We start from the raw sequence: 72,089 nt of genomic DNA, 5'->3' as shown, positions 1-72,089 counted from the left end.
AGTTCTGCCAGGAATTCTGTCAACGTGCGTACAAAAGAGGACAGAGCTTTGGGAGGAGTACTGTACCTAAAAGCAATAAATAGGACTGAGCTGAAATACCGGGCACAGCTCTGACTACATGTTATATAGTCGTGTTAATCTCCTCTCACTTCTTGTAACCTACAAGCGTACAAAGATATTATATAGTCATCATGTGACTAGTGGGCCTGTGTAACTTCAAATGCCATGGCTGAATTTTAGTCCCAGTCCGGCCCTGGTTTCAAGGGTTGGATGTTAAACAGGGCAATTAGGAAAGTGGATAATAAAACTAGGAACAGTTTGCTACAGTCTGACACATTTTGTGCCAATCGCAGTAATAATATTCCCACTTTCTCAACGGCCTATAGTTCGGATTATAAGGGTGTTAATAAAATCCTGCATAAACACCTTCCCTTGTTATACCAGGACCCTGTTTTGTCGCAGGTATTATCTGGAGGATATAGATGTGTCCTGAAAAGAGCTAAAATCTTGAGTCATTTTTTGTCTCCCTCGTTGTATTTATCTGATCGCACCAAACCTACGTGGCTTAATTATCTAGGCAATTTCAAATGTGGAGAAAGACTGTGTGGTTTGTGCTGTTATATGGATATCATGGACAAATTTGTCAATTATAGTACACAACAAGTTTATAAAATCAAAGCTTATATGAATTGTAATACCACATATGTAGTGTACATGGCAGAATGCACGTCATGTAATGTTTATTATATTGGTTGCACTACCCGCAGTCTGAAGAAAAGACTAGGTGAGCACATTACTGCCTCCAATCCAGAGTCTATGTCCAGTCGCAGGAATGTGTCTGGCTTATCTAAACATTTTCTTGAAATACATGGGGGCAACTTGTGTAGTCTTAAAGCGAAAGGAATTGAACGGGTAACGAGGCCCCCTAGGGGAGGTGACTGGGAGCATCTACTACATTGCCGAGAAGCATTTTGGATACTTGCGCTTAATGCACGGTACCCGCAAGGTTTGATTTGTAGGAATGATCTTATGTATTTCTATTGATTATTGAGTCTGATTTTTTTTTCTTTTTTGAGTATTGTGAATTTTTTTGTACCATGTTTAGGATAATTATTTATTTGAATTTGTACATGTTTATATTTTGTTCATATTTATAGATACAGTATATACTATACATATCTCTGTATATTTTATGTGTTTTGTTGTAACATGTTGTAGGATTCAGTGTTATTCAGGTGTTTCTTTCAAACAAATGAGTGACTCCACTGACAACTTGGGGGTTAAATTATCCTCCTCCTTGATTACATACATGTGTGGAGTCTCTTGGTTGGCTGAGAGGTGCTTATAATTTGGCTGCTTTTCATTCTATCTTATGCCTCTGAAGAAGAACCTAGTGTGAGGTTCGAAACGCGTAAGGCGTAGGAGTTTTTTTCCCCTTGGTCTGTTTTTATTCATGAGAATATGTGAATAAAGTTTTTTTCGTGGATTTTATCAAGTCTTCAGTGCCGGATTTTTTTTCCTCTTCTCATTTGCTACACATGGTGGTCAGCCATTTGATCCATAGGAACGACCGGCTTGCAGGACTATTTTTGGTGAGCACATGCTCCCTTTCCCTTTTCCCATTTTCATCATATTGACACCACATGTGCCTCACAGTTTTATACCACTGAGTGGTGAAGAAAGAATAAATTACATTTTTACCACTAGAATATTGTTTTAGTCCCAAGTTTTTAATTTTTCTAAGGGCGCATAGGAAATTTTTTTTTTGCAGCAAACTGAGGTCCATTTTTTCCTGAGTGCGCCAATACCCTACATGTAATCGGGAAATATTTTTCAAGCACAGTGCAAAAGCTCAGAAGGCAAGGAGAGCCAGATTTTACTATTATGATTTGCAGGTGCCATGACCCACTGGCGCTTGCTTTTTTTGTGGATTGAGTTGAAGCTTTTACTGGGAACATTTTACGTAACGTTTGGAATGACATTTATCCGGTGCGCTACGCTGAGCACTTACTTTGGGATTTCCATCTAAAACTCCGAGTGAAGTGATTCAAATGAAAACCCCAAGAGATCCATTTGCTATAATGAGGCAGCAGAGTGACTCTGGACTCCGTCTGGCCTCTGTTCAGTGGTGTCCTTTTCAGAAGTGCGCAAAACTGTGGCCGACAGCCCTTTTATGCAATCCTATAAAGACGGACACCAACGGATCACAGGTCACACGGCGTCCACAGTGCCTCCATCTGCCTCATTATAGGGAATCTTCTGCCGGGGGTGCCATCAGATTCATGTATTTCAGAGATTTACATGGAAACCACTGTATCGCTTTATTCTGAGAGCTATAACTTTTTTATTTTTCCGCTGGTGGAGCTGTGTGGCAGTTTGTTTTTGCAGGACAAGATGCTGTTTCCAGCGGTACCATGTTTATGTATGTGCAAACAAAGTTATTCAGCTCACCCCTCTTCACTCCTGATCTCACCTCCGACGCACGGAAACACCCTGACCCGGGTGTGTAATGCATACACAATATAAAGAAAGATTTTTCCAGCATCTCCAGGAGATAAAATAATAATTGCTTTATTGAGAATGTAAAATCTTCTTACCATCAGGTAAAAACGACATAAAGAGGCGTACGGAGAGGAGCAATTTCCTACGCGTTTCACCCTTAATTCCATGATTAAGCCCTTTCAGGGTGAAACGCGTAGGAAATTGCTCCTCTCCGTACGCCTCTTTATGTCGTTTTTACCTGATGGTAAGAAGATTTTACATTCTCAATAAAGCAATTATTATTTTATCTCCTGAAGACGCTGGAAAAATCTTTCTTTATATTGTGTATGCATGTTTATTTATATCCGTCTTTTTGATCGCGTTTTATTTCACTTTTTGTTTGGCAGTATGATGATAAATTATTGTTTTTTTTGCCTTGTTTTTTATGGTGTTCACTAAAGGCGTTAACTAGTAGGACAGTTTTATAGATTGGGTCGTTGCAGACGCAGAGATACCAAATATGTGCTCTTTTATTGTTTAGATTTTTTATTCAATTATTTATTTAGAGATACAATAATTTTATTATTATTATTATTTGTTTTTTTTAAATATTTTTACAATTATTTAAAACATTTTTTTTTACTTTTTTCTAACTTTCTTACCTTGTCCCACTATGGGACTATCATTTTTTACAGGCTAATCGCTTCTATAGCATGGAGATGCATGCAATTGGCATGATCAACAAGTTTCCTAGGTCTGGTGATCCGGATGTCGTCTTGACGACATCGGGTCACCATGGCAATGATTGGAACCCCGTGTCATGCCGCGGGGTCTCCAATACCAAGGCAGAGACGCTGAATCCAACGATCTATCACTTAGATTGCTAGGTGCAGCAGTTCTTCAGAGTTGTTTTTAGATTTAGACTGAAGCAGAGGTGAGAAAGCTGCCCTTGCCCACAGCAGGCTCTCCATGCATGTGCAATATCTATAGACAATGAGTTGCTTATCCCAGGAGGGGGTATTGCCAGACTAATGTAGGCAATGTTAATTTCTTATTGAAAAATGCTTCACAGTTAGTAAACAACGGCATAAACTTTAAAAAGTGACACATTCCTGAATTCTGTGTTTCAGCCTCTTTCTCCTGCTGTCTTCAGATTATATAGCAAAAACCTGCTGACAGATTCCCTTAAACTACCGTCATCTTTTGCTTTATGAATCCCAGAAACTGAGAGACAATAATGTCTACATAGACCACTCATGGGTGACAGGGGTCTTACAACTGCACAGCTGAGTTAAAAAAGAAAGTTATGGCTGGTTACACTCATAAGGTCGGACTGGAGCACTGGAACATCGGACAATTCTCCGGTGGGCCCAGATGCTCGTTGGGTCGCTGAGCAGGATGCACATTCAGTTGAAATTCTGCACCATAATAGTTAACATGGCCAGCGGCTTATGTCAGTGCATCCGTCGCAGGCAGCACATGAAAGTGGCTTCAATTGGCGCACTGACGTCAACTGCTGTTCTCTGATAGGTTGGTGGCCATTTTAACACAACCGCGCTGGATATGAAGGGAGAGGACTTGCGCAGGCAAGTAAGAAGAATTTTTTTCTTTCTTCTGTGTATGCGACATGGAAACCAGAGGATAGGGGGTGAGGACCAGGGACATAGGAACCAGGGACATGGGGGCCAGCGAAAGGGAACATGTGGGCACAAGATGGGGGCCATTATTAAATAAAGGGGCCATATTGAGTTACTTTATTATTGTATGGGGGCCAAAATGAGGAACCTACATAATTAGTTTATGGTGGCAAGTGGACGGACATAATTACTGTAGGGGCCAATTAAGAAACATTACTGCTGTTTTATAATTTACTTTTTAGAATACTGTTTTCCATGGGGGGAACAAAAGGAGAGTACTGTTACTGTGTAGGGCGGCACTATGTCAAATTTATTCTTCACTAGCTGAAGAGCCCGGCGTTGCCCGGGCATAGTAACTAACTACTAATTATAATGATTATATCTATATATAAAGCTGATTACATAGCCCCGCCCACTCCGCATAGCCACATTCACTATAATATCCCACACAATCCTGTCAGCCAGAGCTACCAGACTACTACCCCTAATATTCCACATTGTCCCGTCATCCAGAGCCACCGGACTACTAATATCCCACATCATCCCGTCACAGCTTACAGACTACTACCCCTAATATCCCACATCATCCTGTCAGCCAGAGCCACCGGACTACTCCCCCTAATATCCCACATCATCCCGTCAGCCAGAGCCATCGGACTACTACCCCTAATATCCCACATCATCTCATCAGCCTGGGGTCAGAACCAGAGCGCTGAATGGAATAGCCCTAACTTCCATACCGGGGATCCCTTTAAGAGAGGCCTTGCGTCAGAACCAGAGCACTGAGTGGCTTTGCCCTGGCTTCCATACCAATGATCCCTTTAATAGAAGCCTGGGGCGAGAATCAGAGCACTGAGGGATTTACCCTTTACTTCCATACCAGAGATCCCTTTAAGAGAGGCCTGGGGTCAGTACCCAAGCACAGAATGGATTTGCCCTCACTTCCATACTGGGGATCCCTTTAAAAGAGGCCTGGGGTCAGAACCAGAGCGCTGAGTGGAATTGCCCTAACTTCCATACCAATGAGCCCTTTAAGTGGCCGTGGGGTCAGAACCACAGCGCTGAGTGGAACTGTCCTAACTTCCATACGGGGATCCCTTTAAGAGAGGCATGGGGTTAAAACCAAAGTGCTGGATGGATTTGCCCTGACTTCCATACCAATGATCCCTTTAATAGAGGCCTGGGGTCAGTACCAGAGCATTTGAAGGCAATTGCCCTGACTTCCTTACTGGGGATCCCTTTAAGAGAGGCCTGGCGTCAGAACCAAAGCGCTGAATGGATTTGCAATGACTTCCATTTGAATGATCCCTTTAAGAGAGGCCTGGGTGGAGAATCAGAGCGCTGAGGGATTTGCCCTAATTTTCATACCAGAGATCCCTTTAAGAGAGGCCAGGGGTCAGTACCAAAGCGCAGAGTGGATTTGCCCTCACTTCCTTACCGGGGATCCCTTTAAGAGGGGCCTGGAGCAGAAAAAGAGTGCTTAGTGGAATTGCCCTAACTTCCATACTAATGATCCCTTTAAGAGACCCTGGGGGGTCAGAACCACAGAGCTGAGTGGAATTGCCCTAACTTCCATACCGGGGATCCCTTTAAGAGAGGCCTGGGGTCAGAACCAGAGCGTTTACTGGAGTTGCCCTAACTTCCATACAAATGATCCCTTTAAGAGACCTTGGGGTCAGAACCACAGCGCTTAGTGGAACGGTCCTAAATCCATACCAGGGATCCCTTTAAGAGAGGCCTGGGGTGAAAACCAAAGCGCTGGATGGATTTGCCTTGACTTCCAAACCAATTATCCCTTTAAGAGAGGCCTGGGGTCAGAATCAGAGTGCTGAGGGATTTGCCCTGACTTCCATACCGGAGATCCCTTTAAGAGGGAAGATGTGCCTATGGGATGGAGGATGTGTGATGGGTATATGGGCACGGGAGGGGGTGATTCATTTCTGTCATGTGCTCTCTGCTCCTCTCTGGGGGGGCAGACAATGGCTGGGAGCTTATGTTTCCGGGGATGCTAGATTTCTCCCACCATGTCAGTGTCTGCTGAGGTGTTTTCGAGTAGGAAAAGTGTTGCTCATAGCAACCAATCACAGCTCAGCTTCTTTTAAACAGCTCTGGTGAAATGACAGATGCTTAGTGATTGGTTGCAAAGAAAACTGTTGCTCATAGCAACTAATTACAGCTCAGCTTCTTTTTAACAGCTCTGGTGAAATGAAAGATGCTTGGTGATTGGTTGGTGATACACACACACATACATTCATTTTTATATATATAGATCTGGTGTAGCGTATAAGTCTTTGAATGTGCTCTAAAAGTGATCAGTTATTGATAACTGTGTGTTATTTTCTGCAGACCCAAGTCCTGGCTGGAAGAAGTGATGTGGTCTGCAAAGGATGATGAAGAAAAGCGTAGTTGAAGGACTTCAACAAGAGACATTCCTGGTAAGTCAGTGTGTTTCCTTTACACTTACACTATGGACTACATACAGAGCTCCTGTGTATAATGTAACTGGTGATCCCTGTATTACCTGTACACTATACACTACATACAGAGCTCCTGTGTATAATTTCACTGGTGATGACTGTATTACCTGTACACTATACACAGATGTCAAGGCTCTTGTCGGGTATCCCAGTACCAGGGGCTCCTTCTCTGTCCCTAACTCTAGGGGAACCTTAGCTTGCACTGTTCCCTGGATTACTTCTGTAGTGAAGACGACAGGGCCTTGTACCTTGTCTTAGCTTCTGAATCCGCCCTCAGTCTGTACCCCTCCCCCACCCAGGGAAAAGGGAAGGAAAATTCTACAGTAATACACCAACCAGACTAACAAGTTAATACAAACAAAGATAAAAGAAAATACCAATCATACAAATATACTCACACAAACAACAGAGGTATACACGGGGGGAGTGAAGGATAGAGAAAAAACAAAGTAGAAGAAGGAGGAGGTTAGCGCACACCCAACACCTTGCAACAGTCTCATAAATCCACCTAACACCTTCTCAAATAGCCACAAACCACCTTCTCCAACCATGCAGCATAAGCTGTTCTGGCAATGAGTGCTAGCCAGGGCCCAGATTATAGGAGAGAGGGAAGAGGCTAACAGTGAACAGCTGATAGCCTTAATGCAGCAAAACTTTCAAGAGCTCTCAACTGAGCAGATTAATCCCTGCACTGCTAAAAGAAACCTGCACCTTTAATATGATAATAATAATAATATTAATCAGTGCAAGAGTAGGAAAAATCAGACGCTGCCTTTTTCTGGCTCCTCTCTGTTGCGGTAAACCTGTGACAACAGAGCTCCTGTATATATTGTCATTGGTGAATCACTGTATTATCTTTACACTATACACTGTATACTATGTACAGAGCTACTGTGTATAATGTAACTGGTGGTAATAACAATGTTGTTAGTATTGTAGTTTTAATTAATGATCAGTATTGTAATATTCAGTGACTATGTAGTAATATGTGGTCTTGTCATGGTATGATGGTATTTATTCCTCTAGATGGTATTATTCTGTCACTATGTGTTGGTAATATGTAGTCCAGTCATGGTGTGCCGGTGTTTCTCCCTTGAATGTGAAATTATTTGGTCACTATATGCTGGTAATATCTGGTCTGGTCATGGTGTGGCTGTATTTCTCCTTTCTACAATATGTGGTATTATTTGGTCACTATGTGGTGGTAATATGTGGTGTGTACGCAGTGTGGCGGTAGTTCTCTTGTATGTGGATTTATTTGGTTGCTTATGCTGGTAATATGTGGTCTGGTCTTGGTGTGGCGGTAGCACACTCTCTCCAAGCTCTGGTAATTATATTTATTAGATTAGTGATTTCTTGCTTTACCTAACTTCTGTTTTCTACTCCGCTAACATAGGTTTTGTGCTTGTTAACTAGGTTTGATTCTAGCATTGGATGTCTTTTGCTTCTCTGCAAATGCCACTGTTTGATAACACTTATACTAGGCTTACCTCTGCTTATGCATTTAATCAATTGCTTATGCTATTTGCACATTGGTTAAAGCAATCTCGTATTTTGTCTACAATTGTACCATTTACTGGGACTTCTGCCTTTTAATCTTTGGTCCAGCTGTATTTTTAAAATTTGACTAATAAAGATTTATATATTTTATCCCTATCCTGTTACATGGACCGTTATGCACCTCTTTTCAATATAATCTCCTAGCCATCACTATTTGTAGAGGACCATCAGGCGGCCCTTACTATTGTCAGAAGGCCATCAGGCGGCCCTCACTCTAACTTTAGAGGACCAACAGCTAGCCCTCAGTAAGCAATTTTGGAGGGCTAGCAGACTTCTATGCTTTGCATAGCCGTATATTGCTACTGCTATATAATTTATCCATCTGAGTTGAGCACATTTTCTGTTTCGTGTTAATACTGTAAAGTTTGAAACTTGGAGGGCCAGCAGGTGGCCCTCCAACTCCTGACTACGCAATCTGCTTATCCTCCAAACTATACTGCTGTTCATATGTATCAACCTCTGGCTAATTCCTGACTACGCCACCTGCATATCCTATAAACTATACTGCTGTTCCTGTTTACTAAGGGGAAGGGGAAGGGGAAGTTCCTGTAGTTGCTAAGGGGAAGCACGCAGTGTGGGGTACAGCACGCAAGCATCCCATAAGCAAAGCATCACAGAAGATAAGCATCCAGCAAAACGGCAGTTATACATGGCATGGAATTAACATTCATCTTCTCTCTTCACACAGGTAATCAACTGAGCCACCCTGCATGTATTTACTCCATTCACTGCCAGCAAGCAGCCTGAATGATACAACTTCCCACCTCTGCTGCCTCTATTTCTCTGCTGTAATATATCCAAATGGTAATCAACTGAGCCACCCTGCATGTATTTACTCCATTCACTGCCAGCAAGCAGCCTGAATGATACAACTTCCCACCTCTGCTGCCTCTATTTCTCTGCTGTAATATATCCAAATGGTAATCAACTGAGCCACCCTGCATGTATTTACTCCATTCACTGCCAGCAAGCAGCCTGAATGATACAACTTCCCACCTGTGCTGCCTCTATTTCTCTGCTGTAATATATCCAAATGGTAATCAACTGAGCCACCCTGCATGTATTTACTCCATTCACTGCCAGCAAGCAGCCTGAATGATACAACTTCCCACCTCTGCTGCCTCTATTTCTCTGCTGTAATATATCCAAATGGTAATCAACTGAGCCACCCTGCATGTATTTACTCCATTCACTGCCAGCAAGCAGCCTGAATGATACAACTTCCCACCTGTGCTGCCTCTATTTCTCTGCTGTAATATATCCAAATGGTAATCAACTGAGCCACCCTGCATGTATTTACTCCATTCACTGCCAGCAAGCAGCCTGAATGATACAACTTCCCACCTGTGCTGCCTCTATTTCTCTGCTGTAATATATCCAAATGGTAATCAACTGAGCCACCCTGCATGTATTTACTCCATTCACTGCCAGCAAGCAGCCTGAATGATACAACTTCCCACCTCTGCTGCCTCTATTTCTCTGCTGTAATATATCCAAATGGTAATCAACTGAGCCACCCTGCATGTATTTACTCCATTCACTGCCAGCAAGCAGCCTGAATGATACAACTTCCCACCTCTGCTGCCTCTATTTCTCTGCTGTAATATATCCAAATGGTAATCAACTGAGCCACCCTGCATGTATTTACTCCATTCACTGCCAGCAAGCAGCCTGAATGATACAACTTCCCACCTGTGCTGCCTCTATTTCTCTGCTGTAATATATCCAAATGGTAATCAACTGAGCCACCCTGCATGTATTTACTCCATTCACTGCCAGCAAGCAGCCTGAATGATACAACTTCCCACCTGTGCTGCCTCTATTTCTCTGCTGTAATATATCCAAATGGTAATCAACTGAGCCACCCTGCATGTATTTACTCCATTCACTGCCAGCAAGCAGCCTGAATGATACAACTTCCCACCTCTGCTGCCTCTATTTCTCTGCTGTAATATATCCAAATGGTAATCAACTGAGCCACCCTGCATGTATTTACTCCATTCACTGCCAGCAAGCAGCCTGAATGATACAACTTCCCACCTGTGCTGCCTCTATTTCTCTGCTGTAATATATCCAAATGGTAATCAACTGAGCCACCCTGCATGTATTTACTCCATTCACTGCCAGCAAGCAGCCTGAATGATACAACTTCCCACCTCTGCTGCCTCTATTTCTCTGCTGTAATATATCCAAATGGTACAACTCCATACTTCTGCTGCTTGACCATTTTGCTGCATATTTAAATGTGCTTGCTAAAGCTTTGGTATAATTCATTTGTTGCACTGTATGTAATACTTACTGCTTTAGATCTGTGACTGGGGCCTTTCTAGATCTTATCAGGTGGAAGGTGCTATAGCATTTTGCCACATCTTGGTCTAGTGCCTTTGATCATCTAACCATCCCCTGGTGCGCTGGCCCCAGCTGCCAAATTATACCCAACCATCTCCCACAATCCCTCTCTCCTGACCCTGTAGTGTGGCCTATATATGTAGTAGTTGCTAAGGGGAAGCACGCAGTGTGGGGTACAGCACGCAAGCATCCCATAAGCAAAGCATCACAGAAGATAAGCATCCAGCAAAACGGCAGTTATACATGGCAGTTAGTCAGGGCAGGAGTCAGGTAACCCACACCTTGCCTTCCCCTTTAACCATGTGCTTTATTTTTATCCTCCTGTGTTCCCTTGCCATCCACATTCATCACCCTATCCCCCCTCCATCACGACTCATACACATCAGCCCCTCTATACTTCCCTCTCCCATGTACAGCTCCCACACACTCCTCACCTTCCTGAGAAACCTCAGCCCATCTTGCCCAAACACATCGCAGAAAAAAACTACTTACAATTCCAACAACTATTGGCTCTTTATCTTCCTTCTCCTACTGATTTCAGGGGACATCTCCCCCAACCCTGGTCCACCATCCCCCAACCTCGACCCCTACCCTACCTCATATCGAAACCACAATAATCTGATTAACATTACTTGCACTCCCTCATCTCAATCTTTTAATTGTGCCCTCTGGAATCCACGGTCTGCTTGTAACAAGCTTCCTTTCCTACACAACTACTTTCTGAACAACTCTCTTAATCTGTTGGCCCTCACTGAAACCTGGATTCAGGATTCTGACACTGTCTCTCCTGCTGCCATTTCCTACGGTGGCTTACAATTCTCTCACTCCCCGAGACCCACAAACAGACCTGGTGGTGGAGTTGGCATACTCCTGTCCCCACAATGCACTTTCCAGGTCATCCCCCCAGTCCCATCACTCTTATTCCCTTCTTTTGAGGTCCACACCATCAGGCTCTTCCGTCCCCTCTCCCTCAGGGTAGCGGTCATATACCGGCCCCCAGGCTCACCCACCCTCTTCCTTGACCACTTTTCAGCCTGGCTGCCACACTTCATGTCCTCAGAACTACCAACCCTCATCCTGGGAGACTTCAACATCCCCATTAACAGCCCTAATTCCACATCTGCATCCCAGCTTCTATCACTAACCACCTCTCTAGGCCTCTCACAGCTTTCAACCTCTGAGACACATAAGGACGGTAACACCCTTGATCTGGTCTTCTGCCGGCTCTGTTCAATCTCCCACCTAAACAACTCACCGCTTCCACTCTCTGACCACAACATTCTCTCCTTCACGCTCACAAATCCTCGCCCACCCCAGCTCATTCCTACCTACCACACAGTCAGAAATCTACAAGCTATTAACCCTCAGACACTTTCAGATTCCCTACACTCATCTCTGTCCCCAATCTCCTCTCTTTCCTGTCCTAATCTGGCTGTTCATCACTACAATGACACTCTTAGAAGCACCCTTGACCAAGTAGCTCCCCTCACCCTCAGAACCTCCAAACACAGAGTAAAAGAGCCATGGCTCACATCGCAAACTCAACTTCTCCAGCGATGCTCCAGGAATGCTGAACGCCTATGGAGAAAAACCCGCACACCACAAGACTTCATCCACTTCAAATTTATGTTAAGAACCTATAACGCTGCCCTTCACCTTGCCAAACAGACCTACTTCACCACCCTGATCTCCTCACTAGCCAACAACCCCAAGAAACTTTTTGACACTTTTCACTCCCTCCTCAGGCCAAAAGCACAAGCCCCTATCACAGACATTTGTGCTGATGACCTGGCCTCCCACTTTACAGAAAAAATAGATAATATCCGTCAAGAAATCTGCTCCCAACCACCAAGTGCTGTGACTCCCATCCCTTCCTACATCTCCCCTGGCTCACTCTCCACATTTGATCCCATAACAGAAGAAGAAGTCTCCAGACTCCTCTCTTCTTCTCGTCCGACTACATGCACTACCGACCCCATTCCCTCACATCTCCTCCAGTCTCTCTCTCCAGTCGTCACAACCCACCTAACTACAATCTTTAATCTCTCCCTCTCCTCGGGCATTTTCCCATCCTCCTTCAAACACGCCATCGTTACTCCACTACTAAAGAAACCTGCTCTCGACCCATCCTGCACAAACAACTACAGACCAGTCTCCAATCTCCCCTTCATCTCTAAACTTTTGGAACGCCTAGTTTACTCCCGCCTTACCCGTTACCTCTCCATTCACTCCCTTCTAGACCCTTCACAGTCCGGCTTCCGCCCCCTACATTCGACTGAAACTGCACTCATCAAAGTGACCAATGACCTTCTGACAGCAAAACGTAACGGTGACCACTCTCTGCTCATTCTTCTTGACCTATCTGCAGCTTTCGATACTGTTGACCACCATCTCCTACTCTCTAGGCTCCAGTCACTAGGCATTAAGGACACTGCACTCTCCTGGTTCTCTTCCTATCTCTCTGACCGCTCCTTCAGTGTTTTGTTCTCTGGCTCGACGTCATCTCCTCTTCCTCTTGCTGTCGGGGTACCTCAGGGCTCAGTCCTTGGCCCCCTTCTTTTCTCTCTCTACACGGCCCCAATTGGACAGACCATCAGCAGATTTGGCTTTCAGTACCATCTTTATGCTGATGACACACAACTATATACGTCTTCCCCCGACCTTACCCCCGCTGTACTACAGAACGCCAGTGACTGTCTGTCCGCAGTCTCCAATATCATGTCCGCTCTCTGAAACTCAACCTCTCCAAAACTGAACTTCTTCTGCTCCCGCCGTCTACTAACCTCCCTAAATCTGACATTTCCTTCTCCGTGGGTGGTACCACAATAACACCCCGGCAGCAGGTGCGCTGTCTGGGTGTTATGTTTGACACCAATCTCTCCTTTACATCCCATATACAATCCCTTGCCCGCTCTTGCCACTTACACCTAAAGAACATCTCTAGAATCCGCCCTTTTCTCACTATGGAAACAACAAAAACCCTCACTGTTGCATTGATCCACTCTCGCCTGGATTACTGCAACGCTCTATTAATTGGCCTCCCCGTCACTCGACTATCCCCTCTCCAGTCCATACTCAATGCAGCAGCCAGGATCGTCCATCTGGGTAATCGGTACTCGGACGCGTCCGCTCTTCGCCAGTCCTTACATTGGCTGCCCATTCATTATAGGATCCAATTCAAAGTACTTGTTCTCACCCACAAAGCTCTCCACAGTGCGGCACCCCCTTACATCTCTTCTCTCATTTCTGTCTATCGGCCTAGCCGATCGCTGCTCTCTGCAAACGACTTTCGACTAACCTCTGCACTAATCCGTACCTCCCACTCCCGACTCCAAGACTTCTCCCGTGCTGCTCCTATCCTCTGGAATGCTCTACCCCAAGAAATCAGGACTATCCACAATTTGCATAGTTTTAGGCGCTCCCTCAAAACACACCTGTTCAGAGCGGCTTATCACATTCACTAATCAAAGTCATTCTCTGTGTAAGTGTGCGTGCGTAGCCCATTCACTATCTCCATCCATCCTTCACTCCTGCAAGATGGCTGGACCTTCATTGTAAATACACCATTGTAAATACACACCTGTACTCTGTATCTCCCTCACCTCATTGTAGATTGTACGCTCTCACGAGCAGGGTCGTCTTATTTCGTCTTATTTTGCTTTAATTATTGTATTGTTAGCGTTGTTACTTATGACTTGTGTTTTGAAACTGTTAAACTGTAAAGCGCTGCGGAATATGTTGGCGCTATATAAATAAAGATTATTATTATTATTATTATTTACCGACCTCTGGCTAACTCCTGACTATGCAACCTGCTACAGATGACCATAAAAACATAAATCGGTAAACAAGTCCATGGAAAGAAGCAACAGCAAGGCTTAGAATTCATAAGGTAATAATCCCTGACTCGATACCTATCATTCGTATACCTACTGCAACACCTCACCGTAGATGAGTTGCATATAAGAGAAGTATTATTGTAGAATAAAGAAGGGATTTGAACAGGCCCTGAAAAAAACATGAATTGGTCAATGAGTCCATGGAAAAAAGCAGCAGCAAGGCTTAGAATTTATAAGGCAATAATCCCTGATTAGATGCCTGTCATATGCTATACCGAGTGCCACACCTCACCCTACATGAATTGCAGATAAGAGGTATTAGTGTAAAATATACAAAGGATTTGAACCGGCCCTGAAAAAAAAATTTCTGGGAGGTGGCAGCAACAAACTCTGAAGGAACGCAAGTAACACTGGCAGCTTTGATGAATTTTTGAGTACAGATCATCATAAAAAAACATGAAGTGGTCAATGAGTCCATGAAAAAAAAGCAGCAGCAAGTCTGAAAATTTGTAAGGCAATAGTCCCTCACTAGATGCCTGTCATACGCTATACCTAGTACCACACATCACCATAGACGAATTGCAGATAAGAGAGGTATTATAGAATATAGAAGGGATTTGAACCAACTCTGAAGGATTTTTTCTTGTATATGGCAACAAGAAACTCTGGAGGAACGCAAGTAACACTGCCAGCTTTGTTGAATTTCTGAGTACAGATCACCTTTAAAAATATGAATCGATCAATGAGTCCATGTAAAAAAGCAGCAGCAAGGCTTAGAAATTATAAGGCAATAATCCCTGACAAGATGCCTGACATACGCTATACCTACTGCAACACCTCACCGTAGACGAATTGCAGATAAGAGTTGTATCATTATAACAGTATAGAATGTTTTTGAATTAGCCCTGAAAAAGCTATTAGTTTAATGTAACAGCATCAAGGACTGTTATTTCATCAACCCTGCTGGGAAATATAGTAAAGCGTTTCACATCTACTCAGCCTGATATAGAGGAGACCAGGATCTTCTGTACTTACTATACAAACTCTCTTGTCCCAGCTGTGAAGTCCTGTATGCAGTGTGAGGTGAGAACTCCCTATGTGACAACCACATGACAGCCCAAAACCAGGCACTGGATCATATACTAATAGAACCCACCCATTCTTTTGGCTTCAAAAAATGTTCCCTCAGCTAGAAGGTGGATCCTCAGAAAAGCTTTTTTATCACCATTATTGTTAAATTTAGCCACTCTTGCCCGATTTTTGAGTAATTCAGAGTTTTTCGAAGGCATAAAGATGGGGGATGTAGAAATTAAACTAACATGTTTTGCAGACGATATGCTGTTGCTTATGGCAGACCCAGTGAGACACTTGCAGGGATTACTCAATAAATTTACATCTTTTGGCTCATTTTCAGGATACAAAATAAATTTAAGTAAATGCCAGCTCTTATATCTGAAAAAAAAATAGTTGATCCTGATATTCTAGTTTAATTGAAAAAATATTTTTAGAATTGGAAAGATGGAGAAATCTAAACCTCTCATTGTTTGGAAGAATGCACTTGCTAAAAATGGTTAGCTTTGCACGACTTTTATACCCAATGCAGACCATTGCATTACTATTAAAGCACTCTGACACAAAAAAATTACAATCGGCTTTCACTAAGTTTATTTGGCAAGGCAAAAGGCCAAGGATTGCTTACAGTAAACTGGCTTTGAAAAAAGATGATGGGGGATTACAGATGCCCTTGATTAGAATATATAATTTGGCAGCTTTGATGAGACACATTAGAGACTGGCTACAGGACACATCATATTTTTCCAATCTAGAGCTGGAGAAGGAACTAGCCAGTCCTTTGAACCTCAACACAATCTTACATACAAAATTTGCTCTTCTACCGAACTATGTAAAAGCAAGCAGTTTGCACATTGGGAGCATGGAAAGCTATTAGGAAACTGTTCAATCTCCCTTTCTGTGTCTCCAAATATTTGATGATTTGGAAAGACCCAAACTTTTCACAAGGAACACAGAATAAACTTTTTAAGGAATGGAAGGAAAAAGGAATCTGGGTTCTGGGGGATATCTTACAACTGGCAGAGGGAAGATTATTGAGTTGGTTGGAATTTTCGGGCAAATTTGGATTACAAAATAATCAATATTTACAATTTCTACAAATCACGACACATTACACAAATTTGGTGAAAAACCTGGGGAAGGTAGAAAGAATAAACAATTTTGATTCCATGATGGGGCAGAGTACAGACCTGGAATCGCTTTCCAGCATCTATGACTATATTCGTGTCCAGATTCAGTCACCATGTTGCTCAGAAATATTTAAAGCCTGGTATAAATCTATTCCAGATGAAGACTTAGGTAACAAAATACTGATCGGGTGGAAAAAATTAAGAAAGGTAATGATTAATGAGCAGTGGAGAGAGATGCATTGTAAACCGATACACCATGCGACATACACTCTTAGGGTGTGTGCACACGCTGCGGATTCTGCTGCGGTTCTGCAGCGGATTTGGCCACTGCGGGTCAGCAGCAGTTTTTGCTGCGGTGTACAGTACCATTATTGCCTATGGGAATACAAAACCGCAGTGCAGCCGGTGCAGATTTTTCTGCGCTGTTTTTCTGCGGTTTTGAAACCGCAGAAAGAATTGAAATGTCAATTCTTTCTGCGGAATCCGCAGCAGTTTGCCATCTCCTCCATTGTGGAGATGAAAAACCGCAGGGCAAAACCGCATAGCAATCCGCAGATAAAACCGCAGGTATTTTGACCTGCAGATTTACCTGCAGATTTTACAGAATCCGCACGGCAAAATCCGCACCCCATTCCGCAGCGTGTGCATGTAGCCTTAACCTTACCTACAATGGTGCACCTGCTCACTATCTTACTAGTTGTCCAAAATGTAGTCTGCACAGGGCCAATTTATTACATGGTTTGTGGGAATGCCCAATTATTCAAAGATTTGGAGCCGAGGGAATTAAATACATACAGAGAATCTGGAAGGTTAAGATACCCAAAAATGTACAGGCATGTGTTTTTCATTTCATTTGCCTGATAAGTGAATCAAATAATAAAATATCTAGTGCTCCCAATGCTGTACATATTGTTCTGTTGGCAGCTAAGAAATGTATCTTGAGACACTGACTGGAGAAGAAACCACCGAGTATTTCAGAACTGATAGATACTATAAAATCCCTAATGTTGATGGACAAAATAGATACAGAATCCCAAAAAGAAAAGAATACTGAAACATTTTTTAAAAAATGGAGGACTTTTATTTAATGTAGTTATTCACAAGCAGAGATGAGTCAATTAATGGTACCATTTAAAGGTACAATATGGTGCAATCTTGAGGATGTATCTTGGGGATCTTGAGGTCATAATATTTGTTTATAGTTTCATCGCTAGTTCTGTATATGGTTCGAATGAAGTATTGTTGTAACATTCAAAAGGTTAAATTGAAAGTGGATGAGAGCAACATTGTATTGTCAAGGTACAGTATATGCATATAATGTATGGTTTCTAATGTATATTTGATTGCATATTAATATGTCAAATCATCTAATAAAGGAGTTAAAAAAAAAGAAAAAAAAAAAGAAAAGCATTTTTTCTCATTTCTAAGAAGTGGGTCTCCTAGACACTAAGTGCCAGGGATGCCAAAAATTAGAAGGAGGCACTCCAATACTCCTTTGACGAGACGTACTGGAGGGCCTCAGAATTTTTTTTTTTACCATTATTAACTCCTTAATGACCGCCAATACGTCTTTTTACTGACCTGAGATATAAGACAATATCATCCCCACACGGGTGACGGCTGTCCACTATAGCTGACATCTTGCTGTATCACAAACGATCAGTGTTGACACCGTCCATATCTGTTTAACCCCTGTTGTCAATAATGACTATATCATATAAATGATTAATAGATTGTGGGGGCTTCCGCTTTAATCTAATTGACACACCGAGATCATGATTGTGTGTTATTGATGTTCGTGATAGCAGTTCATGGACAAATAGCGGCCTTAGAGTCTTCCAGCTATAGCGGTCGGTTCAGAAGTTAGCGACATTTAGGTGGTAAACAAATACTTCTTCATTCCTGCTATACCACTTTGCATTAATTTCTGAAAATCACCTGAAGGGTTAATAAACTATCTGACAGAAGTTTTCAATATGTCAGGGGGTGCTGTTTTTAAAATGGTATCACGTTTGGGGTTTTCCAAGATATAGGACCCCCAAAGTCACTTCAAACCTGGATAGGTCCCTCAAAAAAATAAATTTTGAAAATTTTCTTGAAAAAATGAAAAATTACTGCTACATTTTTAAAACCTCCTAAAAGGCTAACAACATAAAATAGCATTTTACAAATGGTGTAGTCATGTGGGAAATGTTATTTATTAATGTTTTTGTATGGCATGACTATCTGGATTAAAGGGATGATTATTCAAAGTTTGAAAATTGCAATTTTTTTTATATTTTTGTCAAGTTTCTGATTTTTTTTATAAATAAACACAAAACATATCAACCTAAATATACCATTATCATAAATTATAATGTGCCACGAAAAAACAGTCTCAAAATCAATGGGATTTGTTGAAGTGTTTCAGAGTTATCACCAGATAAAGTGACATTGGTCAGAATTTTAAAAATTGGTCCCGTCACTATGGGGTTAAGGAGTGGATATCCTAGACTGGTAATGCCCATGCACGAAGAACATGGGCTGAAAAACATTTACCCCTGGGAGTATACATATTTATAAAAGAATGTTTGGGGTTGGCCTCTAAAAATTGTTAATGTGGGCATCATAAACACCCTTGAAAAATTTATAGTGAGGGTAGCATGATTACCCTGTTGATATGGTGATGAAGGAGGAGGACTACACAAAAAATACGAAATCCGGAAGTGTATACCCATATTTGAGTGGTAAGGGATGCATGGGGATACACCAGAAAAAAAACATTGGATTTGAGGTTATGTTCCGCTGCTGTCATCCGGTCTTGTTAAGAAGTTGGTCCCAATCCAGCCCTTGTTCACTTTGATAAGAGTCAGCCTGTCAGCATTTTCAGTTGATAGGTGGATGCGCCTATCGGTTATAATATCCGAGGCGGCACTAAAAACCCACTCTGACATAATGCTAGCGGCAGGGCAGGCCAGGACCGCCAAGGCATAGAGAGACAGTTCATTACAACATGTCTAGATTGGATACCCAATAGTTGTAAGGCACAGAGGAATCACGGAGGTCAATGGTACGGTCGGCAATGTACTCATTCAGCATCTTCTAAAACATTTACCTCCTTGTCAGAGTACCATACACATTATGGCCTGGGCAATGGGAGGGTCTGAGAAAACTGACCTTTGAGAATATTCCCCTGCCTCTGCTGCATCTGTGTGTCTCCTTAGTCTCCATTCCTTGGCTGTATAAGGAACTGTGGCTTCTGATGCGATTGTTGTCAGATGGGAATTTTTTTAATAATTCTTCAACTAGGGACTTCTGGTATTGCAACATTTCGAATCAGCGCCAGTTGCACAGAAAATTCTGACTCAGATTCTACATATTTTAAGACTGAGGGTGGGGTCAATTCATTGTGAGATAATTCCTTGCTATGTCCTGGACGGTCTTCCCACGCCAATCGTATTGGGTCTTCCCTGGTTGGTGAAACAAAATCCATTGGTGGATTCGTAATCACGAAGATCGTTGAGTGGAAAGATTACTGCCATGAGAACTGTTTAGATATTTATCTTTCTACAGTCTCTACATAAACCATACCTGAATTTTGGTCGGGTTTCGAGGATATTTTTTATGAGAGGGGGTGTCAGGATTTGCCACCTCACCGTACATATGACTATCCTATTAACCTGACCCCCTGAGCTAAACTTCTGAAATCCAGACTGTATAATCTCTCTGTCCCTGAGAGACAAGCCATGAAGGATTTAATTGAGGAAAGTCTGGAGAAGGACATATCCGACCCTCATCTTCGCCCTTGGTGGCATGGTTCTTCTTTGTGAAGAAAAAAGATGGTGGTCTATGTCCCTGTTTAGATTTCCAGGAATTAAATCAGATTACCATCCAAGATCCATACCCTCTTCCTCTGATTCCGGATCTGTTCAGCCAGGTCATGGGACCTAAAGTGTTTTCCAAGTTGGATTTAAGGGGGCCTTACAACCTGGTTAGAATCAGAGAAGGGGATGAATGGAAAACGGCGTTCAATACCCCTGAAGGTCATTTGGAGAGTCTTGTCATGCCTTTCGGTCTGACCAATGCACCTGCGGTTTTCCAACATTTCATTAACCCCTTTCCAACTTCGGGCGTAATGTGAACCCACATCTTTTTAGGCACATGTTAGCTGTTTTGAATAGCTGACATGTGACTGGAACAGCCGTGGGTGGAATCATGATCCACCCACAGCTTTTTACCTGTTAAATGCCGCTGTCAAACTCTGACTGCAGCATTTAAAATGCACTTCCGGCAATCATACCGGAAATCCGCCCATCAGTGACCCCCGTCAAGTGATCGTCGGTCACCGATGGGTTGGCATGACAACCAGAGGTCTCCTGGAGACCTCTATGCTTGTCAATGCCGGATTACTATGAGCGCCGGTTGTTGGTCGGTGCTCATAGCAAGTGAATAATCTTTATTCCATCAAAAAACAACAAAATATGGTGGACAGGAACAGGAGCAAGAGACTCGTTTCAAACACGGTTGTTCTTTATCAAGCTTGAGATTCTGGGAGACAGGTACAAATGTATGGCTGACAGGAAACGTTTGACAGGTCCGGACCTGAATGTGAATGACTCTGTGGTTGTCGACCAGGAATATTAGGTTAAGGGTTCCTTCTTGGAAATTGGGACATAGATTCATTGGTCCCTAAAAAATAACCTCTGTCATTAACCCTGCAGCGTTTCGACTTGAGCTACCTCAGGTTCTTAAAATCCACAATATCTTCCACAGGTCGTTATTCAAGAAATATGTGGAACCTCTTGAGCCCTCACCCCTACGGCAGCCCCCAATAATGGTTGATGGAAGTCTGGAGTTTCAGATTTCGAGGATTGTAGATTCTTGTCTCCAATATTCTTCCCTACAATACTTGGTGCACTGGAAGGGTTATGGTCCAAAAGAAAGGATGTTGGTCTCGGTATCAGAGGTGAATGCACCCAGGCTGGTTCATTCATTTCACATCTCTAATCCCGAGAAGCCTGATCCTGAGTGACAATCGCAGCGCATCTGTCTGCAGAAGGTCTCAGTGGTTGGCCTTGCAGACTAGTTGCCACCTCCCCTAGCCATAATGGTGTATAACTTATAACTCTCAACTTCCTGTTGGGAGTTGCTGGTGTTATTTTCTATTCGCGCTTAGTCTGTCCTGCACTGTGTGTGACACTACCACCCTGAAACCAACTGTCAGACAGAAGGGACAAATCGATCTCTGGAACAAATTTTAAGGTGCTTTGTTGCAGCTTTTCAGGAGGATTGGTCGTCATTTTTACTTCTACTTCTTGCTTAGTTCACCTTTAACATTTGGGTCAATCAGTCCACTGGAACCTTGCTGTTTTTTGTAATTATGGTTTTCATTCCCATTTTGGTGAATTTTATAGTATAAATCCTGAATGTCCTGGGGTTGAGGTCTCCATACAGAAATTTGGGGATGTCTGGAGGGAGGTTCAAAAGAATATTGGGGCTGCTCAGTGGGTCTTTTCTTTAAAGTAGGTGATAAGGTTTGGCTGTCTACCAAAAATGTTAAACTTAATGTACCATCGGTGAAGTTGGGTTCGAAATTCATTGGTCCCTATGAGATTCTGTAGGTGGTAAATCCGGTGTCATTTAGGTTGAAGTGTCCTCCTTCCCCTGTCAGTGACAGTACTAGGTACAAAAAATTGTGGATTCTCGGAAGGTCCATAATTGCCTCCAGTATCTTATCCATTGGAGGGGATACAGACCAGAGGAGAGATCCTGTGTTCCAGACCAAGCTGTGAAGGCTGATCGCCTTGTCAGGGCCGTCTATTCTAGGTTTCATGGGAAACCTGTGCATCCATTGGCACTTTCTAGAAGAGAGAGTACTGTCATCATTCCTCCACTCAGTGTAGCAGCTCAGCCTTCCTCTCTGGGGCAGGAGCGTGCTGAGCTTTCAGTGTGGTGAGTGACAGTCCAGTCACCCATGGTGTGCTGGGTTTCTTACAGGTGTCTTATGTTTGGAGTGATTCCCAGGCTATTTAGCTGACTGTCTATCTCTAATATCTGCCAGTTGCAGCTCTGCTCAAGTGGTGTGTGTGTCTGCTCTGTGCTTTAAATTCTAGTATTCTGATCTTTGTTGCTACCTTGGATTTGCCTTTGACCATCCGTTTTCCTATCCCCTTTTGTCTAGATCTGCTACCTTTTTGGAATTCTGATTCCAGACTGTGACCCGACTACGCCTTTGCCTTACTCATCCATTTATGATGTACCCTCTTGGCTTTCTCCCAGACTTCTCCACCTCACGGCTTGTCCGGGAGTAGTGACTAGCGTCACAGCAGCCCACTATTACATCATATGTTTAGTTTAATATGACACATGATGTAGAATATCGGAGGACCGCCTATCCAAAAATTGAACATGAATTTTCCTTGTGTGCATTTTTTTGCCTCACTCCACAGATATTCCTTCTTTTTAAAGGTCCTGTTACACATAACAATGTCCCAGCGATCCCACCAACGATCCAACATGAATGGGATCGCTGGGACATCGTTAGACAGCCCCTCCAGCGATCAGGACCAGCAAGCAAGCTGATTTCTAATGTAAACATCGAGTATCCAGGAGCCGCGGCTCTTGGATACCCGCTGTTTACCTTGGAAACCAGTGTACACGCTGGCTCCTGGATACCCGATGTTATATTAGAAACCAGTGTCCAGCGTCGCTGATCGCTGGTCTCTCGCTGCCACACACAGCGATGCGTGCTGGTCAGCTGGAGACCAGCGATCAAAAAATGGCTGAGGACGATCGAGCATGATCAGCGATACCCGGCAGGGGGGCCAGTCGCTGATCCCCGTCACACACAGCGATCTCTCTGGCGAGATCACTGTGGCGTCACAAAATCAGCGATCTCGCTAGCGAGATCGCTGTGTGTGACGGGGCCTTTAGTCTACTGTAGATTGTTTTTTTAATCCCTTGCTGACCACAAATTTTACATTATAAACGATGCACATAGCCTTGTAGGCGATATAGCCCCTATAAAAATCACACTTTTAGTTTTCTAATCTCTGCCTCCAATCTACCTGAACTGAAGTTTAAAGGGATTTTCCCACAAACAAAAGTTCATTTTAATCAATATATCTTTGAATAATAATAACTTTCACAATTTCATGTGTTTGAATAAAATGTTCCTGTGCTAAGATAATCTTATAATTGTGCCCCTGCAATTTACTGTGTAATGGCTGTGTCTGATCATACAGGGACATGGTCTGATCTTACTACATCTCCTGGGCAGGGGAGGAAGCAAAAGAGAGAATAAAGACATTGCAAGATTACAGCTGATTATTTCTGTGTGGGAAAACATTTTCCTGCCTGTTTTTAAACAATGTTTTACTTCAAAGAATGAATTATTTGCATCCCATGCTATAATGGCTGTATACACTTCCTTCTTCCCTGCCCAGGAGCTGTGGTATGGTCAGACCATGTTCCTGTATGGTCAGACACGGACATTACACAGTACACAGCAGGGGCACATTTATAAGATTATCTCAGCACAGGTACATTTTATTTACTCACATCCAATTGTGGAAATTATTATTCCAAGATTTAGTGAAAAAAAAGAACTTTTGTTTGTCGGACAACTAGAGATGGGCGACTTTGCCTTTTTTAGGGTCGAGTCAGGTTTCATGAAGCCCGACTTTCTCAAAAGTCGAGTCGAACGAAATCGGCCAACTATGGGGAAAAGTCGGGATAAGTTGTGAAACATGAAACCCAATGCAAGTCAATAGGGAGAAAAGTCGGCAGTGAGTGGAGGACTGTAAACACACCTGACATGAATTTTAACCCTAGAGGCGGCGAAATCTCTCTCTCTCTTCTCTCTCCCTCCCTCTCTCTCTCCCACTCCCACTCCAGCTACGCTCCCGCTACGCTCCGCTTCTCTCATTGGCTGAAAAAAGTCACGTGCAAGCATTCGGCGAAACCCGACTTTGACGCTTGGGTCGCCGACCGCATGGCCGACTTCACACTGTGGTTGGGTTTCGTTTCATGAAAGTCGGCGACTTTTGAATCTGACCGACCTGTTTCGCTCAACTCTAGGGACAACTCCTTTAATCAAATTTGCTAATTAGGGTGCTTAATGCCTGTTTGGCGTAGCCAAGAAGCTCAGTGCACGCACCACACCCCACTGGTTTTGCATGTCCCTTCCTCCCTTACTGGTGATTAACAACACTGGTTTTCCAGGAGAGAGCACTGCCTGCAGAGAAAGCTTAAGCAGCCAGTGCTACAAGTTCATCACCGGTGAGTGAAATGGATGTATACAGAACTAATGGACAGAACAATGCACTGAACTGGTTAGCCAGAACAAGGGTGGATCGAGTACCCTAATTAGAATATTTGATTAATTCTCCAGTTTCTGCAGAAAGGCAGTAGATGTTAGAATACTTTCAGTTTGGATTGACACACTCCTGTAAACCATTACGTCTGTTGTCAATTAGAAAAAGTGCTTCCTGAAGTTATCTGGGTCATCATATTACCATATTCCCTACGTGTATAGATGCTATGTAATAAACAGATTTCTTTTTTATGTTTTGAAAAAGTCCATTAGTTCTCTGCTTTTAGGACCATAGCTACAGAGATTGTACGTTTATCCCTGATTATCAGTATCTGCTACTGTATATGATGCACTGCTAACAGTCTGTCTCCCTATACCAGCCTAGCAATCGTCTGCTGTTTTCCAGATTTCAAAGGGGTTTTCAAGTTCGGTAACATTAATGACCAATTGTTAATGGGAATTTATCATTAAAAAAATAAAACTACGGTATTTAAAAAATGTAAAGGTTTTTTTCACAAATATTTTAATCTCTTTAACCCCTTTCTGACATGTGCAATATTAGTACTGCTCTGAGGGAACTGCAGGCATTTAACACCTCTAATGCTGCTGTCAGTAGTGACAGTGACATAGAGGAGCATCACACAGGGAGGGGGCTCCCTAAACGCTTCCATTAGGACAATGCTATGCAAACGCGTTGTGCTGATGGCATCCATGGGGACCCCAGCCCCAAGATAGCGGCGGGGTCCTTCCGGGTCCTACATGGAAGTGCCTTCCCAGTGCCTACAGAGAGCAGGACCTGAGACGACTCTTTCCCTGCCTGTCAGATGCTGCTCCGATATTCTGCATTGCAGAACAACAGATCAGCAATCTGATGTAGTACAGTGATGTCCCAGGATAGGACACTGTAAAAAAGTTAAAAAATAAAAAATCTTTATTACAAAGTGTTAAAATATTTTTTACAAAATCCCCAAATAAAGAAAAAAAATAATCAAATATTTTTCCAATAAATACATTTATTTATATACCGTATATACTCGAGTATAAGCCGAGTTTTTCACCACTTTTTGTGCTGAAAACGCCCCCCCTCGGCTTATACTCGAGTAAGCTGTCCAGAACATGGAGGGAGAGGGGCAGCGACTGAGCAGCAGGGGACAGGAGGCAGGAGCCGGATGCTGCAGCTAAAGCCTGTGCCCGCTGCTAAAGAGAAATAAATATTCACTGCACTGGCAATGAATATTCATTTCTCTGTAATAGCGCGCACAGTGTCAGCCGCAGCAGCCGGCTCCTGCTGCTGCCAGGTGGTTACGTGTGCCCCTACTTAAGAGAAATTAATATTCACCTTTCTCCACTCCCATGGGCTACTTAATACTCAGAGCCCTCCACGCACATAGTTCCGGCGTGGGGAGCGGTGAGTATTCCGCCAGCTGTGCTCTGCTTGTGAGCAATGTCCCTGCCATGCGCTGCTTACAAGCATAAAACAGCTGCTCTCGCCGGAACAAGACGCTGCCAGGGAGCGCAGGAAGTTAAGTAGAATGGTTTATTTTTTATGTGTTTTGATGGGGGCCAATCATACCAGGACAGATGGGGTCATGCATACACAGATAGGGATGGAACCATGCATACAAGGATAGGAATGAGGCCATGCATTCAAGGATAGGGTTGGGGCTTTGTATACAAGGATAGGGATGGAGCCATGCATACATGGATAGAGATTGAGCCATGCATACAAGAATAGTGATGGAGCCATGCATACAAGGATAGGGATGGAGCCATGCATACAAGGATAGGGATGGAGCCATGCATACATGGATAGGGAATGAGCAATGCATACACCGATAGGGTTGGGGCCATGTATACAAGGATATGGAGGGGGGCCATGAATACAAGCATAAGGATGGAGCCATGCATACAAGAATATGGATGGGGACTAGTAATGGGCGAGTAGCATCGTTGCTCGGGTCTCCCCGAGCATGCTAGGGTGATCTCCGAGTATTTTGGCATGCTCAGAGATTTAGTTTTCGTCGTCTCAGCTGCATGATTTACGACTTGTAGACAGGCTGAATACATGTGGGAATTCCCTAACAACCAGGCATTCCACACATGTATTCAAGCTGTGTAGCAGACTCGAATCATGAAGCTGAGGCAAAGAAAGCTAAATCTCTGAGCCCGTCAAAATACTCGGAGACCACCCGAGCAATGAGTATACTCGCTCATCACTAATGGGGACCAATCATACTAGGATGGGGAGCCTTGTATACAAGGATACAGATGAGGAACCATGCATGCAAGGCTAGGGATGAGGAGCCATGCAGACAAGGAAAGGGATGAGGAGCCATGCATACCAGGATATGGATGAGGGGGCAATGCATACGAGGATAGGGATGAGGAGCCATGCATACCAGGATAGGGATGAGGAGCCATGCATACCAGGATAGGGATGAGGAGCCATGCATACCAGGATAGGGATGAGGAGCCATGCATACCAGGATAGGGATGAGGAGCCATGCATACCAGGATAGGGATGAGGAGCCCATGCATACCAGGATGGGGATGAGGGGACAATGCATACCAGGCTTATACTCAAGTCAATAAGTTTGCCCAGTTTTTTTTTAGGTATAATTAGGTGCCTGGGCTTATACTCGGGTCAGCTTATACTCGAGTATATACGGTAAATAAAAGAATAAACAATAAAACTATACATATTTGCTATCTCTGCGTCAGTAACGACCCGCTCTATAAAACTTTCCCACTAGTTAATTCCTTCACTGAACACTGTAAAAAAGAGGCAATAACCAATGCTTTATCTTCATACCACCGAAGAAAAAGATGAATGTAAATAAAAATGTTGCAGCTGAAAACGTCATCTTGTATCGCAAAAAAAAAGTCATCATACAGCTCCATCAGCAGAAAAATAAAAAGATATATCTGCCAGAATAAAGCGATGCAAAAATAATTATTTTTTCTCCTTTATACTTTTTATGCAAAAGCACCAAAACAAAAAAAAATATATAAGTTGGGTATGGCTGTAATCGTACTGACTCGAAGAATAAAGCTGCCTTAGGCTACTTTCACACATCAGGTTTTTTCCAACAGGCAGGATCCGGCTATTTGTTATAAAAACGGAACCGGCGAAAGCTGCCGTCGGATCCAGTTTTCTCTCATTGAATTGTATCAGCGCTGGATCGTGCCGCATGGCCTTCCGTTTCTTCCGGTTTTCACCGTATCCGGCTAAATATTTCATTCCAGATTCTGGAAAAACATCTCTAGTAACGTTTTTGTCTGCGGTGAAAAAACGGACAGCGCCGATCCGGCGCTTCCGTTTTTTTTGCTATAATGGAAGCCTATGGGTGCCGGAATGCGCCGAATCCAGAAAAAGACGGATCCGGCCACCGGATCCGATTTTTAAGTCTGCGCATGCTCAGATCCAATTGGCCAGCTTCCAGGAAACAGATATAAACCTGTTAGATGGATCCAGCAGAAAAACGGATCCATTTCGTCAGTTCTTCAAAATTTACGCCGGATCTGTTTTTTCTAAAAATAGCCAGATCCTGCCTGTCGGAAAAAACCTGATGTGTGAAAGTAGCCTTACCAATTTTACCACAATCTGAACAGTATGAAAAAAAACAATTGCTGGTTTTGTTTATTCTGTCTCCCAAAAATCGGAATAGAAAGCGATAAAAAATGTCTTGTATGTGATTGCAAGATATTTTTTGATGATCAGGGGAAGAGTCTTGAGGAGATCATTTGCATATTCCCAGTGCCTTCTGGGATAAGTGAAGAGTCTCCGCGAGCTCAACGATCACTGGGTTTTGGCCGTTGCAGCTGAAAAGAGGAAATCGGAAAACCAGGGGAAGAGTCTTGAGGAGATCATTTGCATATTCCCAGTGCCTTCTGGGATAAGTGAAGAGTCTCCGCGAGCTCAACGATCACTGGGTTTTGGCCGTTGCAGCTGAAAAGAGGAAATCGGAAAACCAGGGGAAGAGTCTTGAGGAGATCATTTGCATATTCCCAGTGCCTTCTGGGATAAGTGAAGAGTCTCCGCGAGCTCAACGATCACTGGGTTTTGGCCGTTGCAGCTGAAAAGAGGAAATCGGAAAACCAGGGGAAGAGTCTTGAGGAGATCATTTGCATATTCCCAGTGCCTTCTGGGATAAGTGAAGAGTCTCCGCGAGCTCAACGATCACTGGGTTTTGGCCGTTGCAGCTGAAAAGAGGAAATCGGAAAAACCGCGAGCCTATCGGCGCACGAAGTTGGGCTCATCTTTCATCGTTTTTAAGAAATCTCAAGATGGAAGAGGCCAGGAGCCATTTGGTGAGCTGCATTTCTTGCTACATGTTCACAGACTTACCAGTGGAAAAGCCAAACTTCACATGCCACAAATGCAAGCTTGTGTCCCTGTTGGAGGAAAAGTTGCAAAATCTCGAAGAGAGGTTAGCTACGTTGAAGATCATTAAGGAAGGTGAAGAGTTCTTGGACAGAGCAGAATTATCTCTTCATGTTACAGAAAGAGAAGAAATTCGAAGTGCACCTGAAGAAACAGAGGAATGGAGACATGTGACCCAGAGAAGCAGGAGGATCAGGAGGCAGTCAGCACCCATACTGCTCAGAAACCAATACCAGGCTCTCACGCAGGAAAACAATGAAGAAATACATCAGGATAAGACTTTGCCAACAAGCAGCAACCTTGTACGCCTTCAGAGTCCTCCTGGAAGGAGAAAGAAAAATGTTGTGAAGAAGAAACGGAGAGTGGTGGTCATGGGGGATTCCCTGTTGAGAGGAACTGAGGCCGCTATCTGCAGACCGGATATAACTTCAAGAGAAATGTGTTGTCTTCCAGGTGCAAAAATTAAAGATGTGTCTGACAGGATATCAGGACTCTTCAGACCTACAGATGACTACCCATTCCTGCTACTACATGTGGGGACAAATGACACTGCAAGAAACGACCTGGAAACCATCTGCAGAGACTTTGAAGACTTAGGCAAGAAAGTGAAAGAACTGGGAGCGCAGGTGGTCTTCTCTTCCATCCTCCCAGTGGATGGCCATGGAACAAGAAGGTGGAATAAGATTCTGCAGGTGAACAACTGGCTACGTCGATGGTGCCGTCAGCAACGATTTGGATTTCTGGATCACGGAGTGAACTACTTATACGATGGACTACTTGCTAGAGATGGGGTGCACCTTACGAAGACTGGTAAGCATGTATTTGGAAGTCGCCTTGCTACACTTGTAAGGAGAGCTTTAAACTAGAACAACATGGGAAGGGAAGCAAAAGACCAGAAAAAGCCATACACCTGACAAATGCTATTGAGAACTCTGCTATTAGAAGTGGAAAGGAAGAACAAAGACGAAAGAATCTAATTAATAAAAATATTGGAGAAAGAGAAACCAATCACAAACTAAAATGTTTCTATATTAATGCACAAAGCATGGGCAACAAACAAGGAGAATTGGAACTACTAACACAGGAAAAGAAATATGTCATTGGAATCACTGAAACTTGGTGGGACAATACACATGATTGGAATACAAGACTAGAAGGATACAACTTATTTGCAAGAAACAGACTTGATAAACGAGGAGGGGGTGTTGCATTGTATGTTAGAAACGCGTATATCTGCACAGAGATTGAAGCTTCAGAGACTGGGAGTTCTGTGGAAACTGTTTGGGTAAGAATACAAGGACAGAACAATGGAAAGGACACCATTGTAGGCATTTACTACAGGCCGCCTGTGCAAGCTGAAGCTATGGATGAACTCTTTATGCATCAAATGGCCAAGTTCTCCAAAAAATATGACATAGTTGTCATGGGAGATTTCAACTATCCAGACATTTGTTGGGAATCTCTCTCAGGCAAAACTAACAGGTCAAGGAAATTCTTATCCTCTCTTGCTGACAACTTTATCTTCCAAAAGGTAAGGGAGAAAACAAGGGGAACTGCTACCTTGGATCTAATCCTTATAAACAGGGAGGAAATGGTTGAGGAGGTAAAAGTGGCTGGGACCCTAGGAGGTAGCGACCATGCTATTTTAGAATTTTGGATAACTAGAGGCGGAAGACCTGTGAAGACTCAGACATCAAGGTTAGATTTCAGAAAGGCAGATTTTAAGGGATTCAGAAAGAGAATTGGAGGGATCCAATGGCTGGATATCCTTAAAGACAAAAATGTCCAGGAAGGATGGGAAATCTTGAAAAATGAAATTCTCAAAGCACAGTTGTTAACAATTCCGAAAAGAGGGAAGAATAGGAAGCAGTTAAGGAAACCAGGATGGATGAACACAGAACTTAAGCACATGCTAAAAAGGAAGAAAAAAATGTTTATAAAATGGAAAGAGGGAGGCATATCTAAAGAAGAATATAATGCTGTCTGCAGAACCTGCAGGGCACAAATCAGATTAGCTAAAGCTGAAAATGAATTGAGGCTTGCAAGAGATGTCAAAAGCAATAATAAAGGATTTTGGGGATATGTCAAAAGTAAAAGAAAAGTCAAAGATGCTATAGGATTTTTACAGGATGAAAATGATGAAATGGTAAGACAGGATGTTGAGAAGGCTGAACTTTTAAATTCCTATTTTGCATCTGTTTTCTCTCAGAAAGGAAATGTAACATCAACTGTTATTCACTGTCCTATTAAGGGAATAGAAGAATCCAGGATATCTATAAACAGAAAGATAGTGAGGAAACACTTAGCTAGCCTAAATGAATTCAAGTCTCCAGGTCCAGATGAATTACACCCCAGAGTACTGAAGGAGATAGCAGAAGAAATTTTTGAACCCCTCTCTATAATCTTTGAAAATTCTTGGAGAACAGGAGAAGTGCCAGAAGACTGGAGAAGAGCAAATGTTGTTCCTATCTTCAAAAAGGGGAAGAAGGTGGACCCAGGTAACTATAGGCCGGTGAGTCTGACTTCTATACCAGGAAAGATCTTTGAACAAATTATTAAACAACATGTATGTCAATACCTGGATAAGAATGAAGTGATTAAACAGAGTCAGCATGGGTTTGTAACTAATAAGTCATGTCAGACTAACTTAATTTCCTTCTATGACGGTATCACTGATTGGGTAGATCAAGGAAATGCTGTAGATATAGTATATCTTGACTTCAGCAAAGCATTTGACAAAGTCTCTCATACAATCCTTATTGAAAAAATGATTAAGTATGGAATGGACAAGGCAACTGTTAGGTGGATTCATAACTGGCTTAGTGATCGGACCCAAAGAATGGTCGTAAATGGCTGCACATCCAGTTGGAAGAATGTCTCAAGTGGGGTACCACAGGGCTCTGTCCTGGGCCCTGTATTGTTCAACATCTTTATCAACGATTTAGATGAAGGAATTGAGGGTAAACTGATTAAATTTGCTGATGACACAAAGCTAGGAGGGATAGCTAATACTAGAGAAGAGAGAGAGAGGATTCAAAAAGATTTAAATAAACTGGAGAAGTGGGCAGCAACTAACAGAATGGTTTTTAACAGGGAGAAATGCAAAGTACTACATCTGGGCAATAAAAATGGAAAAAGCATATATAGAATGGGAGGAATAGGGCTAAGTGACAGCACATGTGAAAAAGACTTGGGTATACTAATAGATCACAGACTGAATATGAGTCAACAGTGTGATGCAGCAGCAAAAAAGGCAAATGCAATTCTAGGATGTATTAACAGAAGCATACAGTCTAGATCACGTGAAGTCATTATTTCCCTCTACTCCTCTTTGGTCAGACCTCATCTGGAATATTGTGTCCAGTTTTGGGCACCACATTTTAAAAAAGACATCAACAAACTGGAGCAAGTTCAGAAAAGAGCGACCAGAATGGTGACCGGTCTGCAAACCCTGTCTTATGAGGAAAGGTTGCAGGATTTGGGAATGTTTAGTTTGCAAAAGAGAAGACTGAGAGGAGACTTAATAGCTGTCTACAAATATCTAAAGGGCTGTCACATTGTAGAAGGATCAACTTTATTCTCATTTGCACAAGGAAAGACTAGAAGCAATGGGATGAAACTGAATGGGAGGAGACACAGATTAGATATTAGAAAAAACTTTTTGACAGTTAGAGTGATCAATGAGTGGAACAGGCTGCCACGAGAAGTGGTGAGTTCTCCTTCAATGGAAGTCTTCAAACAGAGGCTGGACAGACATCTGACTGGGATGATTTAGCGAATCCTGCTTTGAGCAGGGGGTTGGACCAGATGGCCCAGGAGGTCCCTTCCAACTCTACGATTCTATGATTCTATGAAAAATGTCATGTGCCCGAAAATGGTATCAATAAAAATGTCAGCTCGTCCCTCAAAAAACAAGGCAAATGCACTATCAGGATGCAGTGGACCCATATAATTAAGATGGCAACACAGGTGCAAGAATACCGATGAAACAACCGCTCACAGCCTACCAATACATGGAGGGGGCGGTTGCCTGGTATGTTAATGCACAATAAACTTGTATGCGGCGCTGTTCACACTATGGCCATGCACAGCAACTAGGCCAGCCTAGTAGTGACACCCTTCTATTAGCTCAGGTGGGCTGCCCAGCGCTATCAAAATGCATGCCATGTGAACAGACACCGCAGTTTACAAGACCAAATGGGCCCAACTGCACCCTGAATAAAAAGTGCAAAAAACACATAAAATATCAGCAATACTCCACATTTTCTTAATGTGTTTTTTGCACTTTTTATTCAGGGTGCATTTGTCTGGAGGCCTGGACGGGTAAACCTTTTTGCTCTTTTGCTGTTTTCCCTCAAAAAACAAGCCATCACAAGACTGTTGGCCGAAATATGGAAAAATTATAGCTCTCAAAATGGGGTGATGCAAAAACTAGTTTTCACAATAAAAAGCGTGAAACATAAAAGCACAATATAAATCTGGTATCACTGTAATCTCACCGACCTTAAGAATAAAGTCGCCTAATCACTTATACCACATGAAGAACGGCGTAAAAAAAAATTAAAACAAATTCCTCACCTGCTGTTGATTTTTTTCATTCTGCCTCCCAAAGATCACAGTAAGGCTTAGCGCACATTTATCCTTAGCTCTGCGCTCAGCGCTTACACTATGGTTTCTGTGTAAATCTCTGAAATACGTGATTCAGATTAAACCTTTGGCGGAAGATTCCCTATAATGAGACAGATGGAGGCACTGTGGACCTTACAGGACCTGTGATCCTGTGGTGTCCATCTTTTTGGGACACAATAAAAGTGCCCTCGGCCACAGTTTTGTGCACTTATGAAAAGGACACCGCTGAACAGAGGCCAGATGGGAGTCCAGAGTAACTCTGCTGCCTCATTATAGTGAATGGATCAATTGGGGGTTTCATCTCTCACATCACTCGAAGATTTAGATGGAAACCCCGATGTAAATGCTCAGCGTAGAGCGCTGGATAAATGTGCTAAATGTTATGTAAAATGTTCCCAATAAAAGCTTCAACTCAATCCACAAAAATGCAAGCCCCCACTCAGGTCTGTCATCTGTTAAAGGAAACATACGAGCTTCCACGTTACTGGTAGTGGGTCGCCCTCCCAGGGCTGTGGGGTACTCGGTACCGGGCCAGTCTCTCAGAGGGGAATGTCACAGTAGCAGTGACCCAGCCCGTGGCCCTGGGCGCCCATGTAAAAGGGAATTGAATGGTGGAATAAAGTTTATGAGTGAATGATTCGTGACGCCACCTGTGGTGTTCGGCAATGAAGATGTTAAGCCGACGCTGCGGACAGATCCTCTGGGACAGATGGTGGGTTGCAGCAATGAAGGTGTAGCCCTCCACAGGCAGGGCAGTAGTCCCAGGGCAGAGTAGATGAAGAGGATAGGTGTTGAGGAAGAGGGTGTAGTGTTTGGCACAGAGATGTAGCAGTGCTGGAGAGTTTGCAGGAAGAAGGCAAGGACACAACAGGGTGCAGTTTCTTTACCTTTACTTTGCTTGGCAAATGCAGTCCTGAGTCCAGATTACAGATGGCACAGGAGCAGGCTAGCCTGGATGCAACTTAGGAATCTCACTCTATGCAGATGGGTTGTGTAGTCTCCTTCCTAGCGCTTATCTTTAGGTACTTGCAGTACGGTGTTGCACTGAAGTTCCACTTGCTTATTCTCTTTAGAACTCCCTCGTATGGCAGACAGCTGTAGCCTTTCTCTTCTGGCTCACACGTCGCTGTTGTGCCTCCGAGTCTTATATGGGAATAGAGCATTTACAGCTTCCTATTCCTCTGGTTTCTGTTGCAGTACCATCAGTGTCCTTACAGCCTTGGAGACCGGGCTCCAGATCATGCGCTATCGCTGGGAATGAGCCTGAACTCTTTGCTCAATCCCCCAGCTCTTCTCCTCACATCCACGCAAGTTTCCCCTTCTCACACGAACTCCTCATTTTTCCCTTCCTGGCCCCCGGAGTGTAGCTTTTCCCCCAGTTTTGGTTCAGAGCTCCCTCTGTTGGCCTGGAGTGGAAGCTGTGTTGTGTGTTGTAATTAACTACCAGAGAGATCCTTTATTGCTTCCAAGCATGACATCACACTCCCTAGGAGGAAGGTAATGTGTTATGAACTCATTTTCGGCTCCACCAGTTGAGAGTTCCCCTCCCGTTCTCCCTCTGGTGGTGACAGGAGGTAGTGAGGTTGGTTTAAGTGGTAGTGATCTGCCACCTGATGAGGAAGATAACGATTGGATCTCTGGAGTATCAGACTGGATATAAGACAGCCGACGCCCTATCCTAGTGCTGGTGATTCAGTCTGCGTCTCAGGTCCTGGACTTCAGCTCTCTTCCAGTCTTCTCAAGTTAAGTTTGTTTTTTGCTATTGTTCACACTTGCGCTTGTTGGTCAGTTCAGTTACTGGTGTGGTCAGCCTGCCCCTGCTGGGGTTATGCTGAATTTCCATTCCTATGTATCAGTATTTGCCAAGCTGCTTTTTGTCCCTTATTGGATTGGCCTCTTTTTGCTCTGTCTCAGAATATTTCAGAGTGTAGAAGTCTAGTGACTTCAGGGGTAATTTTGTTATCAGAAGTGTTGGACAATATTTTTGTAGGTTTGTTTTGGCAGATTGCAGACAGTGTCTTTCCTTTCCTGTCCTGCTTAGTTAGCCGGGCCCCATCGTTTGCTCAGCCTATTTTCCTGCCTTTGTTTGTAATTTCATCTTGTTTCACCGTCAATACATGTGGGGGGCTGTCTTTCCTTTGGGGTCTGCTCTGGGGCAGTTAGTTTTCCTCTTTTCCTGCTTTAGGCTTATGTAGCTCTCTGGTTGTGACGAGGCATCTAGGACCAACGTAGGAACGCTCCACGACTGCTGCTAGTTGTGCGGTTAAGTTCAGGGATCTGCAATCTGCATAGTTACCAGCTTCTCTGATTTTCTGAGACTTAGCTTGTTGTTTATTTTTACCTCCTCGGTGACCCATTCATAACAGTAATGCCACTGTGGCGACCATACTCCTGGGGGCGCCACATTCCCCCCTAGTGCAATTCAGTACTCCCGGACTGAGGAAAAAAACATGTAAACATATAAACAGATGAACAATTGTAACTGTTACAAGATATCAAAAATGAAAAATTACAAAAACCAAAGCTCCAAAAATAGTCCTGATGACGATAAGTCCATGCGTCAATGTCCATGGTCCATTTTTTGAGCAAGTTGGTAAACTATTTACAAGAAAGTTTTGACCACACATAGTCCTGTGGCCCAATTGTCCATCAAAAACAAACTGAGATTGTTCAAAAAGAGTTCTTACAGAGTCTCTGTAGGCACATAAGTTTGAAACATTGCATATTTACAGTTTAACATTTACAAAAACGTATCTATATGCAGAACCTTAGGGGTGAAATACCTTGGGTACTACGGACAGACCTACGTAGCACTGGTGTTGTTGGGGACCTTACTGGATGCCTTGTGTTAACTACTACTGGTGTAGTATGTGTTGTACTGGCTACATTACTGTTGATTCTGCGTAGCACAGGGATACTAGATTTCCTAGGACCACTTCTACTTATTGTGGGCATGACAGATTCACCACTGGCAGGGTGAGAATTCTCTTGTTCCACTGCTGGTGTGGCATCTGCTGCTTGTACTTGCTGGTTTTCAGGGTGGTCTTGAGTCACTTCTTCTTGCACTACCAGTTGGGGAAAGGTCAAAACTGGCACCACTATGGCTTGATTCGCTCCAGTCCATTTTGCAGGGAATTCTCCGAGTACAGTGCTGACCTTTTCTTCTTCTTCCTCTATGGGCTGAAGGTTGTTTTGTTCTTCCATTCTGTCCTTTAGTTGGTCAGGGCACAGTTTCAGATGATCTCTCGACACTGCTGATGAGGTTTCTCCTCCATCCTTACTGATAAGGCACACTTTGGTGTTGTCAAAGTTTGATGGTAGGACGGTGTAGGGTTCAGCTTCCCATTGGTCATCCAATTTATGCATCCTCCTTTTCCTCTTTAGCACTTGTTCTCCTGGTGACAATGGAACTGCAGGGGCATGTTGATTGTAGTCCTTTTCTTGTTTTTGTCTCGCCTGAGCTAGACTCTTTTCAACACACTCTTGTACTCTTCGGTATTGCTGCTGCCGCTCTGTATCCCAGTCAGCATCTGGTGATGTTACTTCAGGTGTGAGGACTCCCATATCCAAATCAATAGGCAGCTTGCCAGGCCTCGCTCTCATTAGGTAGGCTGGAGTGCAGTTGGTGGAATTCACAGGAATGTGATTGTAGAGGTCTACCAGATCTTGCAACTTCTCTGGCCACAGATTCATCTCTTCCAAAGGCAAGGTCTTCAGTAGATCGATCACCTCTTGATTCATCTTTTCACACATGCCATTGGTCTGTGGATGGGACGGTGTTGTCCTGATCTTCTTGCAACTGTACAAGTTACAGAATTCCTGGAACACTTTTGCCTCAAAGGCTGGACCTTGATCTGTAAGCACTCGCTCGGGATATCCGTGTGGTCTACAAAAGTGCTGTTGGAATGCTCTGGCTGCTATCCTGGCTGTTTTATCCTTGACAGGCACGACTACCAGGAATCTCGAGTAGTGGTCAACGATGGTAAGAGCATAAACGTAGCCTGAACGGCTTGGGACCAGCTTCACATGGTCCAGGGCGACAAACTCAAGTGGTTGTTTGGTTATTATTGGCTGCAAAGGAGCTCGTTGGCTGTTACGGTCCTTACTCCCGTCACCAATTTTCAATGGCTTTCCTCATACCAGCCCAGTAGACTCTCTCTCTCATAGCAAGGCCTCCAATTTCTTCCATCCGAAGTGTCCAGCTCCATTGTGGTGTGCTTCCAAGACCATTGATGCCTCCCTCTTTGGGACTATCACTTGCCAGACCAGCTCATGAGTGCGGGCATTGATACTCCTCCGGCACAGCTTTCCCTCATAGATGAACAGCCGTCTTCTTTTCTTCCACAACTGCTGGGCTTCTTCAGGAGCATCTGGATCTGGGCGTGAGTCAGCTTGTGACAGTAGCTCCTTTACCAGGCGGACTGCGGGGTCGCTATCCTGCGTTTCTGCCCAGTCATGATGAGGCAATGGATTTAGGGTGGCCTCTTTCATGACAGACCGTCTGTTTCTCACTCCTTGGGCACGTTAGGCCGCAATTGGCCGGTGGAAGGCAGGTAACTCTATTTCTTCGAGTGCCTCAGGATCTTGTCCTGCATCTGGCAGATTAGGCATTCTGGACAGTGCATCAGCATTGGCATTCTTGTGCCCCACTCGGTACTTGACGGTAAATTCATAGTTAAGAAGCCGGGCCATCCATCGCTGCTCCAGTGCACCTAGTCTTGCAGTTTCCAAGTGAGTCAACGGGTTGTTGTTCGTGAAGATGGTAAACTTGGCTGAAGCTAGGTAATGCTTGAATCGTTCAGTCACAGCCCAGACTATGGCAAGGAACTCCAGTTTGAAGGAACTGTAGTTGTCAGGGTTCCTTTGCGTGGGACGAAGCTTCCTGCTGGAGTAGAAGATCACTCTTTCTTTGCCATTTTGTACCTGTGACAGTACTGCTCCCAGTCCCATGTTGCTGGCATCAGTATACAGAACAAATGGTTGGTCATAATCTGGGTAGGCCAGAACTTCATCTCCCTGGAGAGCCATCTTCAGTCGAGTGAAGGACCTCTCCAGTTCCTCATTCCATTCAAATGTAGGACTCTTCATCCTGGCTTTCATGGGTTGGCCCACCAGAAGATTTTGCATAGGGGTGGCTATCTCAGTGAAGCCTTTGACGAACCTTTGGTAGTAGCCTACCAACCCAAGGAATTGACATATTTCATGGAGGTTGCTGGGCTTCTGCCAGTCCCGGATGACGGTGACTTTGTCAGGATCCGGTGCCACACCTTCTGCACTCACTACATGACCAAGGTACTGTACCTTGGGCTTCAGGAGGTGGCATTTGGATGGCTTCACTTTCAGGCCAAAGTTGGACAAGGCTTCAAACACCTCAGCCAAGTGCTTCAGATTGTCTTCATAAGTCTTAGAGAAAACAATGACATCATCAAGGTACAACAGGACTGTCTCGAAGTTCTTGTGTCCAAGACAGCACTCCATTAGCCGTTGAAATGTCCCAGGGGCGGTGCAGAGCCCGAACGGCATGTAGTTGAACTCGCAGAGACCCATTGGTGTAGTAAACGCTGTTTTCTCCTTGTCTGCCTCTGCCACGGGAACCTGCCAGTACCCACTAGGGAGATCTAAGGTGGAAAAATAGTTAGCAGTTTTAAGTGCAGCTAACAACTCCTCAATTCTGGGTAATGGGTAGGCATCTTTATGTGTAATGCTGTTAATTTTTCTGTAATCAACACACATTCTCATGGTACCATCTTTCTTTTTCACAAAGACTATTGGGGCTTCCCAGGGGCTACAACTGTCTCTAATCACCCCAGCTTCCTTCATTTCCCGCAACATACTTTTGGCACATTGATATTGTGTTGGGGGTATAGGCCGGTACCTTTCTTTGATGGGTGGATGATCTCCAGTGGGGATATGGTGTTGAACCCTTTTTGCCTTCCCAAAGTCTAGAGGGTGTTTACTGAATACCCGCTCATACTCCTGAGTCACTCGGTAAACCCCATTCTTTTGGTATGAAGGGGTGGAGTCAGTTCCCACTTGCAGCTGCTGACACCACTCCTCCAGCTGCTTTACAGAGCTATTGTCCTCAACCTGGTCAGATGAGACCAAGGGCTCTGTTGCCCGTATTGCATTGTTACTGACAGTAAGCAGCTTAGCAATTGTGGCATACCGAGGTATTGTGGCCTCTTCCTCCGCACAATTCAAGAGGCGTACAGGTACTCTCCCTTTGCGGACATCAACTACCCCTCTGGCTGTCAGGACAGTGGGCCTGCTATCAGAGTACACTGGCTCTACCAAGGCTTGGTAATCTTTTCCTCTGAGGCCTATGGCTGCCCGACACCAAATCAACATTTCACATCTGGGGGGTATCGCAATGGGGAAAGGATCACTCACTCTGACGCTGCCAATTTCTCCGCCAGACAGTTCTACCTGCTGTCTTTATATCAGGGCCTTGATCTCCTTCTGCAGGACTCGTTGTTCACTGGAACCAGCAGTCTCAGCCACCTGTTGTAACAAAACAATAACCTTGGCAACACAATTTTCAATCATATTAGTACCTAAGGTCATCATTGGATTACATTCTCGTTGATCAATGTCTACAACTATCAGACCTTGAGATTTTAACTCTACTCTCCCCACTTTAATGGTAATCTCTTTACATCCTACTTGCAGCAAAGACTGACCATTGCTGGCCACTACTGTGAGTTCATCACTTGGGCCACAGGTAAGTTCAGAGTCAGCACAATACTGCTTGTAAAGGATATATGGCATAGTTGTCACCTGAGAGCCAGTGTCCAGCAAAGCGTTCATGGGGATGCCGTCAATCCCCACTGGGAGGACCAGTCGCCCTCCAACATACTTGGCTCGCCAGTTCTTTGGGCCTTGTGGTCCTAGTCCTGGGGGTTGGCCCTCTGCCCCAGGGGTTGCTCGTTTAAATAACAGAATCTTGCGATGTGGCCTGCCTTGCTGCAGCGGTGACAGATGGGACGTCCGTCCAGGTCATAGCGATCGTTTTCTCCCTCGGAGTGGCGGGATCCTCTTCTTCCGTAGCCACGGGACATCCTCTGGACTGGAGACCAGCTGGATCTTCTCCTTGGATGACACCTGCAGGGACTGCACAGTTTTGGCAAGTGCAGCCATATTTTTGGTCAGCTCCTGGACCTGAAGACGCAGTTCGGCAGAAGGGTCTTTGTCCAGAGTCTGTGCATCAGCCTCCACGGGGCTGAGAGTGAAAGAAGCTGCTTCTTGATGGTATGTTATCGCTGGGCGCCTAGGGGGCGCTGGACGGCTGACATTTGGTTCAAGCAGTACCCAGATAGCCCTGTCCTTGAAGTCTGCAAAGTCTAGATCAGGGTTCTGTAGGGCTATGATGTGCAGCTGTGCTCTGTGGGTACTGGATAGGAGTCCCTCAATAAATTGCTCCTTTAACAGTTTGTCTCCATCTTTCACACTGTTTGGGTCAATCTGCTTTATGGCTCGCAGCGCCTCCTGCAGGTTAAGAGCATAGTCCCGTATACTGTCTTGCACTCGCTGCTTACACCCAAAGAATCTCATCTTTATTTCAGCTGCAGTGCCGGTGTCAAAGGTGCTTCTTAGCTTAGCCCAAAATTTTTTAGCAGTCTCTTTATCAGTTCTACCAGGCTTTTACTTCCCTTTGCGCTGCACCAGTTAGCTGCCCAATAAGGATGTTCACTTTCTGGCTTTCAGACAGAGGATACACCTCAAACAAGCTGCACAGTCTCTCTTTGAATTCACTCAGGGTATGTGACTCCCCTGAGTACTGCGGTAACCAGGCCGCTCCCGGTATATAGGGCATGGACAGCGGCATGATGGGGACTGCTACGGTGGGCGCTGATTCTTGCGGTGCGCTGGTGGCAGCGCTGGCTGCCGGATGCAGCGGTGCTATGGGAGCCGCAGCTGCGCTGGGCCCTGCAGCTTGTGGCACTGTGGAGCTTGCAGTGGCGTCCGCCGCTGTGTCTACTCTTGCTTCAGACATTCTCTTCCCCCCCTAGTTAACGATTGGATTGCTGCTCTGCGACTGGATGATCGGGGGAAGCCGGAACTGCAGGCCGTGGCTTCTCACTTCTCATGCGCTGGCCTCTTCCTGCGCAACACTTCACTTTCCGCGCTTTTTGGATGGCTCCGCCCACGACGGTCCGCCCCTCTGGTTTCCCGCGCGCGCCAAGCAGTGGGGTAATGGCGGTGATGGCGCCGACAGTCTATGGCACACAATACAGTCTATGGCACGCAGGACCCGGTGGCATCGGGCTCCGTAAATCCTGTTCTCGACGCCAAAATGGGTCGCCCTCCCAGGACTGTGGTGTACTTGGTACCGGGCCGGTCTCTCAGAGGGGAATTTCACAGTAGCGGTGACCCGGTCCGTGGCCTGGGCGCCCATGTAAAAGGGAATTGAGTGGTGGAATAAAGTTTATGAGTGAATGATTCGTGACGCCACCTGTGGTGTTCGGCAATGAAGATGTTAAGCCGACGCTGCGGACAGATCCTCTGGGACAGATGGTGGGGTGCAGCAATGATGGTGTAGCCCTCCACAGGCAGGGCAGTAGTCCCAGGGCAGAGTAGATGAAGAGGATAGGTGTTGAGGAAGAGGGTGTAGTGTTTGGCACAGAGATGTAGCAGTGCTGGAGAGTTTGCAGGAAGAAGGCAAGGACACAACAGGGTGCAGTTTCTTTACCTTTACTTTGCTTGGCAAACGCAGTCCAGGGTCCAGATTACAGATGGCACAGGAGCGGGCTAGCCTGGAAGCAACTTAGGAATCTCTCTATGCAGATGGGTTGTGTAGTCTCCTTCCTAGCTCTTATCTTTAGGTACTTGCAGTACAGTGTTACACTGTAGTTCCACTTGCTTATTCTCTTTAGAACTCCCTCGTATGACAGACAGCGGTAGCCTTTCTCTTCTGGCTCACACGTCGCTGTTGTGCCTCCGAGTCTTATATGGGAATAGAGCATTTACAGCTTCCTATTCCTCCGATTTCTGTTGCAGGACCATCAGTGTCCTTACAGCCTTGGAGACCGGGCTCCAGATTATGCGCTATCGCTGGGAATGAGCCTGAACTCTTTGCTCAATCCACCAGCTCTTCTCCTCACGTCCACACACCTTGCCCTCCTCACACAAACTCCTCATTTTTCGCTTCCTGGCCCCCTGAGTGTAGCTCTTCCCCCAGTTTTGGTTCAGAGCTCCTTCTGCTGGCCTGGAGTGGAAGCTGTGTTGTGTGTTGTAATTAACTGCCAGAGAGATCCTATATTGCTTCCAAGCATGACATCACACTCCCTAGGAGGAAGGTAATGCCACTGTGGCGACCATACTCCTGGGGGCGCCACATTAGCACAAAGGCTCTGGAAAAACGAAATAGCTCCTCACTCCCCCACAAAAAATAATCAGCAAATTCTCCACTTCCAAATCCAAATGTCCCTCTCCCTTTTGAGCCCCAGTGTGCTTAAACCACATCTAGCACCCACATGTTTGGCATTTCTGTAGTGATGAGAGCCCACCTAACTTATGGGTGCATGCCTTCAGAAGCACGGGCTGGGCATAACATACTGATGACTGCAACGTACTGATCACTACAATGGCAGTTTGCAATTTCCACTCAGCGACATCCACTGCTGCTTGTTTCTGTAAAACACCTATGGAGTCAAAATCGTCACTACACCTGTAGATAAATTCCCAAAGGGGTATAATTTCCAAAATGAGGTCACTTGAGGGGGGATTTTGCTTTTCTAACACTTATGGAGTCCACAAATTATTCTAGGAAAATCTAGGCTCCAGGAGGCAAATAGCACTCCATCCCTCCTGAGTCTCTCCAGGAGGGAGTACTGTACGGCCACATATGGGGTATTTCTACATTCAGCAGAAAGTGTTGTAATTTTGGTGCCATTTTTACTGTTTTCCCAGTGTTACGCCCACAGGGCGTGAAGATGTATATTGGAACCTCTAGACCACTGATGGCGCAGTGGTAGCTGTATACCCGATACACAAGAGACAGAATGAGCTTCAAAAAACCAAGGATGTTTATTAAATGAATCAAACAAATGGAAAAGGTGCCTGAGGGAAGAACCCTCTGGACCACGACACAGAACCACGTATTGGAGCACCAGGCAAGGTGTACCCCTATACAGGGATTCCCCCATCGCAATACCAGGTAACCTTAATGCCGTGATACCTGGACCAGAGGGACGACCCATACAGACCGTATAGAGGAGATGGCGAGAATCCCGGAAGTTCTGTGTAATCTCAGAAAGGCTGATCTAGCTGGCAATGATATCTGGATGATTCTGAGAGGAGTGCCTTGGTCAGTCTGGGATAGAAACCGAAGTGTCCAGAGGGAATTGCCAGTAGAGGATTCTGAGAAGACAGAGGTATTAGAGTAATGCAAACAACAGCCTTCAGAACGCAGGTCACAGCAGCGTGTTGCCTGAGTAGGAGGCAGACATCCCACAGAATGAACACGTTGTTCAGGGACCTCGCTCAAGGGGAGGATGCCTTTTATGCACAGAACATCACAGCACAGAGAGCTCTAATAGAGAACAGGTGCCCTGCTGTTTTAAGTATGTGCAGGAAGCGGGGCGCGCCTTCCTAAGAGCATTACCAGGAGACCTGCCAAGAGGATGCAGACCTGCCAAGAGGATGAACTGTTCCAATATTTATGTTTATCCCTCTCCCATAATGACAATTTAGCTTCATGTCACTTGTCTTATCTATTGCGTTATTTCTGTGCTGTTTTGTGTATAAATATGTGATTCTTCAGATGTTGTATTAGTCTAGCCTGATGAAGAGACCTGAGTAGCTTGAAAGCTTGCAATGTGTTACCATCTTTTCAGTTAGCCATTAAAAGGTATCAACCACTGAGGACTCTCAATTCTAAATATTTTTCTATCTACTGGCTAACAGGGTACAAAGATATATATCTTTCCTGTATCAAAATTTTGGCCAAATTTTCATTTTTTTCACAAATAAACGCGAGCCATATCAAACTAATGTTATCACTATCATGAAGTACAATATATCACGAGAAAACATTCTCAGAATCAGTGGGATGTATGGAATCGTTCCAGAGTTACGATCTCATAAAGTGACAGTGGTCAGAATTGTAAAATTTGGCCTGGTCAGGAAGGTGAAAACAGGCTTCAGGGTGGAGGGGTTAATGGTATAGAATATGTAAAATCTTTCAAATGTTTTGATATTTTAGGGTAGGTGCACACGGTCAGTAATTGGCAGCACTTTGGACGTAGCACATTTCCGCTGCGTCCAAAGCGTTGCCGACTATTGAACGCAGGTGATTCCACATGTATTCACTGAACCGTGCGGAATCACCGCGTCCTATAAATTGTAGGATGATATTTATCTTACTGAGATTCGCATCTCCGCTAGATTATATGACATGCTGTGGTCTGGGAAGACGCATCGCACATCCATCTCCGCGGATGATCCACAGGAGTCTCAACACATATAATGGGCATGGGATTTCTTGAAATCCCATCCACTATGCTGTAACATCTGGATGCTGCAGGGTGGGCCCGGCAGATGTACATAGCATCCAATTCGCAGCGTTTACTGACTGTGGGCACGTACCCTTCAACACTATGGACATCAACTGAGCACATTTGATCTAAAAAAAAAACCTGTTAAAATGCTAGCTCATATTATGATTGCTGTTAACGTGGCCAGGATCTGCTCGCATGTGTCTGATGTCACTCTTGTCCTACCTATTGGCGCGTGAATTTTGGCTCCTTTTTCATCATTTTGAAATCTCTTTGACAATAACAATATGGAAGAGGCCAGGAGCCATTCGGTGAGCTGCATTTCTTGCTACATGTTCACAGACTTACCAGTGGAAAAGCCAAACTTCACATGCCACAAATGCAAGCTTGTGTCCCTGTTGGAGAAAAAGTTGAAAAATCTCGAAGAGAGGTTAGCTACATTGAAGATCATTAAGAAGGTGAATAGTTTTTAGACAGAGCAGAATTATCTCTTCATGTTACAGAAAGAGAAGAAATTCGAAGTGCACCTGAAGAAACAGAGGAATGGAAACATGTGACCCAGAGAAGCAGGAGTATCGGGAGGCAGTCAGCGCCCATACTGCTAAGGAACCAGTCCCAGGCTCTTACGCAGGAGAACGATGAAGAAATACATCAGAATAAGACTTTGCCCACAAACAGCAACCTTGTACGCCTTCTGCATTGATCCAAGGTGGATCTGACAAGTAAATGGACAAAGTGAACTTTTTTTCCTTTGGCTTGTTGCCAAAGTGGGTTGATTGCCCCCGGTGGCCATTAGAATTATTACACGTGGTGTCGTTCATTTTAAGTTGCCCCGGTGGTGGTGAGCGGTAGTGCAGTGTTAGGCTCTATAAAAGAGAGTCAGGTGTGTTTGATCACTGTTGGTGATATTGTGAGTTCGTCATTTGGGAAGCCAGCCTGGGTGATGAAGGAGCTGAACAAGAGTCCTGGGCAGCCCAGCCAGAGGGGTTGAGCCAGCTATGGAGTCTGCATGGAGTGCTGGCATGGAGTGGTGGAGTTCAACAATGGTGTCTGGAATAAGGGCTGGCATGGCGTGGTGGAGTAGCAGTTTATGGTGTTGGAGGGAAGTGCTTGCATGGCTTGGTGGAGTGGCGACTATGGTGAGAGTTGCACTCAGCATGCTGGACTTGGTTGCTGAAAACTGGACTCAAACATGCTGGACTTATTGGCAGAAAAGTTGGACTCAAGCATGCTGGACTTTTGGCGGAATCTGGACTCATCTTTGGGACTCTTTACTGGGCAGCTGCAACTGGTGGTAGACTCTGCTCCAAGGCTGCACTATGGTGATGGATCCGGTTATGGTGATGGATCCGGGTGGAGGAGAAGATGCACACAGGTGGTGGGCTCTGTTGCTAGGAGCGTACGCAACAGAGCAAAGCTAAGTGATGTTTCCCCTGTTTTGTCATCTTTCCTCTTGTGTGTTTAGTGCAGTGGTGGGATTAGTTTCCGCACCGACCAATTCCCTAGTGAGGGTTTAGGTGCAGGGCGAGTCAGGGTTTGAGGTACGCGTGTGTCAACCGGTGCGGAACTGGCATAGGGAACGTTAGGAGTGCAGGGACACTGGCTCAGGGGAGTACAGGAGGTCTCCACATCCCTATTCCCTATCGCAGGGCCCACCATTGTTAATGTTACCCAGGTTGCCCTTTATTATTTAAATTTGCCTTACTGGAGGCGGGGTTTCCAGACTATTGTATAAATACGTGTAATACCTAAATTCGCCAGTTGGAGGTGGTGTATCCAGCTGCACGTCTTATTATTAAAATTCGCCCAACTGGAGGCATTGTATCCAGGGTCACGTGTGTCATATGGGTTTGCCTTGCGGTACTCGCTGCGTCCAGACACACGTGACCGTGACATTATCACCAACCCGACTTTTTTTTCTGGTTAGCCTTGGCCATGTGGAGACCTGTGAGTAATTGCTGCCGGGCCTCACTGAGGTGAGTGAGGAGGGGCATGGTGTGTTAGAGCCACTGCAGCAGTAGTTATCAGGGTCTGGGGCCTTCCCTTTGGGCTTCACTAGAAAATCAAATGGCGGCTGCGGTCTGGCAAAAAGCCCCTAGAGTCGCTGCTGGGGAGCGGGACTTGCTCATGCATGCGGAGGTACCCAGGCAGGTGGGAAGAGTTGGTGCCCCACGGAGCTGCCTGGTATTCCCCGAGGTGAAGGGGTACATTCCTGTGGTGAGCAGACTGGTGTATAGTCCGCGGGACTCACGCCAAATCTTCCATACCATTGTAGAAGCCGCCCCTCCTGGTCGTGTGGAGGCGACCAGCGAGTGTATTTTTCCTCCATATCCCTGCGGCTCTGGCAAAAAGCCCCCTAGAGTAGCTGCTGGGGAGCGGGACTTGTTCATACAGGCGGACGAACCCAGACAGGTGGGTGGAGTTGGTGATCCCCATGGTGCTGTCTGGGGTTCCCCGAGGTGAAGGGGTACGTCTCTGTAGTGAGCTGAGTGGTGTATAGTCCGCAGGGCTCACGCCAAATCTTCAATACCACCGAAGAAGCCGCCCCTCCTGGTCGTGTGGAGGCGACCAGCGAGTGTATATTCCCTCCATATTCCGGTTCCCTTCTCCTCCTGGTGTGAGCAGCAGGTGCACTGCCGGGTAGTGGGGGCATATCTCTACCCTCGCCATTACCAACCCTGGGAGGCGCAGACCTCATGGTGAAAGAGTTGGAGGGTGGTCTCCCTTGGTGAATAGCGGGGGTGTGAGTGTGGTGACACAGGGGGACGCCTCTTTTGTCAAGTCCAGAATGAGTTCACTAAATATTACAAATGAATGTGTGGCAATAAACGTTCAGGTCCGGACCTGTGTGTGAACGAGCATGTATGGGTGGCCACCAAAAAACATCTTGTGGAAGTGTGTTGTGGAGTCTGATCAGCTCATAGCAAACATACACATACATAAACTCGTTCCCCAGGTCGGCGCTGTGGAGATGAGTGGTGCCTCCAGAACATGTATTGCCAATACCAGCGGTGCGTTTGTCATTAACCTGAAGTGTTAGGTAGTGGTGGGGTGAACTCAGGATCTGGGCGTCCCCGCTGTAGGTGTTTCCCTTATGAGGAGTGGTCTTGAGGGTCCAGAGGCCCCTCATTAAGGAGGGGGTACTGTCATGATCCAAGGTGGATCTGACAAGTAAATGGACAAAGTGAACTTTTTTCCTTTGGCTTGTTGCCAAAGTGGGTTGATTGCCCCCGGTGGCCATTAGAATTATTACACGTGGTGTCGTTCATTCTAAGTTGCCCCGGTGGTGGTGAGCGGCAGTGCACTTTAGTTTCTTTGGTTTAATGTGCACTTAATTACAAATCAGGTGTTAGGCTCTATAAAAGAGAGTCAGGTGTGTTTGATCACTGTTGGTGATATTGTGTTCGTCATTTGGCAAGCCAGCCTGGGTGATGAAGGAGCTGAACAAGAGTCCTGGGTAGCCCAGCCAGAGGGGTTGAGTCAGCTATGGAGTCTGCATGGAGTGCTGGCATGGATTGGTGGAATTCAACAATGGTGTCTGGTATAAGGGCTGGCATGGCGTGATGGAGTCGCAGTTTATGGTGTCGGCGGGAAGTGCTTGCATGGCTTGGTGGAGTGGCGACTATGGTGAGAGTTGCACTCAGCATGCTGGACTTGGTTGCTGAAAACTGGTCTCAAGCATGCTGGACTTATTGGCAGAAAAGTTGGACTCAAGCATGCTGGACTTTTTGGCAGAAGCTGGACTCATCTTCGGGACTCTGTTTACTGGGCAGCTGCAACTGGTGGTGGACTCTGCTCCAAGGCTGCACTATGGTGATGGATCCGGTTATGGTGATGGATCCGGGTGGAGAAGATGCAAGCAGGTGGTGGGCTCTGTTGCTAGGAGCGTACGCAACAGAGCAAAGCTAAGTGGTGTTTCCCCTGTTTTGTCATCTTTCCTCATGTGTGTTTAGTGCAGTGGTGGGATTAGTTTCCGCACCCACCAATTCCCTAGTGAGGGTTTAGGTGCAGGGCGGTCAGGGTTTGAGGTACGCGTGCTTCGCCCGGTGCGGAACCGGCATAGGGAACGTTAGGAGTGCAGGGACACTGGCTCAGGGGAGTACAGGAGGTCTCCACGTCCTTATTCCCTATCGCAGGGCCCACCATTGTTAATGTTACCCAGGTTCCCCTTTATTATTTAAATTCACCTTACTGGAGGCGGGGTTTCCAGACTATTGTAGAAAATACGTGTAATACCTAAATTAAAATTCGCCAGTTGGAGGTGGAGTATCCAGCTGCACGTCTTATTATTTAAATTCGCCCAACTGGAGGCGGTGTATCCAGGGTCACATGTGTCATATGGGTTCGTCTTGCGGTACTCGCTGCGTCCAGACACACGTGACCGTGACACCTTCAGAATCCTCCTGGATGGAGAAAGAAAAATGTTTTGAAGAAGAAACGGAGAGTGGTGGTCATGGGGGATTCCCTGTTGAGAGGAAGAGAGGCTGCTATCTGCAGACCGGATATAACCTCAAGAGAAATGTGCTGTCTACCAGGTGCAAAAATTAAAGATGTGTCTGACAGGATATCAGGACTCTTCAGACCTACAGATGACTACCCATTCCTGCTAATACATGTGGGGACAAATGACACAGCAAGAAACGACCTGGAAACCATCTACAGTGACTTTGAAAACTTAGGTAAGAAAGTGAAAGAACTGGGAGCGCAGGTGGTCTTCTCTTCCATCCTCCCAATGGATGGCCATGGAACAAGGAGGTGGAACAAGATTCTGCAGGTGAACAACTGGCTACGTCGATGGTGCCGTCAGCAAGGATTTGGATTTCTGGATCACGGAGTGAATTACCTATACAATAGACTACTTGCTAGAGATGAGGTGCACCTTACGAAGACTGGAAAACATGTATTTGGAAGTCGCCTTGCTACACTCATCGGGAGAGCTTTAAACTAGAACAATGTGGGAAGGGAAGCAAAAGGCCAGAAAAAGCCATACACCTGACAAGTGCTATTGAGAACTCTGCTATTAGAAGTGGAAAGGAAGAACACAGACAAAAATATCTAAATTATAAAAATATTGGAGAAAGAGAAACCAATCACAAACTAAAATGTTTCTATGCTAATACACGAAGCATGAGCAACAAACAAGGAAAATTGGATCTACTAACACAGGAAAAGAAATATGATGTCATTGGAATCACTGAAACTTGGTGGGACAATACACATGATTGGAATACAAGACTAGAAGGATACAACTTATTTGCTAGAAACAGACTTGATAAACGAGGAGGAGGTGTCACATTGTATGTTAAGGTACTGTCACACTTAACGATATCGCTAGCAATATCGCTATAACTTGTGACGTTATAGCGATATTGCAAGCGATATCGCTATGTCTGATACTTACCTCCGACCGCTCCCCCGCTGGTTATCACTGATCGCGCAAGAACGTCCTGGACCGTTTCTCGTCGTCAGCTGCCTGCGGTGCTTCCTGTGGAGAGATGAGCGACGAGCGTGGAGCCGGGCGGGAGGACGTCAGGATCGCCTAGTGTGACAGGTAAGTAGAGACCCCCGACCCCTTCGATGTTGCTGGTGAGATCTGCCTGTGTGGCAGCTCACTAGCGACCACTTAGCGATGCACCAGCGATCCTGACCGCGTCATATCGCTGGTCGGGATCGCTGGTGCATCGCTAAGTGTGACAGAACCTTTAGAAACGCATATATCTGCACAGAGATTGAAGCTTCAGAGACTGGGAGTTCTGTGGAAACTGTTTGGGTAAGAATACAAGGACAACAATGGAAAGGACACCATTGTAGGCATTTACTACAGGCTGCTTGTGCAAGCTGAAGATAAGGATGAACTCTTTATGTATCAAATGGCCAAGTTCTCCAAAAAATATGACATAGTTGTCATGGGAGATTTCAACTTTCCTGACATTTGTTGGGAATCTCTCTCAGGCAAAACTAACAGGTCAAGGAAATTCTTATCCTCTCTTGCTGACAACTTTATCTTCCAAAAGGTAGGGGAGAAAACAAGGGGAACTGCTACCTTGGATCTAATCCTTATAAACAGGGAGGAAATGGTTGAGAAGGTAAAAGTAGCTGGGACCCTAGGAGGTAGCAACCATGCTATTTTAGAATTTTGGATAACTAGAGGAGGAAGACCTGTGAAGACTCAGACGTCAAGGTTAGATTTCAGAAAGGCAGATTTTGAGGGATTCACAAAGAGAATTGGAGGGATCCAATTGCTGGATATCCTTAAGGACAAATAATGTCCAGGAAGGATGGGAAATCTTGAAAAATGAAATTCTCAAAGTACAATTGTTAACAATTCCGAAAAGAGGGAAGAATAGGAAGCATTTAAGGAAACCAGGATGGATGAACACAGAACTTAAGCACATGCTAAAAAGGAAGAAAGAAATGTTTATAAAATGGAAAGAGGGAGGCATATCTAAAGAAGAATATAATGCTGTCTCCAGAACTTGCAGGGCACAAATCAGATTATCTAAGCTGACAATGAATTGAGGCTTGCAAGAGACGTCAAAAGCAATAACAAAGGATTTTGGGGATATGTCAAAAGTAAAAGAAAAGTCAAAGATGCTATAGGATTTTTACAGGATGAAAATGATGAAATGGTAAGACAGGATGTTGAGAAGGCCGAACTTTTAAATTCCTATTTTGCATCTGTTTTCTCTCAGAAAGGAAATGTAACATCAACTGTTCTTCACTGTCCTATTAAGGGAATAGAAGAATCCAGGATATCTCTAAACAGAAATATAGTGAGGAAACACTTAGCTAACCTAAATGAATTCAAGACTCCAGGTCCAGATGAATTACACCCCAGAGTACTGAAGGAGATAGCAGAAGAAATTTTTGAGCCCCTCTCCATAATCTTTGAAAATTCTTGGAGAACAGGAGAAGTCCCAGAAGACTGGAGAAGAGCAAATGTTGTTCCTATTGTGGTGTAGTAACCACTGAGTCCGCTAGGGGGTGCTGTGTGGATGTCCCAGGAGAAAGGATGAATGGCAGAATACAGAATGGCCGTTATCCCAAAGTGGGTGGCTTTGGGATGGAGACTTATGTGTTGTTCGGCAATGATATTGCTGAGGTGTTGCTTCAATGTATAAGGGAGAAGTCTCCAGGTAACTAGAGAGATGGGCGGACCTGGTTACCTACAAACCCACCCAGGGGTGTGTTTAAGAGTGTCATAATAAAGTATATGTGTGGCTGTGTGTAATAGGACCTTTAGTGAGGTCATAGCCATGTGATCACCTGTGGGTCTGGTTATGGACCATATAAGGTACCTGAGGTCCAGTCACATGAGGGAGAGCGCATGGATCTGATTGGGCCATGTGAAAGGTCCCGGTAGGCCTAACTGGAAGAAGGTGTGCTACCTTCCTGAAGACCACGTGCTGAGGATGCTGACCCGGTGAGGCCTATGTATATTGGCTGTATGTGAGGAGGGATAAGCCTCCTGTGTTTGCTGAGGCTCCGGGACTGAGCCTGAAACAATGGACACTTATACTTACTTTCGCCTGAGCTAAAGGCTATTCCTTATGTTATGTGCTGGTTTATGGGTTATGGAGCAATAAACCCTATGAACTTTTAAAGGAACGTGCCTCCTGATTGTCTCCCATTGCTCCTGAGTGAGTTGAATCCCTACACTATCTTCAAAAAGGGGAAGAAGGTGGACCCAGGAGCAACTATAGGCCGGTGAGTCTGACTTCTATACCAGGAAAGATCTTTGAACAAATTATTAAACAACATGTATGTAAGTACCTGGATAAGAATGAAGTAATTAAACAGAGTCCGCATGGGTTTGTAGCTAATAAGTTATGTCTGACTAACTTAATTTCCTTCTATGACAGAATCACTGACTGGTTGGATCAGGGAAATGCTGTAGCTATAGTATAGCTTGACTTCAGCAAAGCATTTGACAAAGTATCTCACACAATCCTTATTGAAAAAATGGCTAAGTATGGAAAGGACAAGGCAGCTGTTAGGTGGATTCATAACTGGCTTAGTGATCGGACCCAAAGAGTGGTCGTAAATGGCTGCACATCCAGTTGGATGAATGTCTCAAGTGTGGTACCACAGGGCTCTGTCCTGGGCCCTGTATTGTTCAACATCTTTATCAACGATTTAGATGAAGGAATTGAGGGTAAACTGATTAAATTTGCTGATGACACAAAGCTTGGAGGGATAGCTAATACTAGAGAAGAGAGAGGATTCAAAAAGATATAAATAAACTGGAGCAGTGGGCAGCAACTAACAGAATTGTTTTTAACAGGGAAAAATGCAAAGTACTACATCTTGGCAATAAAAATGAAAAAAGCATATACAGAATGGGAGGAATAGGGCTAAGCAACAGCACTTGTGAAAAAGACCTGGGTATACTAATAGATCACAGACTGAATGAGCCGACCGTGTGATGCAGCAGCAAAAAAGGCAAATGCAATTCTAGGATGTATTAACAAAAGCATACAGTCTAGATCACAAGAAGTCATTATTGCCCTCTACTCCTCTTTGGTCAGACCTCATCTGGAATACTGTGTCCAGTTTTGGGCGCCACATTTTAAAAAAGGCATTAACAAACTGGAGCAAGTTCAGAAAAGAGTGACCAGAATGGTGACCGGTCTGCAAACCCTGTCTTATGAGGAAAGGTTGCAGGATTTGGGAATGTTTAGCTTGCAGAAGAGAAGACTGAGAGGAGACTTAATAGCTGTCTACAAATATCTCAAGGGCTGTCACATTGTAGAAGGATCATCTTTATTCTCATTTGCACAAGGAAAGACTAGGAGCAATGGGATGAAACTGAATGGGAGGAGACACAGATTAGATATTAGAAAAAACTTTTTGACAGAGTGATCAATGAGTGGAACAGGCAGCCGCGAGAGGTGGTGAGCTCTCCTTCAATAGAAGTCTTCAAACAGAGGCTGGACAGACATCTGTCTGGGATGATTTAGCGAATCCTGCTTTGAGCAGGGGATTGGACCAGATAACCCAGGAGGTCCCTTCCAACCCTACGATTCTATGATTCTATCCCTCTGGGTGTTTGCAAGCAGAAGGGGAGGATAAAGTTTAGGATCACAGTGCAGAGCCATTTTTTTTTGGTAAATGCAATGTGATACTGATGTATGGCCATTGTCACCAAGGACTACTGAAAAAAAATTCAGAAGCTTGTAAAAAAATAAATAAATAAGGATTTGTGCCACCATTTTCTAAGATTCATTATGTTTTTATTTTTACTTTGATAAAGATGTGTTTAGGCTTGCTTATTGTGTGGTGCCCAGATTATTTTTATTCATACCAATTTGGGATATATATTGATCACCTTTTATTGCATTTTTTAGGGAGGTGAGGTGACCCAAATTGTCACAATTCTAGCATTTGTATTTATCTATTACCTGTTTAGAAAAGAAGCATCAATAAAGGCAACAATAAAATGTTTAACTTGACATAGACAGCACATATAAAAATCATATGTTGATCTACTGCCACTGGGAAAAAATTTACAAAACTGAATATGAGGTTTTTAGTTTTACATACTGATCAGACTGCATGAAGCCCACCAGGGCTGCCACTAGGAATTTCAGAGCCCCATAATGGCAACATTTTTGGGACCCCCTTGAGACTCTGCCTAGGCTCCACCCCAGCTCCATCTCCACCCCTCGAACCGTCCACAATCCCACCACCCTCTCTTGGAAAAACTCCACTTCTGCACCACAGCCTCACCAATCACACATTGACAGTTCTCATCACCATATCACATACATAGCCAGCAGCTTTTGTTTTGGCCAAAAGATTTTTTAATCCACCACCACAGCAAGGTAGACTCCCCTGGCTGGGCTCTACCCTACTGTAACTTATTAAACATTTAAAATATCCAATAATCTTTAGGTATACTTTTTATTTATGTTTCAATTTTTAAGATGACCACCATGACCAGACCACATATTACCACCACAGTGACTGAATAATACCACATGCATTGGACAAATATTGCCACATCATGGCTGGACTACATATTACCACCACATAGCGACTGAATAATACCACATACAGGGGACATATACCGCCACACCATGGCTGTGTGACATCGGCGGCCGTGCCCGCTGCCGTCCCATCAGCAGCGGGGCCCGCCACTGCGTCCTCTTACCAGACCACGTCCTGCCGCGCTGTTCCCGTCTCTCGGGCGCTCCCACCTCCTTCCTCCCGGTCAGCTGCGGTCCCGCATATGCGCCTTAGGCCGCGGGCCGCGCCCTGCAGCTTCCTTAACCCTGCTGTGGTCGTCTTCTGAGAGCAGGGCCAGCCAATCACCAGCTGGCAGGGGATATATCAGACGTCTCCCATAAAGGGAGGACGCCTGGTTATCGTGTGTCATTTCCTGCTCTAATCTGGCCGCCAATAGCGTGTCTATAGTCTTTCTCCCGGTCCTGTTGTCCCTCCTGTCCCTGCCTCTGGTGTCCCTGCCATAGTGTTCTATAACCTGCCGTCCTGCCTGTTATCCGTTCTGCATTGCCTCTGGTTCCCCAGTCTGTGTCTCCTCTGATCTCCGTCCCGTGTCCGCCTCCTAGTGTCTGTCCCGATCTTTGCCCTGGTTCTCCTGCCTGCTGGCTGCCTCATTTGGTTCCTGGTGCTAATCCACCCCGTGCCTCCCTCCGCACTTATTGCACGGAGTCCTGTGCCCTAGTCCTGTTACCACCTCTCGGTACCTGCTGTCTGTTTCCTCTACACTGGTCCTCGTCCGGTACTCCTTGCTCCTGTACCTTGGGCCCTGTCTGGTATCCTGGTCCTGCCTGTAGCTTACCCCGGTCCTTCGAGCCGCCCCTCTTGGTTCCAGCAGTTGCGGTGTCTGACTCCCGTGGGCCTGCCCCTAACAGTCCCTGTATAGAGGTCAGTTCCACCTGGCGAGCTCGCCCTCGGGGGCCTCAGTTCCGCGACCCAGAGGGTCCACTCTCGGACGCTGCCAATCCCTGAAGCGTCACAGGCCGGACCACATATTGCCACCACATAGTCATCGCATAATACCACATACAAGGAATAAATAGCACACCATGACCAGACCACATATTACCACCACATAGCGACCAAATAATACCACATACAGGTGACAAATATTACCCATGGCCGGACCACATATTGCCATCACATAGTCATTGAATAATACCACATACAAGGAATAAATACCACACCATGACCAGACCACCTATTAGCACCATATAGCGACCAAATAATACCACATACAGGTGACAAATACCACCACACCATGACCAGACAACATATTACCACCACATAGCTACCGAATAATACCTCACACGGGAAAAATACCGCCACACTATGGCCAGACCACATATTACCACCACAGTGACCGAATACTACAATACTGATCATTAATAGAAAAACACAATACTAATTTCACCGTAAGTGACATTACATACAGGAGGTCACCAATGACATTATACACAGGAGCTCTGTATATAGTGTCAGTGTATAGGTAATGCAGCAATCACCAGTAACATTATATCCAGGAGCTCAGCACAGACTGCCATCATTTCTTCCAGCCAGGACTTGAGATAACACAGTTATCTAGAGCACCTGCTTGCAGAGCACATTACTTAATCTTTTTCCAACTTCTACACTACACCAAATGAAGAAAAATAGGCGACATAGTGTCACTCTGCACAGTAACAGGACCCCCCCATTGAAAACGGAATCCTCAAAAAATAAAATACATCACTGCAGTAATAATACCCCTTAATTACCCCCTACAGTAATAATATCGCCCATCCTGGCCCCCTGGCGATGTGCGAGCTGACGCCAGCTGCCAGCTTCCGATTGGCTGTCGGCTTTTAACTTGGACTCAGGTTCAGTTACTGCTCTGACAGAATCCTGTCTCTGGGGCCCGGTGAGAAGAAGAGAGGGGGCCCCATACACCAGTAATGCCCTGCTGGCGGCCCTGCACATACATACTCAAATTACAACACACAGCCTGCACACACACCATACACACATATATAATAACATTACAACACACAGCCAGCACACACATCATACACACTGTATACACACATATATACACATATATACTCACATTACAACACGCAGCCTGCACACACACACCATACACACTGTATACACACACATATACTCACTAGTTTCTTCATCAAGGACAGGAAATGGCGGGGGTCATGTAGTTAGGAATCAGCAGCACAGGAAGCCCTCTTGTCAGCCCTGCACACCTCCCTTGTCCCGACTGCTGTGCTGCTGGAAGAATTACAGGAGGGAGGGGGCTCCTGTGTGTGAATAGCAGCCATACAGGGGAAAGTGCTGTCAGGTTTCTCCCCTCTCCTCAGGAATGTTACTCCACTGTTCTCTCATCCCCTTTCCCCAGTACTGTGTAACCCCTCTCCTCAGTATCTTCTCCCGTCACCCCTCTCCTCAGTATTCACATTCCCCTACATATCTGGCTCCGTCCACCCCTTCTCTTTCTTGCTCACTGTCAGGGAAACCTCTCCTGTCACTGGAGGCGATGAGGAGGAGCACACAGGCAATCACAGACATGCACCATGCAGGGCTGTCTTTAAACATCCTGCATTTGTGCGCAGCTGTTTTAGCAAATAATGAGGATGGGCCATGACTGGGTTAGACACTCTGCCAGCATTTATGCAGTACGGACCCCTCCTTCTTTGCTTCTGCTCACTGGACCCCTTACACCAGTAAGGGTACTAATGCCCTGATAGCGGCCCTGAAGCTCACTACGACGTTATGGCGAACCTCTCAGTGGGTAACTAACTTTTTGTAGCCTTAAAGGAGTAGCGCCATACGCCAACTACCATCTCGTCGACAGTGCACCAGCAGGGCAGCAACCTAGTGCCTTACAGCACCCAAGCTGCAAGACTGAGTCCCCATGATTCCGATTACAAACCACACTGCCCCACAAGCACAAAACCACTGCAACAATGGCCGCAACACTGCACCAATGGCCGCAATACTGCACCAACACCAAGTGAAAGGAGCAAAAAACTGACCAGTGAGCTGAGAACAAAAATAGGCAGAATATCTCTCGCAGTCTCTTGCTAATCTTTATGTCAGAGGAAAAGGATGTTTTGATTTTCCCATATGCTGAAGATTTATGAACTTTAACCTCTGTACCCCCCAAGCCTGTTGTCATGATCCAGGTTGGATGATGACAGATTTTGCACAAGTAACCTTTTTTTCCTTTAAGCTGTTTGCTTAAAGTTAGTTTTGCCCCCGGTGGCCATTAGGGTCATTACACTGTGGTTGTTTTAGTTCTAGTTTTGCCCCCGGTGGCCGTTAGGGTCATTGCTCTCTGGTTACTTTGGTTCAGTTGCCCCTGGTGGCCGCTAGTGTTATTGCACGTGATAATGAAGCAGGTGTGATACCCTGGCTCCTATCTATAAAGGAGTAGCAGGTGGTCTCACACACTGTTGGTGATATTGCTCATTTCCTACCAAGTCTGGTGAAAGAAGGAATGACAGAGAGGAGTTCCTTGCAGCTCAAGAGAGCTCTGGTGTAATTGTTTCAGGCGGAAGCTGAATTCAGGTGTTGAGCTTCAGGGGTGAAGCTGAACTTTGGTGTCGTACTCTGTTGCTGGGAGCAATAGTAATACAGCTAAGCTAATTGGTGTTTTTCCCTGTTTCTTACTTTTCTTGTGTGTGTACTAGGGCAGTGGTGGGATTAGTTTCTGCGCCGTCCAGTTCACTAGAAAGGGATAGGTGCAAGTTGAGCGAGGGATTTGAGGTATCCAGCTCGTCGCCAGGTGCGGAACCTGCCTAGGGATCGTCAGGAGTGTAGGGACACTGACTCAGGGGAGTGCAGGAGGTCTCCACGTCCCTGTTCCCTATTGCAGGGCCCTCCACCATTGTAACGGTTTCCCCGGTGTTTCCCTTAACTCTATTTAAATTCGCCCTGCTGGAGGTGGTGTATCCAGGTTCACGGGTGTTATAGAAATTCGTGACATTACACCTGTTTTCACATTCCGGACCAGGCAAATTTTACAATTCTGACCAGTGTAATTTTATGTGGTAATAACTCTGGAAAGCCTCAATTATCCCACTGATTCTGAGATTGTTTTCTTGTGACATATTGTACTTCATTATAGTGGTAAAATTTGATTGATATGACTTGAGTTTATTTGTGAAAATATTGGAATTTTTACAAATTTCACAATTTTAATTTTTATGCTCTTAAACCAGAGAGTTATATTATGCAAATTACTTAATAAATAACATTTACCACATGTCTACCTTACATCTGCATCATTTCTTAATCATTATTCTTTTTGTTAGGAAGTTAAAAATTTAGCAAATCTGACAAGTGTCAATTTATGAGAAAATAACTCTGGAAAGCTTCAACTGATCTCACCGATTTTGATATTGTTTTCATATTGTACTTCATAATAGTGGTAACATTTGTTCAATATGATTTGCGTTTATTTGTGAAAATTTGGAAAATGTATCCATTTTTAAACTTAATTCTTATGCCCATAAATCATAGTTATGTTGTAAGAAATAGTTAATAAATAACATTTCCCACATATCAACTTTACACCAGCAAAATTATTAAAACATAATTTTTGTTTGTTAGGAAGTTAAGAAGGGTTAAAAGTTGACCAACAAAGTCTCATTTTTCCAACTAAATTTACAAAACCATATTTTTTTAGGGACCACGTCACATTTGAAGTGAAAAGCCTATATGACAGAAAATACCCAAAAGTGACACCATTCTAAAACCTTCACCCCTCAAGGTGCTCAAAACCACATTTAAGAAATTGATTAACTCTTCTGGTGCTTCACAGGAATTAATGCAATGTGGAAGGTAAAAATAAACATTTTACTTTTTTTCATAAAAATTTTACTTTAGGCCCCAATTGTTATATTTTCACAAGGGTAACTGGAGAAAATGGACCCCAAAATTTGTTGTGCAATTTCTCCTGACCCCATTTTGAGAAACTAGACCCCTCGGGGAATATACTTAGATGTGTGGTGAGCACCTTGAATCCCCAGGTGCTTCACAGAAGTTTATAAAGTAGAGCCATGAAAATAAAAAATCTAATTTTTCCAACAAAAATATTCTTTTGGTCAAATTTTTTATTTTCACAAGGGTAACAATTTGTCCTGAGTATGCAGATACTCCATATGTGGGGTAAACCTACTGTTTGGGTGCGCGGCAGGGCTAAAAAAGGAAGGAGTGATGTTTCAGAACATAAACTTTGATAGAATGGTCTGCAGGTGTCATGTCGCATTTGTAGAACCTCTGATATGCCTAAACAGGAGAACCTCGCACAAGTGACCCAATTTTGGAAACTAGACCCCTCAAGGAATTTATCCAGTCATGTGGTGAGGACCGTGAACCCACAGGTGCTTCACAGAATTTTACAACGTTGGACTGTGAAAAGAAAAAAATATATAGTTTTCCCGCAAAAAGGTTGTTTTAGCCCCAATTTTTTTCATTTTCACATGGATAGCAAGAGAAAATGGAGTCCAAAATTGTTGTGCAGCTAAGTATACCCACATCCCATATGTGGTTGCAAACTACTTTTCAGGCACAGTGCAAAGCTCAGAAGGGAAGAAGCGCAATATTGTAGTTCAGAATTTGCTGGAATGGTTTGAGGGTGCCAAGTTACATCAGCAGAGCCCCTGAGGTGGCAGAACAGCAGAAACCCCCCATAAGTGACCTCATTTTACAAACTACACCCCCGAATGAATTCATCTAGGGTGTTGTGGGAATGATTACACCACATGTGCCTCACAGAATTTTGGACCATTGGGTGATAAAGAAACAATAATTACTTTTTACCACTAAAATGTTGTTTTAGCCCCAAGTTTTTAATTTTTCTAAGGGCTAGTAAAAAAAAATGCATTTTAGTTTGTTGTGCAATTTCTCTTGAGTGCGCCAATACCATACATGTACTACATGTAATTGGGAAATACTTTATAGGCATAGTGCAAAGATCAGCAGGGGAGGACCCACTGGGAGGGCCCCTGAGGTGCCAGAACAGCAGAACACTCAATAAGTGACTTCATTTTACAAACTACTCCTCTAAATGAATTCATATAGGGGTGCAGTGATCATATTGACACCACATGTGTGTCACAGAATTTTATACAATTGGGCAGTGAAGAAAAAATAATTACATTTTTACCATTAAAATTTTGTTTTAGCCCCAGATTTTACATTTTCACAAGGGGAAATGGGTAAAATGGCACCAAAATTTGTCCCACAATTTCTGCTAAACATGGAAATTCCCCATATGTGGCTGTACAGTATTGCTTAGCCATCTGCGATACTCGTGAAGGACGGAGTGCTACTTGCCTCCTGGAGCACAAATTTTCCTAGAATAGTTTGCATATTACATATGCAGAGCCCCTAAGTGCTAGAAGAGCAGAATCCCATCCTCATGTGACCCCATTTTGGAAATTATACCCCTTGTAAATGTATCTACAGTTGTAGTGATGATTTTTACTCTATGGGTTTCTCCAGAAACAAGCAGCATTGGATGTTGCTGAGTTAAAATTACAAAGTGCCATTGTAGTGCTCAGTATGTTGTTGTGCCCAGTATGTTGTTGTGCCCAATATGTTGTAGTGGCCAGCTCATTCTTCTGAAGACCCACACCCATAAATAAGGTGGACTCTCATCACTGCAAAAATGTGAACGCTAAATTTGGTTTAGGCAAACTCGGGCTCAGAAGGGAGAGGGGCATTTGGATTTGGGAGCACAGAATTTTCTTTTTCTTTTGGAGGGCAAGGTGCCATTTTGCTTTTTCAGAGCCTTTGTACTACCAGTAACATGGAAGCTACCTATATTTCCATTAATAGATGACTGACCTGAGTGAAGACTTGCTTTTTTTGTGGATTGATTTTAAGCTTCTGTTGGGAACATTTTGGATCATATTTATCCTGCGCTCTACACTGAGCACTTACTGTACTTTGGAGTTTCCATCTAAATCTCCGATGACGTAACATGATTTAGATGAAACCCTCAAAGAATGCATTCACTATAATGAGGCAGCACAGTTACTGTGGACTCAGTCTGGATCCTAGGTCAGATGGTATACACAGTGCCTACATCTGTCTCATTATAGGGAATCTTCCTCTGGGGGTTCCATCTGAATCACATATTTTCTCAGATTTTATTGATTTTTTACAATTTTTGGGCACATAACGTTTTTTGATCGCTTTCTATTCCAAGATGACGTTTTTAGTGATAACATTTTTATTTACATTTGCATTCAGTGATATGATGAAAAAAAATTTTGACCCATTTTTTATATTTTTCTTAACTGATGGGGTTAGCTATTGTAAAAGTTTTATGTGGCGGGTAGTTTTGGACGTGTACTTTTTTGTTCTTTTGTTAACATAAAAATACAAATTTATTGGTACAATATATATGTGTTTTTTTATTTTGTGATTTTTTTTTCCAAATATTTTTACAATTTGTTTAACTTTCTTACATTATTACTTAGTTCCTTTATGGGACTTTTGCAGTGTGAGCGAGCATTGCAGTGCTTTATAACTGTCAGTTCTGCACAAAAGCTTGTTAGACCATGCTCTCGGGTCACCATGGCAACAATTTGGCACTCTCGATGACGTCTAGGGGGCGGCGTTTGGAGGGGAGAGGGAGCCTCCTTTTGAGCCACTTCTTCCCCTCCAATTTGTCACCTTGCTCTGAAAAAAATATAAACTTTCTTTCTCAAGACAACACAATCTGCCAGCACAGTGAGGTGTCAGATTACACCACCTATTATACTGTATTGAGAGGGAAGGAGCAGAGAGAGAAAACAGTGAGATAGAGACACAGAAAGATTGTGCTGAGCTTTCTAACAAGTCTTTTACCTAACCTCAAAGTTGGATTCAGAATGCTAAGTACTTCTGTATAATTTCCTCCATCTTTCTTGTGTTCTTAGTATGCAAACTAAGGAATGAAGAGTGGGAATACCGCTCTGTGTACTGTACAAAAAGTCAATTGCAAATTAATTACTGGAATCTGAAAAAGTGAAAATTGATGAAAATGCAGGATATTAGAAATAAGTGGCCAGAAATAGTGTAGTTCCTTTATGTACAAACACAGGACATATTATTCTAAAAAGTTGCTTGAAATTACAATTACCCTTTAATGCTTCAGCATACCAACACATTTTGAGCACTTGTAGCTTCCAAATTTGTGGGCAGAGTTTGGGGAAGGCCCTATTCTGTTCCAGCATGACTGTGCCTCAGTGCACTAAGCAAGTTCCATAAAGGTTTGGTTGGATTAATTAGGTTTGGAATAACTTGACAGGCTCATAGAGCTTTTACCTCAACTTCATTGTACACCTTAGTGCGGACACTGTGAAACATACCCTCTCATCAAGCATCAGTGTCTGACCTCACGAATGCTCTTGTAGATGGATGGGCAAAAATTCCCACAAGCACACTCCAAAATCTTATAGAAAGCCTTCACAGAAGAATGGAAATTGTTATAGCTGCAAAGGGGTGACCAACTCCATATTATTGGATTTAGAATGGGAGGTCATAAAAGCTCCTGTAGGTGTAATATTTTGGTGACTTCATACATTTATCCATATACTGTATAGTAAAGAAGCAAAATGTATAAACTCTTTTGATTTTAAACAGAACAAGTGTTTATTATGAACTTTTTAATTTACTGACAGCTTTCCACAAAGCATTTTTCATTTCTTTGTTTCTTAGGCTGTAGATCATTGGGTTTAGAAGGGGGACTACAACAGAATAAAATACTGAGACCACTTTGTCAACTGGTGAGGAATTTTTAGCTTTTGGACGTATATACATGAAAATGACTGTACCAAAAAATATGCCAACAACTGCAATATGAGAAGCACAAGTTGAAAATGCTTTTTGGCGACCAAGAGAAGAGGGTATTCTCAATATGGTAGTAACTACTGAAACATAGGACATAAAAGTAAAAAAGAAGCAGCCAAGAATTACTGTCCAAGCTACTGCAGAAAATATAATCTCATTTAGCCACGTATCAGTACAAGACAACTGTAACAAAGGGCTGAAATCGCAGAAGAAGTGGTCAATTATATTTGGTCCACAGAAGTTTAGCCGCGACATCATAGCAGCGGGCAAAGAGATTGATGAGCAACCTGCAATCCAAGATGTTGCTGCCAGCTTACAACAGATGGACCTGCACATAAGGTTTTTATATCTTAAAGGGTAGCAAATGGCTAAGAACCGATCATAAGCCATTATAGCTAATAAAAAATGTTGTGTGGCTCCAAGAAAGAACAAAAAATAAAATTGGGAAATACAACCAGTGGAGGAGATTGTTTTATTTCCAGTTCCTAAATCTTTAAGCATCCTGGGAACAGTGACTGTAGTATACCACATTTCTAGAAAAGAAAAGTTTCCAATAAAGAAGTACATGGGTTTGTGAAGTGATCTCTGGGATGTCACGAGGGTGATGATAAGAAGATTTGACATCAGAGTCATTGAGTAGATAATAAGGAACAAAATGAATAAAAATAGTTGTGTATGCCTGCCAAGAGAGAAGCCCCGAAGGATGAAAGTTGACACAGAGATGTGAGTGTGATTAGTATTCATTTTTGCTCACCACGCATCTTCATGTTAAACTCCTGAAGAAGCAAGAAGAATTGCCGCAATAAACTAAATAACTCAAGAAGTTAGGCAGATTATGAAAATGTATGTAGAAATACATGTCATAGTATATTTTTGATATGAAAGATTTATGACAAAAATTTGTTGCAATAAAACAATTCTGTCATAGTGAAAACACAGCAACCGGTTTTTGTTTGGAACTTACTTGCTCAATTATGACTTTTCCATACTACCGCCCCTCTTTTAAATAGTGAGAAATGAAAAAGCTTTTACTTTTGTTAGTATTAGAACATTTATGCAATACTTGTACTTATATCTGGGACCCTAGTTGAAAAATATTGTTGCTCTTTGTCCAAACACTATTTGAGTTTCCATTTATATATTTGTTTTCGCAGTAAAAGGGGAGATAGCAAGAGTTAACTCATTTAGAGAAAGTGATTTATTAATCTTTTTGATCTGTTGAATTAAAAATTAATGACAAAAGTTAATTAAAACAAAGAGATGGCTAATAGTCTATAAATGTATGGTGATTTAATTGTGATGTTATTGTCAATAAAATATATAAAACTGAAGGATTTGACAAATTGACAGTAATTAACACATACTGTACATGGTATTGAATTCGTAATTTCTGAACAATTTGTGGAATTATTTATTAATGTGGTTCCCAAAGAATTATGACACACTGAGATATAAAAAGGCCACAAACTCACTTACACTCTTATGAAGGCTTTATTTATATTCTTGAAAGTGTAAATTTGGGTAATTTGACTTGTGGAATTTATAGTGGGCCTTAAGGGGAGAGGTTACGCCAGTTTTTTCTCTTTACATAGCTAATATCTGGTAATCTCTATGAATGTCAATATCTTTGCATACAGTGGCATGTAAAAGTTTGAACACCCTGGTCAAAATTACTGTTTTTTTTAACAGTTAAGGAACTTGAAGATTAAATGATCTCTAAAAGCCTATAGTTAAACATGACACATTTCCTTTGTATTTTAGGCAAATTTATACAGTATATAATTTCATCTTTTACATTTTAAAAATTACAAAAGAAAATGGTCCGATGCAACAGTTTGGGCACCCTGCATGGTTAGTACTTGGTAGGACCCTTTGAAAGTATCAAACCTCTTAAATGCTTTTTGTTGCCAGCCAAGAGTCTCTCAATTCTTGTTTGAGGGATTTTCATTTATTCTTGAATGGAAACTTTTTCCAGTCCTGTGAGATTCCTGGGTCGTCTTGCATACACTGCTATTTTGAGGTCTAGCCACAGATTTTCAATGATGTTCAGATCAGGGGACTGTGAGAGCCATTCTGCTTGCTCCTTTCGAGGTTGTCTATTGTGGATTTTGACATGTGTTTAGGATCATTATCCATATGTAGAAGCCATCCTCTTTTCAACTTCAGCTTCTTGACAGATGATGTTTTGTTTGCATCAAGAATTTGTTGAAATTTCATTGAATCCATTCTTCCCTCTACCTGCAAATAGTCTCTTCAGAGAGGAAAGGACTAGAACGCTAGTGCTACCTATTGGAAGTAGCAATCCTAAAAGTCAGTGTCGACCCTTTAACGAGCCTTGTTACATGACATAGGATAAAAGCCAAACCAGAATCTCAATTTGCAGACACTGTGTTTCGGGGTACTGCCCCTCATCAGTGCAAAGTGTGAGATCTGGTTTGGCTGTGTGAGAGGCGTCTCACCGTGAATAAAGTAATAACATTTCTCCTTGTGGAGAGTGACATGTTAAGCATGCCGAGATGAGGAGACTTAAAGCTGCGATCCTCCTCTGGGAAATATGCAAATAGTCTCTTCAGAGAGGAAGAGGACTAGAACTCTAGTGACACCTATTGGATGTAGCAATCCAATACTTGGCACTATAGTTTTATATCTCTTCTTCTCTGAAGAGACTATTTGCATATTTCCCAGAGGAGCATTGCGGCTTTAAGTCTCCTCATCTCGGCATGCTTAACATGTAACCCTCCACAAGGATAAATATTATTACTTGGTTCCCTCTACCTGAAAAATTGTTCCCAGTGCCATTGGCTGCAACATAATCCCAAAGCATGATTAATCCACCCACATGCTTAATGGTTGGCAAGATGCTCTTTTTATGAAATTCTGTGCCCTTTTTTTCCACACATACCTTTTGATCATTGTGACCAAAGAGATTTATTTTAACCACATTGGTCCACAGGACTTGTTTCCAAAATGCATCAGGCTTGTTTAGATATTATTTTGCATTCTTCTGATGCTGTTTTTTATGGTGAGAATGCAGGAAAGGTTTTCTTCTGATGACTCTCCCATGAAGGCCATATTTTTGCAGATGTGTCTGAATAGTAGAACAACGTGCCACAACTACAGAATCTGCTAAATCCTTCTGAAGGTCTTTTGCAGTCAGGCAGGGGTTCTGATTTGCCTCTCTAGCAATCCTACAAGCAGCTCTCACTGAAATTATGCTTGGCCTTCCAGACCTCAACTGTTCCTGTTAGCTGACATTTCTTAATTACATTTCTAGATGAGGAAAGGGCAACTTCAAAACGCTTTGCTGTCTTATAGCCTTCTCCTGCTTTGTGGGCTGCCACCATTTTCAGAGTGCTAGGCAGCTGCTTAGAAGATCCCATGGCTGCTTTTTTGGCACAAGGTTAGAGCAGGCTGGGTTTTTACAAAGCTGGGAAATTTGCATCACCTGGCCTTTTCTAATGATAATAGCGAACAAGCAAGAACCCTATCAGGCTAATTAAGGTCTTAAACCTTGGTCAACATTCTCTGAGCACACACATATCCTAAACTTTTGCATCTGCCCATTTTTGTTTTGGTAATTTTGAAATTGTAAAACATGTCAATATATTTTTTGACTAAAATACAAATTAAATGTGTCATCTTTAACTTTAGGCCTTTTAGAGATTATTTCATCTTCAACTTGCTTAACTGTTCACAATAACAATAATCTTGACCAGGAGTGCCCAAACTTTTACATGCCACTATATATAATGGCGACCTTAAAAAGGACCTTTCAGCAGTTAAAGCATATTAAAACTGGTCGCATCACCTGATAATGGCTGCAGAGCTAAATAAAACATAGTTTTTATTTTTGAATTTCTTATCTCAATTGCAGAAATATTAAAGTAAAGTATAGATTATAATTTATTAAAAGTCCATATAGACATTCCTAGACATTTGGCTATGGGGGTGTGAACTTTCCTCTCTGCCGTTGACCCATCATAAGCAGAAGGCATCATGCAGGGGAATAAAATGAACACGCCTTGCTCTCAGTTCTGATATCTGCAGCGACTGTGTAGGATAAAGCAGAGCCAGTGTGATAACACACATCTCTAGGTCTGCTATCATGGCAGTCAGTGTGGGGAAAGGGAATTTAGCAGAGCTAAGTGTGATTACAAACATTTCCAAATCTCTCATGGCATTCAGTTTGGGGATAAGGAGCAGAGCTGACAGTGATGTTAGAGGAGACCTGCAACTGCAGATCTTTATGCAATTACACATAGCTCAGCTCTACATCCCTTTTACCAGACTGACTGCCATGAGAGGAGATATCGAAGTGTTTCTAATCATATCCAGATTTGGTGCATAGAGTAGCTACAGAAATCAGAGCTGAGAGCAGGGTTGTCATTATACGTCTAACACAGGGGAAGGAATGTTCTTATGACCTTCTAGGGGCATTTTCTTTTTTCCCTGCATGACGCCTATTGCTTATGATTGGACAACATCATACAGAGGAAGAAGTACCTGCCTCCAGAGACAAAAATTAGAGACATAAATTATAAAATTATATCCTAAACTTTACAAGCTAATATCTCCGCATCAAAGATGAGAAAACAAATCATTTATTCATCTCTGCAGCCACTATCCATAATGTGACCAGTTTAACATACTAAAACTGGTGAAAGGTCCGCTTTAATAATTAATATTGTAATAGTTATTGCCTTCATTTGGTAGTTGATCAAAGATTATACACTACTATGTAGTATAGAGTATTTCACCCTGTCCTGCAAAAATGTCATAATAACTGCTCAACATACAATGTTCATCTACATAAAAAGATTGTGACAAGCTAGTCGTGATAGTCACATGTAAAATTGAATTCGTATTTGCTTAAAAATCTGTGTAATCTGTTAAATTGGTTTCCAATGTATTGTAGCTCCATAAAAAGGTTAAAGAACAAACTGAAACTGTTACTTAGTCATCTTTCAGATAGGGTTTCTTGGTGCTGCATATTCAGGTAATGATACCATCTGTTGGGCCAAGGCTTGTGGCCATAATACAGAGGCTAAAATCCGGTTGCATTACATATGCCTAGATAAGAAATTCCCCGTAAAGGCAGTTCTTGAGGTGTTAAACTTGTCCTCTAGCTAAATATGCATGATCCGTATATATAAAATATATTTAGACAATGTAAGTGAAGGTAGTAATAAAAGCCTTTTGAGAGACATCAAGTTGTTTAACAGCCTTTATAAAAAGGTTACAGGTTTCTTCATAAGGTAGGCGCCATAAAGAAAGGCTGTACAGATGGCTGAGCAGATGCATGAGGCACTGACAATGTGATACACTTATCGGTGGGAGGATGTACACATCGAGATTATAGTATTGTTAACAACTTGCATATTCCAAGGTCTTCTCTCTGTTCAGCGACTCTCAGAGGTGCAGTATGACAGTCCATTACATCTTACTTAGAAGCATATGCTGACTTATGGATATGGGACGGACCCCCACTCCATCTTAAAACCACCATAACTACAGTAAACCTAGACACTAGAATAAATACACAACACATTATTTTGGTTGTCAAAATGGTCACAGCTTTATTTAAATCACAGGATTAAAACAATCACAGTAGGAGTCAGGTGAAGTGCTAGTACATTGGAATTCACAAGTACTGTGATATCCCCAGCTGTCTGACATACAGAACCAGGACAGACAGCCATAAAGGGGTGGCACGCACTGGCTTGCCATTCAAGCAGAGCCAGTAAACTTTCAGGGCACCAATGACCCTTTTATCCTCACTCCTGTGCTTAACCACTGTGCCCGCCCCTGATTGACTTTACCATTACAACGTCCTTGAGGCTGGCCACCAAAGCCGAGCCTGTTCACCACCATGAGGTTTTACATCCTCTATTAGTTAAAATGAGTCCACCTTAACTTGCCTGCAACTTCCACCTGACTCCTAAACCGCCACCAGAGAGGCCATTTGACACCTTAAATGGACTCGACCCCCATCAACCATGCCTAATAAAGCCATCAACCAGTTCTACATGCTATGGAAAGACTGTGCACACAAGTAATAAAAATTAAAATTCCAGAGCTCCGACAGATTAATTTTATCAATGCCATGCTACCAAGTTATGATTGATAATACGGTAACTACAGCAAAATAACAGTTGCTAAACATCCTGCAATGAGGATCCCATAATGGGGAATGTGGAAAGTAAACCATAATTAAGGTTGTAGCTACAATCTGAATACCTGTATAATGACATCTGTCATGCCTCAAAAAACTATTATACCGCATGTATTGCAGCCAGCTCTAATAATTCACCAATTCACAGATTTTAGTTCTAGAAACCACCATTATTTAAAGTAGCTGTGCAGTAAAATTTCTTAAACCCACTTACTATCACTACCCGAAAAGTGATGATCAACAGAAAGATATTATAAATAGGGAGTAATTAAAAACTAGACACAATATAACATCAACATTATAACAGACCATAAAATAACATTCAGAATATCTGGAAGTAGTAATTTAAATAAACCTAAAGCAGAAAAAGTCTACAAAGGCATTATTAATAACCCTGCCACGCCATTGTTAATTGTTTTTCATGCACTTGATAACATGTACTGTTGACCTCTCCAACTGGGTCAAAGGCATTGGGAATAGGCATATTGCCCTTCGTGTTAATGCACTTGATTACTTCACCCTTAGCCGCTCCCACTGGCTCAAGGGCACCGGGAGTAGGCTTACTGCCCTTTGTGTTAATGCACTTGATTATACCCTTAGCCGCTCGCATTGGCTCAAGGGCATCAGGAATAGACATACTTCCCTTTGTGTTAATGTACTAGATTATACCCTTAGCCGCTCCCACCAGCTCAAGGGCTTTGGGAATAGGCATATTGCCCTTCATGTTAATGCACTTGATTACTTTACCCTTAGTCCCTCCCACTGACTCAAGGGCACACAGATTAGGTACATTGCTTTTCAGTTTCATGCACTAGATAACTGCATTGTCCAGACGACAACCTTGTTCTCATCTCCCCTCCAGCCGCTGTTCCTGGCTCAAAGGAGCCAATTTATTCTGTAGGCATGCAAAATATGATTGCCATGACCCCAGGGACTTTACCCTAACAGGGTTCTATAAAATATAAATGCTTCTGGAGACCAGGGGGCCATACCGTGATGGTCACCTCTCCATACCAGGGGGCCATACCCGAGATGGTTACCCCCTCCACACCAGGGAGCCATACATGAGATGGTTACCCTCCACACCAGGGGGCCATACCTGAGATGATTACCCCTCAAAACCAGGGTGCCATACCTGAAATGGTTACCCTTCCAAACCCAGGAGGGGTCAGCGGCCAGTTTATTAACAAATAACATAAACATTTACAATAATTATTAAATACACAATCATATACGACATGAGGGGGGGGTTCTTGAAGCCCCAAAAATTCTGGCTAAATATTTGGCAAAAACACAAGAACTTAAAACTCCACGTTACCCTCAGCCGTAAACCACCAGCTTGAGGGCACCAAACATCCCATTCCGAGAATTCCAACCACCAAAAGCTCCCAGGTAAAATCCCGTCCAGAGCCGTAACCAAAAGCCAGATACACCAAAACAATTTTTAACTGTCCAGAATTTTAACTTCCAATTCCTTTTCGAAGATTCAGCGTCAACTCCAAGAACCCCACCCCAGAGGTCCATACTTAATATGGTTACCCCTACTGACCAATTTATAAATAACTTCAAGGACCCACTAAAAGGAAAACAAATAACTGTTTTTTTGTTTTTTTTTACATTTTTAATTCATGTTCTTATTAAAATAAACATAAAATAAACATCAAAGCATAAATAACATTAACACTCTGGGGGGAGTCCTTGAAGCTCCCAAATCTGGTGATTACCAAACATAAAA

The 72,089-nt window shown here is 43.7% G+C and overlaps 1 protein-coding gene and 1 long non-coding RNA gene across 2 annotated transcripts; one reads left to right on the top strand and one right to left on the bottom strand.

The window, feature by feature from the left end:
* Nucleotides 1-24,741: 24,741 nt before the first annotated feature.
* Nucleotides 24,742-44,711, top strand: LOC141058590 (uncharacterized). Its single transcript, XR_012222262.1, has 2 exons — nt 24,742-24,803; nt 43,760-44,711. It is a non-coding gene; the product is annotated as an uncharacterized lncRNA (long non-coding RNA).
* A 19,186-nt stretch (nt 44,712-63,897) lies between these two features.
* Nucleotides 63,898-65,336, bottom strand: LOC141058589 (olfactory receptor 11L1-like). Its single transcript, XM_073554755.1, has one exon. The coding sequence runs from the start codon at nt 64,924-64,926 to the stop codon at nt 63,988-63,990; it is 939 nt and encodes a 312-aa protein (XP_073410856.1). The 5' UTR covers nt 64,927-65,336; the 3' UTR covers nt 63,898-63,987.
* Nucleotides 65,337-72,089: the final 6,753 nt, after the last annotated feature.

The sequence above is a fragment of the Dendrobates tinctorius genome, unplaced genomic scaffold (genome assembly GCF_039654945.1).
Source record: "Dendrobates tinctorius isolate UK_male_01 unplaced genomic scaffold, ASM3965494v1 ptg000213l, whole genome shotgun sequence".
In the NCBI taxonomy this organism is placed as follows: Eukaryota; Metazoa; Chordata; class Amphibia; order Anura; family Dendrobatidae; genus Dendrobates; species Dendrobates tinctorius.
Note: the sequence above shows the minus strand (reverse complement) of the source record. Positions and strands in the feature narration are given on the sequence as shown.

What these genes read in the sequence shown, in the direction of transcription:
- LOC141058589 (XM_073554755.1), bottom strand. Translation starts at nt 64,926, where the DNA reads ATGAATACTAATCACACTCACATCTCTGTGTCAACTTTCATCCTTCGG.